At 39.5% G+C, this 70,321-nt stretch overlaps 4 protein-coding genes across 5 annotated transcripts in view; 2 read left to right on the top strand and 2 right to left on the bottom strand.

Moving 5' to 3' along the window:
• Window positions 1–10,022: 10,022 nt before the first annotated feature.
• Window positions 10,023–16,018, top strand: slc39a7 (solute carrier family 39 member 7). 2 transcript variants are annotated; one of them, XM_083900263.1, is made up of 8 exons: window positions 10,023–10,155; window positions 10,969–11,495; window positions 11,912–12,080; window positions 12,320–12,400; window positions 12,490–12,606; window positions 12,688–12,792; window positions 14,650–14,846; window positions 15,708–16,018. In XM_083900263.1, the coding sequence occupies exons 2-8, from the start codon at window positions 10,977–10,979 to the stop codon at window positions 15,960–15,962; spliced, it is 1,443 nt and encodes a 480-aa protein (XP_083756389.1). In that variant the 5' UTR covers window positions 10,023–10,155; window positions 10,969–10,976; the 3' UTR covers window positions 15,963–16,018. The 2 variants fall into 2 exon arrangements, with proteins under 2 accessions (XP_083756389.1, XP_083756388.1); XM_083900262.1 differs by having other exon boundaries at window positions 12,490–12,792.
• Window positions 16,019–31,528: 15,510 nt separating this feature from the next.
• Window positions 31,529–39,376, top strand: LOC310935613 (chitin synthase chs-2-like; the record flags this gene model as incomplete). Its single annotated transcript, XM_083899546.1, has 22 exons — window positions 31,529–31,554; window positions 32,429–32,564; window positions 32,690–32,878; window positions 32,965–33,844; window positions 34,098–34,281; window positions 34,398–34,493; window positions 34,694–34,855; window positions 34,971–35,142; window positions 35,226–35,327; window positions 35,415–35,556; window positions 35,813–36,013; window positions 36,111–36,226; window positions 36,316–36,488; window positions 36,584–36,759; window positions 36,863–37,141; window positions 37,234–37,429; window positions 37,700–37,734; window positions 37,842–37,906; window positions 38,014–38,124; window positions 38,221–38,438; window positions 38,534–38,630; window positions 39,197–39,376. 22 exons carry the CDS (start codon window positions 31,529–31,531, stop codon window positions 39,374–39,376), a joined length of 3,936 nt encoding a protein of 1,311 aa, XP_083755672.1.
• A 6,764-nt stretch (window positions 39,377–46,140) lies between these two features.
• On the bottom strand, window positions 46,141–57,076 carry LOC310935612 (chitin synthase chs-2-like; the record flags this gene model as incomplete). The annotated part of the gene is made up of 22 exons (XM_083899545.1): window positions 46,141–46,314; window positions 47,006–47,081; window positions 47,939–48,153; window positions 48,237–48,347; window positions 48,712–48,776; window positions 48,889–48,926; window positions 49,091–49,283; window positions 49,849–50,127; window positions 50,203–50,382; window positions 50,583–50,751; window positions 51,067–51,182; window positions 51,754–51,954; window positions 52,093–52,234; window positions 52,327–52,428; window positions 52,672–52,846; window positions 52,942–53,103; window positions 53,216–53,311; window positions 53,890–54,073; window positions 54,268–55,147; window positions 55,270–55,458; window positions 55,615–55,750; window positions 57,051–57,076. The coding sequence occupies 22 exons, from the start codon at window positions 57,074–57,076 to the stop codon at window positions 46,141–46,143; spliced, it is 3,909 nt and encodes a 1,302-aa protein (XP_083755671.1).
• A 10,370-nt stretch (window positions 57,077–67,446) lies between these two features.
• The window catches only part of LOC310935611 (chitin synthase chs-1-like), a gene marked incomplete at both ends in the record, with an annotated part of 9,432 nt that continues 6,557 nt past the window's right edge, over window positions 67,447–70,321 (bottom strand). Inside the window, 7 exons of the mRNA XM_083899544.1 lie at window positions 67,447–67,611; window positions 67,760–67,835; window positions 68,406–68,620; window positions 68,704–68,814; window positions 69,352–69,416; window positions 69,509–69,546; window positions 69,907–70,099. Coding sequence (XP_083755670.1) covers window positions 67,447–67,611; window positions 67,760–67,835; window positions 68,406–68,620; window positions 68,704–68,814; window positions 69,352–69,416; window positions 69,509–69,546; window positions 69,907–70,099 — 863 coding nt within the window. The remainder of the gene's footprint in view (window positions 67,612–67,759; window positions 67,836–68,405; window positions 68,621–68,703; window positions 68,815–69,351; window positions 69,417–69,508; window positions 69,547–69,906; window positions 70,100–70,321) is intronic.

The raw sequence follows: 70,321 nt of genomic DNA, 5'->3' as shown, positions 1-70,321 counted from the left end.
CCCTCCTTTACATTTCCTTCTCTCTATCTCAATTTCCCCGCCCTCTCCCTCTCTCTCTCTCTCTTTTCTATTCCTTGTCTCTCACTCTCTCCCTCTCCTCATTTCATGCAGTGCTGGGGTTACCTAAGAGACTGGGCCTCAATGGAGAAAATCTCCTTTGGTACAATGAACTGGGCGAGAGGCAAAGAGGAGGAGGAGGAGGAGGGGGGGGAGACAGGATAGGATGGGGGGGGGGGGTCGTGTTGGACCCATGAGGGGAGGCAGAAGTGAGGGAGTGAGGAAAAATAGAGGGGGAGATAGTGGGACTATGAATGCAAGGATAGACGGGGGGATACGAAATCTCAAAAAATTGAATGAGAGGCTTCGCCTCAGTGGTCAGTCTGACCCCACCTTCTTCTAACTGCTGAGCTGAAACTACACACACACACACACACACACACTGATTTTAGGCTCAATCAAAAAATGAAGCAGAATCTGAAAATTATACAGATATTCACAAAGTTGTAGAACGTCTTGACTGACGGTTGAATGGAAACATCTGGGCTGGTTTATTTATTGAAACCCAGGAAGAGAGCGAGCATACAGTCAACAGTGCAAACCGATAGCAGCGATTGTGCGAGGAACGAACGTACATTTGTGTCTTTAAGGCACTTCTGACTGTGGAAGCTTGTATCTGGAAGAGGAATGAAGTGAGAAGTAAAAGCTAATTTTCCCATAGACGTCAATTCAGAGCTCTTTCTGTAACTTTGATCCTACTTCCTAAAGTTCACTTATCAAACCAGAAGATGACCATGTCCATATTTACGTCTTTTTATTGATGTTTGTGGGTGTGATCGCAGCTATATTCCGTCCATGTGAGGCCTCTGCCTTGGTGGCCGCCATTTTGTTTGTTTACTTGTTTGTTTGCACTCATCGGGGCAGTGTGAGACGATGATGAGGATCAGAGCGCTCCTTCTCTTCCTCTTCACGGTGTGAGGAGCCCATTCAACACCAGTAATTACACTGTTCCCTCTGTGATCCATTCACTGTCTCCCCTTAAAAGACGGGGGACAAAAACACACACAACCTTGTTTAGAGGTTAGTTACTGATTAGCAGCAAAACTGTTGCAGTTCATTTTCCTGCTGCACCTTATTGAGCTCGTCAGTGACGCTATTCAGTTGGTCATTTGTCTCTGAGTTAGCAAACAGATCCCCTGCTGCTCAGCTCTGTGTCTTTACAACACAGAGCCCCCCACCACCGCACACACTCACACACACACTCTTTTCTCATCAGAGGATGTGAGAAAACAATAGGGCTAATAAAAGACACGGAGAGATAATTACAGCACAGTGATGAAGTTAGCGCTCCTACGCCCTGAACCTTTAATACGGACACTGTGAAATGGGATACGTGGGTCACTTTGGGGGTATCGCTCTGTGCTTTTCTCTGCCGACAACAGAAATTCTCATTCTCATTCCTCATTGCCATGTATACACCATGTACACGCCAGGGCCAATCTGGGATGTGCCTGTTTATTACTCTATCAGGCCCTGATACCCAGAAGCCCCTGCTGTGGGAATGAATCCGAGAGGATTGTTATAATAGAACGTGGCACAAGTGGTGTCAGAGTTAGGTTTGGGGATGCTCTCTCTTTCTCTGTGTGTGTGTGTGTGTGTGTTTGTGTGTGTGTGAGGCAGGGGATGGGGGGGATAAGGGTGAGGAGCAGGGGGAGAAGGGGGGACCGGGGCAGATTGTCCATGGTGCTCAACCCTGCAGGCGGGGCTGAATGAAGTTATTTCCAGGCCCCTGTCCATCTGTTACCGTGGCAGCAGCAGCCACCAAGGTGTTGCCATGGCGAGGTGGACACAAAAAGGCGTGGCGTGGGAACGGGTCCAGGGGTCAGGAGTGAGGGTCAGGGGGTCAAGGGTCACAGCCAGCTGGACAGCACACAAGAGGAGGCCAGGGTGAGAAAAGAAGGAGGGAAGGTTTGCTTTTCTTTCTCCTTTTCGCCTTTTCTTCTCCGGGTTTGCGCTCGGGAGGGAGGGAGGGAGGGATGGAGAAAGGGGGACATGGGCAGAGTGGACACTGGACATTAACATTGAACTGAGATGAGAAAAAAAAAACTGAGGGGAGTTTGTCCAGGGTGAAGGGGAGTGAGGAGAACTGTGAGGCTTTGGGAGGGTCCTCAGCTTTACGCCTGATACCCACTGGTGTCTAATCGCACATCGCATTTGACAGGCAATTGACTTTGGTCAAAGTACACGTAAATGCGACCATTGAGAGGATGTGAACGTGTGAGTCTGTCTGTGTGGCCAGCACTCCAGCCTCATCAGAGACACCCAGAGAAAACAAAGTGCGATGACATTTCATTCTGCTCGTTTTAAGCGTGAAGCACTGTCATTTATCAATCAATATAAACAAAATGTTCTCTATTAAATGTCTTGTTTCAGCTGCTGTTTGTACACGTCATCTTTTATTTTAGAGGTTAGCAGTTAGACATTTGAAAAAAATAAAAAATAAAAATAGTGTTAGGCTGAGTAAAGCCAGACTTTTATAATACACGCATAATATTAGCCAGAGTGGAGTGGTATTAAAGTTTTTTTCCATTAACATCGGAACTTCCAGTTGAGAAGTTGTATACATAAAGCTCAACGTGGTATTTTGCAAACAGTGTAGCAACATTTATGGTTAAAAATAAAACAAAACAATTGTCATCGACTGATTTACTGTGAAACAAATGAGACACAAAAGCAACAGAAGAATCCTGAAGCAAAGAGAGAAAAGATAATTTATCCTCAAACATGATCCCACCATCAGGACTTTTGGTTTGGGTGGAAGATTTTTCTTTTTTGTCTGACAGACTTAAACGACCTATCAGTAATTTATTGTGTTGGAGCCTTTAGTGAAATATTTTTTTAATGTTTTTTTGACATTACACTTAGAAATAAAAGTGCTAAGTAGAACCATATAACCATAGAACCATATAAGGTTATTCGGCTCGTCCTCATAAGAGACCCCTTTTTGGCTCCAGGTAGAACCTTTTTTATAAAGGTTCCACCTGGAACCCTTTTGGAGGGCTCCACCAAGAACCGTTTTAAAATCCTTTATTCAGGAAAGGGGTTTTAAAGGGTTCTCTGGATCAAAATGGTTCTTACTGGAACCGTTAGTGTTACCAAGAACCCTCAAAAAACCCTTTCTTTAGGAAAGGTTTTTTCAGAAGCAAATGGTTCCAGGTAGAACCTTAGCCCTTGTCAAAGGACACCTTTGGAACCCTTATTTCTAAGAGTGTAGTTGCTGAAGCTTTATTTGTACTTTTATTTTGAAACCCATGATTTTAAGTTTTGTATTTGAGAAAAGCTTTTAAACAAAGAATCTGGACTGTGTCATCTACACTCTTTAACTCTACTGTTTGATGAAATAGACAGAGCCACGTTAACATATTATTGTATATTGCGTCATTGAATCAAATTTGATATCGAACTTGGGTCTTTGTCATCTAAGTATTTTGTGTGTCGTTTATTTTTTAAGCAGCTCCACAGTTGGACCTTCAGTATCCTTTATCCTTCAAACCTCTACATTCAAACATCATCAGGTGATGTAACTCCCAGTCCCAACTTCCTTGTTCCAATGTAAATAGAACACAGCGACAGGAATACAAGAAATATAGATAGAAATACTAAAACAGCTGCATCCGTCCTCTCCACACACAGACAGGTACTGCACAAGTGCTTCAAATGGAAATTACGCACTAACTTCTTCTTCTTCAGATGTTGCAACAACTGATTTTGAATGTTGGCCAGTTTAAACCATGTCTGATTTCATAAAATGATTAAAATCCAAACAATTTGACCTGAACTTCACAGATATGTAAAAAAAAATGTTAACAAAATAAAACAAACACAGCTATAACTTCTGCTATAAGAGATGTTTCATTGGTGCACCAGATCATTCATTTTGGATCATTAAACCTTTAAATATTGTCTGCATTTAAAGTTGTGTTGGATGAAGCTGCATCACAGCCACGACAACAGCGGGAAATTGAAATGTCCACCTGCTCCATGGCAAACCGAGAAAGACGAGCCGCATCACTGGATAACACAATATGACAACATGGATAAGAAGTCGCTGACAATGCAATTACACACACAAGAACACACACACACATACACACACACACAGAGTAAACATGCAGGACCCCCATGCATGGGCTTTAATAGCTGCTGCTGGGATGAAGGCAGTGCGGGATTCGTGCTCCTCCTCAGGACGCAGTAATAGGATTAGGAGCAGCCTCAGGAGAACATGGCAGACCAAGTCCAACGCTCCGTTTGACACCTTTTGTCCACGAGCCCCGAGACACAGATCACTGCTATAGGATGAGGGACAAAGGCTTTTGAACATTATGTTGTAGCTACAAATATACCTCACCGGGAGAACGCTGAGCCCCGAGCTCCACAGCAGAGAAAATGGACAGACAGCAGTTTTGACAACTTAATCAGATTTCTTTAAGAATGAAATCAACTCTCTCTTTTTCCTCTTTATAAATCAATAAAAATGTCTTCTTATGTCAGTAAAGTGTAAACCTCCAACCCAGTGAAAATAGTTTATTTCTTTCTAATTTACCCAAGAAGTTTATATTAACCTGTTAGTATATCTGTAGATTTATGCATTTGTTATGCACTTCCATCGCACCATGTTTTTATACTTTACCTTTCACCATTTTGGCTCACGTCGCTTCCCATTCACACAAAGGACAACAACCTGGAAATAGTATGGTAATGATTTCATAATAGCAAGGTATTAATATGCTAACTCCACTCCTACTTTAATCTTCATGCAATAGCTTGATAATAATTGCAAATAATAAAATAATTGCAATAATTGAAAATATACGGAGGTTACATCACAATAAGACTATCTATTTTCTAAAGTAATATCAGGTACAGAGGGGCATCATCTTTGTCGGTGTCAGCGCTTTATTTTGAAATCCCGAAGTTGTGTTTTCCATTTAAATTGGTCTCGACTTGAAATTCAGGTGGTCCCAGCGATTATTGACATTCCCGGCGATGTCCTCACATCCCGTGCCATGGTGAGGTGACACAGAGATTCTCTGTCCTCCCCTGCTCCTCCCAGTGCACTCTGGGAAAGTGACCAAAAGCAGTTTTATGACTGAGCGCTCACTTCCTGCCAAAATCAGAGAAACGAGGTTCAAAGTGGTCAGTGTCACACACACACACACATACACACACACACGTACCACCACACATGAAACACACAGAAACCTGGGAACATGTTTTTAGTTTAATCTAAGAATGATCAGGATGTGGTAACGTCTTTGGTATAGGTGAGGTTTCTGGTGTTGTCGACTCCACTCCTGGTGGTGATGCCCTTTTGCCAAAGCCTTTAAATTTCAGCTTTGTGACCTTGATTTCCTGATTATCATTTATGGTCAGAACTGTGTTCTTTCAACTTCCTACTTTCTTTCTTGATTAATGAAATCTCTTGAGAGATTGACAGAGGTCCATCTCAATCATGGCCCTATTTCAGAGAGAAAACCCACAAAACAGAACAGCAGTCCTATTCTATGTTTTCTCTCTGTGGTATTCAAGCGAGACAGAGCATCGAGGGGTGAACGTGTCTGCCTGTCTTTTTAATCGCATAACTGTCCAAGAGTTCAAACTTGGTGAACTTAGAGCACCAATGTGTGCATTGTCGACTTTGGAGGCGTAAAACGTACCCGTATATCGCTAAACGAGCCGCTTGCACACCACGTCTCACTTATCAATCAAGACTTATCAATAATCAGGATGCTACCTATTCAAAAGCGGTACTTTTTTTTACTGTGAAACAACATTCATATGCAGCACTCTCCTCTCACAGTGAGAGAGTTGCTGGTTTGAATCCTGGTTTGATGTTTGGTCCTCACAACTTTAAAAGGCCTTTTGAGGGTTTAGACTGCTTTTAGGGTTAGAATTAGAATTAGGGTTAGGTTAAAGTTTGATTGTGAAGGTTAAGGTGACGATGAGTATCCTGTACTGTGTGTTTCATTAAGTGTCATATTCTGTTTTTTAAGTGTCGTACTCTTTTATTCTTGTGTATTGTTTCTCTGAAGTTTTGATTTGACTGTTAGAGTTTAGAAAGAAAGGCTAGAAAAGTTCCCTACTCCACTGCTCCATGACCCTTTTAAACCTTTTGCTGTTTTATCCATTTTGTTTTTTCATCACATTGATATAAATAAAACTGTATATTTTCATATTTTGGAATCATTCTGTTAAGGGAATATTTAAAAAAAAAAAAAAATATATATATATATATATTGTATATGTATATATAATATATATATATATATATTTTTCCACCCCATCATCAGTTACTTTAGTAATCACTGTGTTCACTTCCTGCTGTTTTTATTGATTGAAATGTTCTTTAAATGTTCACACACACCTCCACTGATCAGCCACATGCTTTGAAGAATGTTTAATGTCATGTTTATTTCATGCTCATGGTGCGAGTGGACGCTTGAGAGTCTGTGGTCAGAAATGACCTCAAAGGAAAAGCTCATGTCATGTCTTTTTCTCTCTCTGTGAGTGTGTGTGGGAATATTTTTTTCTCTTTTTAAAAAAGAGCGGTGCATGTGATTATTGGACAAGGGCCGGACAGGGGCCAGGAAGGGCCACCCGCAGACGGACGCACAGAAAAGGGACATTTACCTTGAACTCCAATCTTTCCGTCTTTGGGGCGGGGTCAGGTATTGTCGCTGGGCCTGACAGGGTCAGGAGGGGGCGAGAGAGGGAGACGGGGGGGGGGGGGGGGGGATGAGGAGCAGGGACAGAGGCCGCCCCCAGGGTCGTGGGGCGCTACCCCTGTGGGGGGCCAGAGAATGTGGGGGAAGCAGGGGGAGGGAGGGAAAGTATTGGCAGATTTTCTTGGGGTGCAGATGCTCAATATGCAGATGTCTAATCGAATTGTGCAACGATGAATTGGTTCCCCCTCCTGATTTGCATCAGGACAATCCCTGGCAGTGGCTCAGGGGTCAGCGCAGTTCCCCTGGACAAAATGAGCAGCCGGCTGCAGACGCCTCAGAGAACGTGTGAACTTGAAGTAGACTTTACTCAATGACAAGGATATTGATTGATTCGAATGTGTGTCTGTCTGTCTGGGAGTGTGTCTGACATCTGTCTTTCCCATGAAGACATTTTGTGAACTATGAAATGGAGGGAAAAACATTTTGTTTGGACTGAAGTCTTTTTGTTTAAAAGCAAAAAAACCCACATGCAATATAAAAATGATCTCCAGTCAGTTTGAAGACTTTGACACAAACTCAAAGTTTAAAAACACAGGACAGAGCTCAGAAAATGAAATTAGCTTCAAAACTCTTCATGACATTCTGTCCTCAATCTCAGAGGCTTGATTTTTGTATTCAGTTTGATAGAAAGTCTTTAATTGTCATAGCAAAGTACAACAAAATTGAGGGAGAAACCCTCACATCAGTGCAAAAGGGTACAAGAGACAACAGACAACAGGCACAGTATAAGTTAAATAAGATAAATACTGTATAAACAAAACAATAACTCTTTTAAAGATAATTTTAAAATAGACAGTATTGCACATTCATGCAGGTTTTTGCAGTGTGATTGTGTGACGTACTGATGTGATGTACAGCTCACAGAAAACATGGCTGCCAGCAGGAACATGAGGAAAAGCACAATCCAATTTACACCTGCTTAAGTCTATGATATTTTAACAACGTTCAATCCATAGAGAAAATCAATGATTTTAACATCACAGCACACAGGAGTTGTTGATCCACCGCTGGCTGCCTCCATCAGTAAGTTCAAATGTGTTATTTTGTGACTTCGTTGTTTGAAATCCTTCATTCAGATTTACCTCAGTGACACAAACTTGACCACATGAGGCAGCTGTAGTCCAGCAGCTCCTGTGTCCCCACGAGCTAAAAATCACTGATTTTCTCTATGGACTTTGGTGTGGGAGAATGAGTGGTTTATAAACTTCAGTTTCCTGTTGGAAAAGTCAGTCTAACAGCGAGATAAATACATAAACATTTTCTTGAGATGCCATAGTCTTGAGCTGGCATTGATTTTATTAGGTAAGACTTTTGTTAAGGTTTTTGTTAAACTCTGTTTTCAGTGAGACTCTGCTTGTCTGTATCATGCTGGTTCAAGGTGAAGGTAGTGCACACAGCACAGTCACAAACATAAAATATTAACTATCCCTTCAAAGCATAAACATTGTAAACAACAACAATATATTTCATGGAATCTACAGATCAAAATCCGCTCAACCAGGTCATAGAAGGTTTTGTGGTATGGTTTAATTTAATATGCAGAGTGTTTTTTTTGGTTTTTGCAATCTCCACTACTTTTCTTTCAACCCAAATCATCAATCGTCTTCTAAGAGCAGTCTACTCCAGTAAAGACGGTGAGATTTAATTATCTTAAAGCTGACTTAAAAAACTACTCCAGAGAAGCATGAAGCGAAGAAAAAACATTTAATTCAAACCTTTATTGTAAATGTAATACATTTTGTAATACAATGGCATTACATATTTCAATGTGGGCAACAAGGATAAAGTAATGATGTGTTTTAGCTCAAAGTGTAGTAACAAACTGATATCATATTGTCATATTGTTGTTTAAAAAAGTATTTTTATTTCTTCTGTATGAACTGGTCAGTCACTGCAAAACAGAAATAAAACATATTTGATATTCATCTTTGTTAAATCATCAGAAAACACGATCTCCTCAGTTTTGAACAGTGCATCAAGTCGACAGTGGCACAAGCACCAGGGCCACTACCAGAGGAGACCATGAGGTTCCCCACAAATGCACCACATTTAGACAATCAGTGCTTTCAATGAAATGTAGTAAAAATCCAAAATCAAAGCTCACCACCTGCAACACAGGAAATACCCACACATATCACCTTATACAACGCTTTTAAGGGTGTTTAAAGGCCTTGAAAATAACAAAAGGTCCCTAAACAAACGCATTATTCCACAAACAGATAAAATACCCAGAATTTATGATAAATTGAAAGCAGAAATGAAAATGTAAGTTCGGATGAAAATGATTTCCCATCTGTATTTATTATTGTGTATCTATGTGATGAACGTGATGTCACGTTTTTAATTATGATGTCCTTTTATCTTAAACTGAAAAAAAAAAACACCATTTGCTTTTAGTTCAAAGTGTAATTTACTTCAGATCTATCTGCACACAATAGAGTGAGAGTCTGTGAAACTGCTCTGGCACTTATTTCTCAGCAATGAACATATGTTGCCCTCTGGCGGTAAGTAATGAAAATGCATGTACTCATTCATGTTCATTACACAGTGTAAATAATATGTTCCCTCCTCTTTTGTATTTTATTCTGCATCACATTCACCTGCTTCTGCAAGAAGGGCAATAATAATAATAATAATAATAATAATAATAATAATAATAAAAACCTTTTTCTTCTCCTGTATTTTTTATTATCCCACTCTTTTTCAAACCAACACTTTGAAGACTGAAGATAAGAGTCTCCTCACATGGCACATCCTGCTCCAAACACTAGAGATTGGAGAGACAGATCACAAGTTCAATAAATGTTTATTTAAATGAAGCAAATTCAACATTATAGTTGTTTTGTTTTTACCGGTCTAACAAAATACCACTTGTATTAAAGGTGGTGTTTTGAATGAAAGCTGAAGCTGTGTTTATTTAATTATTTTTATATGTATTTTTGGTTTCAGTATTATTTGCACACCAGACAAATACACATTGATCCGCATCCTGTTTCCCAGCAGGATATCTCGCGATATTTGCCTTATGACAAAATCAAGTTTTGCATTCTGAGTGAATGTGTTGAGTTTTTTTTTTGAATATGTAAAATATGTTAGTCTGACTTTGTAACAATATTCGTTTATACTCAAAAGTGTATTTTTGTCTGTTTTAAGGAGGCGAGGGAGCACAGGAGAAGGTGCGATTTTGAATGACACGAGCTCTCGCGAGATCGCCATTTAAGTAAGTTACCTTGAGTAAATGCCACGTCTTATTCACAGCAACGCGTAGCATCAGCGGAGTTTAGGGAGACTTTATCACTTTAGTGGACATATCTCAGGCGGGGCAGTCCGATTAAACAGCGGCTCCACAGATACCGACAGCCGCCACATTCCGGTGAGATTGTCTGTTTGTTTTCATTGTTTTTTGTGTGACGTCGTTACAGCAGCGCGCTAGCAGGCTTGTGTTGCAGCCAGTTAGCTAGCTAGCCTAAGAGCCAGGGTGCATCAACACAGCCTGTAGACACTGTGGTCAGGGTTTAACAGCATTAACTGTGTTGGCTTTAGGATTAAAAGTTAACACTTGACCGGAGATTATAGACTTTTTCCCCACACATCCAAGAAAACTCAAATGATGAAGATCAAACTTAAATCAAAGTCAGGTGGCCAATCGCTACTTAGCTCTTTATCCAGGCTGTGTTTCTATTGCTGTGACTGAGCGTAAACATTGATGCACATAATACAATACACAAACACGGACTGAAAGTAGTTCAATGTAAGGTTCTTCACTATTGTACTGGTCGGGTAATGTTTCATAATCACACTCAAACATATGTTAGAGTTTAGGATCAGGGCAACAATGAATCGATTATTAATCTCTATGAAATTAATAACTATTACGATTATCGAGTTATCAGCTCATTCATTCTTCAGCTTGTTATTACATAACGGTAACACAATAACATTGGTATTACACGTGATTCATTTCAGTTCGTGGTCAACATGTGTACAGCTTCTATAATTTTTTCTAGTTTGTTGACTGTGTGGTTTGTTCCATCGCATATACATTTATATTCTGTACAAACGCAGATGATCAGTGACTTTTGCTTTTGTGAGGCTGACAGTCTCAAATTATATATTTCTTTTCTTGAATAACCTGCAAGCCTATGCATTTTATTTATTGTTCCTTTATCACGTTTATCTGTTGAAGGGTATACTATGGGCTGTGTACGGCTGCTGGTACTGACACTGGCCACATCTGCAGTACTGCTGTTAGCCTCACATTCAACCTTCGCTCACAGCCATTCCCATGGTCACCATGGCCACGATCACCATGGCCACGATCACCACGGCCACGATCACCACGGCCACGATCACCACGGAGAGCATGATCACCACGAACATTCACATGGCCCTGAGGTGAAGATGTTCCATGGAGCAAGCAAGTGGAGCGCCGAGGCCAACGTCCCTGCACACGAAGAGGAGCACCATGACCACGGACATGGACATGACCATGGACACGGACACGGCCATGACCACGGACACGGCCATGACCACGGACACGGCCATGACCATGGACATGGACACGGACATCACCATGGGCATGCTCACTCTCACGACCACGGACACGCTCATAGTGAGGATGTTCTCCGTGTGCACAAGGAGGAGGGTGTGCACTCGCATGAAGGGGAGAGAGTAAAGGGAGAGAAGAGGGACTTGGTGGAGCTCTGGACGCAGGTATGCTAACAGTCTGATCGATGGATTACCGCTTTGATTTAAACATACAGTGTTATGTCTCTCATACAGCAGTTATCATGGTGCCAGTCAGCAGTGACAATAAATCTATTTTTTACTAAATTTTAAATCAAATTCAGTTTACTGGAGGTGAATCTGTTTAAAAATACAACACTGCTTCAGTGATGAAAAGTATTCTGGCATGTTCTCGGAAGAATAATAATAACTTGGTTTGAACCAAAAGTGTTGTCTTTAGCTTTTAGCTTTAATCACTGCCGTGGACAACATGTTGTCATCTTGGTGCCAATTTGTTCTTTGTCTATTTCATTATCCTTCATTCCATTTCTTTTGTATTTTTTAAGTAACCATGACAAAGAAAATGTGAGAAAGTTCCCATAGAAATTGTTGTTTTTCTGCAGGCTATCGGAGCAACTCTGCTGATCAGTGCGGCTCCTTTCCTGATCCTCTTTCTGATCCCAGTGCAGTCCAACAGTGACCAGCACCAGAACCTGCTCAAGGTGCTGCTCAGCTTTGCCTCTGGTGGACTGCTGGGTGATGCCTTCCTCCACCTCATTCCTCACGCTCTGGGTTCGTACAAGTCTTGACTGTGTAACTACATACATTCTTGGTACTCTTGGAACATGTGTTTTCTGCTAAGCACTCGTTAGTGTTACATGGACAATGAACTGAATGGGTTGAAAGCTGAAATCACAGAACCTGTTTGGAATGTATTTAAATCACAGCATCAATCTCTCATTTTTTATTTTTTTAATTATTACTGGATCTTTTTGACTTTAATCTCTTTTTCTTCTCATCACATGTCACAGAGCCTCACCTTCATCATGGAGAAGATGATCACGGACACTCACACGTGGCTGAAGAGTCACATGACCATGGCCACTCCCACGGTGTGCAGTAACTTTCTGTACTAGTAGAGTCACATTAGTGTCTGGTTACCAACCAGTCTTTTTTTTATTTTTTATCTCTTCCTGCACAGGAGCTGCCCACGGTCACATGATGTCAGTGGGTTTATGGGTTCTCGGTGGAATCATCGTGTTCCTTGTCGTAGAGAAATTTGTGCGTCTGCTGAAGGGAGGACATTCTCACTCACATGGTACAACAAAACATGTTGACAGAAAATGTATATATATACACATCGGTCGGTTTGATCTTCAATTGTGTGGAATATTTTCAGCTGCTCCCAAAGAGAAGGACAGTGATGGAGAAGAAGACAAGAAGAAAGAGGAGAAAGGAGGCAAAGACAAGAAAGTCCCAAAGAAAGAGGAGATAAAGAGCACAGGTGAGCAACATGCATTTTTATAGACCTGTCTGACAGCAAACGGGAGAGCAATACTACCCTCCGCTGGTCATTTCCCGAAGTGCAGTGTGGTGAGGCATTATTGCTATTACACTTCCCTTTTGAAATTATCGGAAGAGTGAGGACTATTCCTTTCATTTTTGCTGTAAAATATTAGGGTTTGGCATCAAAAGAGATCAGTATTTCATCTTTTATTTCCATGTATCCACACTTGTAAGCCTCATTTGGAATGGAACGCCACCTTTTTATGTGAGCAAAAGTATAGTAACAGATTGTTACTTTGCCTGTGTTCGTTCTTTGACTGACTTGTGTTGAAGGAGCTACTTTTAGTCGAGCAGATTACAGGTTACAGTCCGATCTTATCTTTAAGCATTTCCAGACTGCTGACATTGCACACAATAACATCCACTTATTGCCGACGACACCTGCTCAGCTCACTTAAAGATACGTAAAGCGGTATCGGGTGCAGTATCAGAGTAGTTTTACAAATACTATTATTATACATCAGTGGAACGTCAATGTTCACTGACACAGTAGCAGTCGATGCATCAAACACTGTAGTGCTGTGAAGTGAATGATGAGACAAGAATGGTCAGGAATCTGAATGCACTGGTTTGTTCTGGTTGAACTGGGATGATTAATTATCAGTTAATGAACACACACGTGAATGTGGACTTGACATGGTTACAGTGACTTGATGTGTCATGGTTCAAGTCCTTCATGTGTCCTTGATGAGAGAAACGTTGTTGTTGTTGTGATTGTCGTTTTGGCTTCACCAGTGGCCTCATTATTATATAATAGTTAATGACTGCTGTCGCTAAACTGTTTGACCCACTGTGAGACGGTGTCCTACATAAAGACTGAACACTGTGGTGTTTCACATTCACAAACATTTTCTTTCGAGTGATTTTGCTTAAAAGATAAATAAATCCAATTTTTTTTTTCTTTTTTTAAACCTTTATTGTCCATTTCTATTTTTCAGCTTCTATATTTGCTGGTGTCTTTGCTCCATATAACAAATAAATCATTAAAATTGAATCACTTTGGTTAGTGGACAAAAACAAGACATTTGCAGGTTTGAGAGACACTGATGGACACGGATTTTTTATTTTAATTTGAAAAGAGCTGTACAATTAAGCAATCTCTCACTGAAGGTGGCTCTGTTGTACTGTGTGAGTATCAGTGCAGCTTTGATGTGGTTGCAGAAATTTCCACTGACACTCAGAACAGATGGTAATTTGGGTCATTATTTCATTACTTATTTGGCTCCGATTACACAAAGAGTTCCGCAAGTGTGGACTAACTTGAAAGTCACCTCGCGACACAAAGACTGAGCATATTTCTGCACATGAATCAGGTCACGTCGCTGACTTCGATTCATGCATGTTTATATATATATGTTATGTAACCAGAGAAAGAGGCACGTGTAGAGAATCTCTTTGATCTGTGTGATCCATCATTACATGGTTTCCTGTTACCTTTTACATCGGCACGGTTGAACACGCTTTTGTTCAGGCTATTTATTTATGTATTTATTTATTGTGCTGTTTGAAAAATGTAATTTCAGTGTAGATTCTTGCAATGGCAGTGTAGCATTAAACTGGTCAGTTTAACACTTGGTGTTGTTAATGATTTATTATGAAAAGGGGAGAAAACCATCAAGAACGACACAGCAAAAAGGACAAAATTAGATAACTTTTGCATAAGCCACTCACAACAGAGGGGGAAAAATAATTTCAAAATGAAAAAATGGGGGGGAGAGGTGAGGGACACAAAAGGGGGCAGGTTTGATTATTATTATGTTATCATCTTCATGTCCTTTTCTCTGTTCTCATGCAGACATTAAGGTCTCAGGTTATTTGAACCTGGCCGCGGACTTCACACATAATTTTACCGACGGCCTGGCGATCGGAGCCTCGTTCCTAGTCGGACCTGCAGTGGGCACCGTCACCACAATCACCATCCTGCTGCACGAGGTCCCGCATGAGATCGGAGACTTTGCCATCCTGGTCCAGTCGGGCTGCACCAAAAGACGGGTAAGTGACATCCACAGCTGTGGTTTGACATCAAGTTCAGTCTCTAATGTTTAATGTAAATCACGGGGCTGCAGAAATCCTGCCACTGCCTACTAGTGGATTGGTGGTGCAACTGCAGTTAACTAGAATTATGAATTTGACATTTTGTACTTTGTTCACTTCCGAGTGTGAGAACATACAGAATGAGGTGGGAAAAGAGATTTAGTGACGCCGACTGGCCTCGTTTTCCCAAAGCCTGTCGGGGAACTACGGCGGTCCTCAAATACCTGAAAGGAAGCAATTATTTTTAATTTGTGTAGCTTCAAAATGCGTTTATCAGTTCATCCAGAACACAAGGTGCCTGTCACTGTGAAGCATGTAATTTAACAATTCAAGTTATTTAATTTAGTTAATCAATCACTAAATTAATTGTCAACTATTTTGATAAGTGATTAATTGTTAATAGTTTTAATGTTCTGTGTTGCATTTTAAAAATGAGGTCTCTTCTTTCAGCTTCTTAAATGTAAATATTTTCCGGTTTCTTTGCTCCATATAACAAATAAGTCATTACGACTGAATCATTTTGGTTTGTGGACAAAACAATGCATTTGAGAACATCATTATTTCCAGGTTTGTCAAACACTGATATATATTATATATAATATTTTTCAACTTTTTATGACGTTTTACTGACCAAACAAAATGATTGACAGATTTATCAGTGATGTAAATAATTGTTCTTTGTCACTCTAGTCACGGTAACTGATGCATATTTTTTATAATCAAGCAAATAAGTGAATACTCGTGACCATCCCTAAAAAAAATGACAATGAAGAATAAAGAATGTGTTTAAGTCATTGTCTCTTCCCTCTTTCCCATCAGGCCATGTGTTTTCAGCTGCTGACCGCTCTGGGAGCTCTGGCCGGCACAGCTTGCTCCCTGTTGGCTGAAGGCGTGGGAGCCGCGGCGACCGCCTGGATCCTGCCATTCACCGCCGGCGGATTCGTTTACATCGCCACGGTGACCGTTCTCCCGGAGCTGCTGGCTGGCCGCTCCAGTTTCGGCCAGTCCTTGTTAGAGATTCTGGCCCTGCTGTTCGGAGTCGGCATGATGGTGCTGATTGCAGAGTACGAGTGAGACGCGGCAGAGGCGGCGGAAAAAAACGCACACAGCGAGACAGGAAGCGATGGCGCAGGGGGACGTAGAGGGAGAGAAGGTCAAAAAGGTTTCAGGAGGTGGTTTTTAAGTAAAATTCAAGTGGATTATTTTTGTCAGGGTAACGGTTATTTTTTTTATTTTTTATTTTTTTGCATTGTATTTTGGGAATGAACATCACCCATTGGATGTTTTTTGTTGTCTTGTGTTTTTTTTTTTTTTTTTTTTTTTTTTTAGCAGTTCACAGTCGCATCCCTGATGTGTGATAATATTTACTTCTTTGGAGAGGAAAAGAGTCGGTGTCTTGAAAACTGATCGTCAGTGGAGCCAGGGATCTGGGAAAAAAAACAAAAGAGGGAAAATCCGTTTTTTCCGGTACCATTAGTGATGTGATGTCTGATTGAGACGCCTCCATTAAAGACAGAAGCTGAAATCTCTGTACAACAGCCCCCGAAATTCACATCACTACCACACAAATGAGCTGCAGTTTGATTGTAGTTTAAACTGAGAATTATTTCCCTCCAATAAATAAACACAAGATAAATATTCTGCTCTTTAAAGTGATACTTGAACTGACATAATGAGGTGTTTGTATATAGTCAGCGTGTCTCATACTGGTGACTTTGGGCTTTGCTATTATCTATGCTATTGACAAAAGCATAGATTTTAGCTCACAGCACACAGCAGTTGTTGATCCACTGCTTCTCACACACTCGAGTACCTCGTACAACGGTACAAAACTCCCAGTTTATCCCAACAAGTCCAACATTTCATAGTAGTTTTGGTGAAACGATGCCTCGGCTGTTTCCGCTTCACAGCGTCCTGCTCACTGCTGTTTATGTTTAATGTCTCTTAATATTTCTACATTCCCCCCCAACAACAACAACAACAACCAACAAAAAAAGTAAATGTGTTCACACTCAAAATCAGTGTCGAAAGATAAGATGGTCCTTTATTCGTCCCACAGTGGGGAAATTTACAACGTTACAGCAGCAAGACAGTAAAGATAAGGATTATCAATAAACATGCATTAACAAGAAAAGTACAATATAAAAAGGTCACTAGGGCACCAAGACAATTCATATACATACTTGATGTGACATTTGATTGTAGTGGGATTGTGATAATGACTTTCCAATCATCTTGAGTAACTGTTTTGCTTCTCACTAACAGACCTGCCCTCAACACTGAATCGGTGACTTACAGCTCCTGTCAAATATGCAAATATTACAGACGGGCATCACACCCAAGTGTTGACACATGACATGATATGATTGAGCCTGTGGTTTCATCTGCACTCTGCGTTAAATTGTGCCAAAGCTAAAACTTTTGTCTCTTAATTTCTGCTTGTTATATGAAAATGAAACAATGGTCAACAAAAAGCTTTGGAGTCTTCTGTCTTTTGGTGTTTTTTTTACTCCACAAACTGAACGTCTTTAAAAGTGGGAAAAAAAAGAAGAATTGATGAATGTGTGAATTAAAAATGTAAAGCTTTTAAGAGTGTGCATGTTCACAATCACAAATGAATGAAAAAGACTGAAGAACTACGTTTGTCAAATAGATTTTCAGAGAGTGCTTTTCATTTACCGAAGATTAAAGTGAAGACAGAAAGGCCGGCGTACATGCAGCAGCTGAATGCTACAGGCGGGTTGTAAAGTTAATTGTGGTGGTTTCAGAAAGAGGAAATGAAGTGAGGTATATATTTACCTAACCATCTCATCTGTGCACTGACACGACCTGTGAGGTGATTTTCATTTTTCAATTTACAGCAACTCAAGAGACACTTGTTTACTCTTTTATTCCTCTATTCTAATCTGTCTTTTTTTAAAGAAAACAGGAACACGCTAGTTAGTGATAGATATTTGAAGACATTGGTTTATGTTAGTGATACACAAACAAATGTTTTTATTTTTAAAATAAGGATAAAGATAATCCCAAATATTTACAATTTGATTGGACAAAAACATCTTCATAATTAAGTGATGTTATTCGTATGAATCTACTTTACAGGTGACCAGACCAAACCATAGGATGTTTTCATGAATAAAATACAAGACTTCATTCAGAGTTTGAGACTAAAGCGATCAATAATATTGAAGAAAACATCTATAAAATGGTATTAAAAGATATGTAGAAATATGACAATTACAGTCAAACATGCACGGAAACAGTAATTGTGAAATAAATAACTCTAAAACGAAAAAAAAAATTAGAGCCATGTGCATTTATGAATATCAGTGTCTGGTGAGAACGAAGATTTTAAAGTTGGTGTCTCGTGGGATTGAGACATTGACCTACTTGTTATGATTGACTTTAACTGAACCTTTGAATGTTAATGTTTCCTATAAGTGAAAGAAGAGGGAGAAAGAAACGGATAATTAAGTGACTATTATCTGTAAAAAGTGCTTTATGTTCTTTCTTCTTCGGAACATTGACACAGAACAGTGTGTGCCGTCCCACGTCAAGACAAAAGAGAAGCTGAAAGAATTTATGAAGTCACAGTTGTGAGGAGCAGGTGTGTCACAGGAACACAAATTAACATCAGTCCTCCTCCCTCACCTGGAATTATATAATAATGTAATGGCTTGGAAAGGGCATATAATAAAAGAAAAGAAAACTTGGCTTTACTGTGGCTTGTTTCCGTAACCGTAATCTCCTAATAATATTAAATATAACGTGCTGCTGACCTCATGGCCAGGTCACCACTGGAAAAGAGATGTTGATCTCAATGGATTACCTGCTTAAATAAAAAAATAAGTAATGGGTAAAATTGTATTCTATTGATTTAAATCAGGATAAATATATATAAAAGAGACATTTGACATTCAATTGTTTTGATGTGAATCTACATATAGAGATTCACAGAGGTGGAAAAAGTACTAACATATTGTACTCAAGTAAAAGTACCAATACTTTGATGAAATATTACTCATCTGAGAATGTACTCAAGTAGAAGTAAAAAGTAGTTCATTTGAAATGTACTTTAAGTAAAAGTTACTTAATTTCTTAATTTAAATATGTAGAAATATGACAAGGGGTCAGAAATCCAATCTCAGATGAAATATTACTCATCTGAGAATGTACTCAAGTAGAAGTAAAAAGTAGTTCATTTGAAATGTACTTTAAGTAAAAGTTACTTAATTACTTAATTAAAATATGTAGAAATATGACAAGGGGTCAGAAATCCAAAACTATTTTACGTCACTTTTGGCGCGTACCCTCTATGTTCACGCGCCAGTGCTGGTGATAATCACTTCGCCATTCGTCTGGTTCTGGTGTATATTTTCCCCCTGTAGGTCTTCATTGTGCTGAATTTTTATTTTTTACTCAGTAACGGATAGGATTTATAAAGTAACTAAGTACAATACTTGAGTCAATACGTACTCAAGTAAAACACAAAATCCTGATTTTAAATTGTACTTAAAAAATTCAAAATACACAAAAACAAGTATTCAATACATTAACTTCAGTAAATGTATTTCGTTACTTTCCACCTCTGGAGATTCACAGATGACATGTATCAGTTGTCAAAATTACATTTGTTTGAATTTATTTTCTACAAATCTCTACCAACAACATAAACGATCACTGGTGATCACACTTCAGTAATTAAGTTTGAAAATTAGAGTTGTTTATATACAAATACAATATCATATAGCAGTGGACAAACTCTTCATATTTCTAACAACATTAGACCCTCATCATTTAAAATGGTAGTTGATTAATTGTGTCAGCAGCGTCGCACGCACGCGCACGCACGCACACACGTGCACACACACACACACACACACACACACCATGTGTCTGGCGTGAACCAGGCTTAAAGGTCAGTGATCGCAGTTTAGTTCAGGAAACTGACCAAAAAAAGGACCTCAAACTAAGAGTGAAACATCAAAAACACACGCAAAGCAGGAAGTGAGGTAAAGGTGTCGTTGGAGAAACTGGTCAGAGAATCTCTGAGTGGTTTATAAAACCTCCCTGTCATTAGCACAGATGATGGTGATCAGCTGTGAGAGAAACACAGGTGCAGCTGACGATCCCTGTGATCGCTTTACTCGACTACAAATGATTCATGCTGAATTTGACCACATTTAATGCCAGACAGTGACAAAATACACACATAATAATAAATACATTAATATTATTTTAATCACTTAACTAAGTTTATAGCAATATTTCCTAACTAAACAATAAATAAAAACATCTAAATCTAAATGATATTAGATTTAGATGTCAAATGTTTATATCTTAATGTTAAATCTTTGGAAAATATGCACATTGAATTTAAACATTTAGATGTAACTATATGTAGCATTTCATGTTTTAATTTAATGATTAGATTAGAACATTTACATTTAAACATTTGACATAGATTTAAGTTTATTTTAATTCTGCTTTAGGATATATTTCATTTTGTTTAAGTTTAAAAATATGGCTGTAAATCTGGTTAAGAGTGACTAATCATAAAAACATATTTGAAGATAGAAGCCACAGATAAAAGTGACTTTAAAAACGCAGAAATTCCCTTGGGTTTGTGATCTCACGTGAAAAAACGTGACTTTAGAATGAAAACAAACATGGAGGCGGCTAGGAGCTAGCAGTTAGTATTTAGTAACTGTTGTGTGTGCTGTTTTACACAGAGAAATGACATCAAAACAAAACAAAACAATTAAATTTTTCAATTTAGGGCAAGATGTAACTGCCATACAGAACTAACTCAATGGAACCAAATATAATAAAGGTAACTACTACGTAAGAAATATTGCTAAATCATTTTGTGTATTTATTACTTATTCAATTTCACTCATCGCATGATGCATATACAATGATACACTGCGATCTAGTGGTAGGATGCCGTCACTTTGCGGGTAACGCAATCGCCATGCATTGTGGGAAATGTAGATTATGGTCAATGCGCACCTTAAAGCAGCAGAGACCTATTTTAACGCTGATTTTTAAGACCAATTAATCACTCGGGAGGCCACATAAAATGACATGGTGGGCCACATCTGGCCCCCGGGCCTTGAGTTTGACACGTGTTTTAAAGGAAGCTGACTTTTGAAACTCACTAATGTTTATTCTGTTTGACAAAGTTATGGAGATGATTGTTTAGTTTCCCCTTAACTGGATGCTAACGTCAGCGTCGTTACAGACTCTGGGGTTAATTCCCTTAATCAGATATACTCAGTCCATCAGGTTGTGGGGATTCAAAGCTTGAAGTGAACTCTTCAAAGATTGAAACCAGCACGTTTTTCAAGCACTTTTCTAAAAATGCTTTTGTAAAATGCATTTAAAGCTAATTTATGTTAAACTACAGGGCCATGTCATTTTCTGAAACAGGAAGTTTAAAAAGAGCTGGGGAAAAAAAACAATAAAACACGCCAATATGGGGCGGAGCCTGTCCAGGGCTGCCTTTGATCATCTGCTGCGTCTGTGGCTCACCTGGCGGGAGGAGCTCAGGACATTTTAATCATCTGGAGATGAGACTCACCAGTCAACTATTTGTCTTCTTGCGTTCTTTGTCATCTTGCCTACCGCAGCTTCAAATTAGAAGAGCTGTGTCGTAATTGGGTAACAATAATAGACATGTTTTGTTGTACCAGGCTCCTCCTGGTGATGGACATTTGCTCCTTTACGTCACTCGGCGTCCTTTACTACTGTTTAATTAATGTGCTTATTGAACAGTAAAAGGTGATTGTGGCTAACAATAGACTTTTTGTTAATTATTTGTGTGTGTGTGTGTGTGTGTGTGTCTATAAAACTATCTATTCTATTGCTTTCTTTTTTCTTTTTTAAGGTCAAACAATGGCTCACATATTTTCTGCACCCAATCAAAAATAATTGCTTGTGTCCTTGAGAGGCGTGTTCCTGTTTGTGAACAACAACTCCGTCCGCATCAGATTTAATGGATGATGCATCTATATTCTTCATATTTCTGTACTCATTTTTATGTATTATATGTCCTCCGATAAAGGTCATGTGTCATGTGTTGTGTTTCATGTCTCTGTTTGATCAAATGTTAATGTTTTATTATTAATTCTGTGACTGTGACACAGCACTTTTTTTTTTTAATTTTTTTTTTAGGTTTTGTTTTGAAGTCATTGTAGTTTTCTGTCACTTTTGTCGAACCGAAAAGACACATTTCTCTAAATGAGACACGTTCCTCATGAGACACATAATAACAGTGATTAAATTGAGCATTTTCAGATTCGATAATGTCCAGATTAAAGGTATATATAGTTCAGTTGTTGTTGTGAAAGTGTAACTGTGCGAGGTAGTTGCTCATTGTCTCAGAACACATTCTCCACCATCTTAAGTTTATATTCAAACACAAATATCTGTCCCTTTTCTCCCTTTGTCCACTCACTCTCCCACACCAAAGCTACTGGTGTACTGCTGCCTCATGTGGTCAGTTTGTGTCGCTGAGGTAAAGTCCTGTGTGCTGTGATGTAAAATCACAGATTTCCTCTTATGGACTTTGGAGTGGGAGAGTGAGTGGTTTACAAAACTTGAGTTTCCCGTTGGAAATAACATAATAATAATAACAATAAAAAAACGTGGGCCCACGGGTTGGTGTAGTGGTTAGCACTCTTGCCTTTGCAGGAGGAAGATCTGGGTTCCTGGGTTCGAGCCCCGTTTGGAACAACTTCGGAACAAGGGCCTTTCTGCAAGGAGTTTGCATGTGCGTGGGTTTTCTCTGGGTTCTCCGGCTTCCTCCCACAGTCCAAAAACATGCAATATGGGGATTAGGTCAATTATATATAGTTTGTCTATACTGCTTTATCCTCCACCAGTGGGTCGCGGGGGGTGCTGTGCCGAACTGTCTGGCAAACTGTCCAGGGTGTACCCCGCCTATCGCCCAATGTCAGCTGAGATGGGCACAGCACCCCCGCGACCCACTGGTGGAGGATAAAGCGGTAGATAATGGATGGATGGAGTAAAATACATAGTTTTAGCATTAAAGTTTGCTTTGGGGTGGACGGGAAACTTTGAGTTGTGATGAAGAGGAATGAAAAGAGGTTGTGAAGAATGAAGGAATGAGGAAAGAATGAACGATGACTTCTGATTACAGACCTTGGAATGTGATTAGGAACTTCACATCTCGAGCGTTGCACCCTTTAAGTGTACAGCCTGCTCAGAAATTAGTGCAAGAAAAAGAAGATAAAAGTCGGATTTTAAGAAAGCTTCTGTTTCCAGAGTCTCAGAGTCTATTTTGTCATCTTTAGTTTCAGTTGAGAATCTTGAAAAGAAAAACAACAACAACAACAAACTCTGTGATATCAAACAATCAGAAGGTTTGTCTCACCAGGAAACCAGATGTTTTTTTTTTTAAATGTAATTCCTTATCTCAGGGAAGAAACTAATCTATCTAGATCATCATCGACGTGTTATTAATAACTGGGTTTTATAGCTTCAATGCATGTGACTATGACATGTAAGGCATTTCACTGATGTGCCATAACACTCCAGACGAGGACATAGCGCATACATTCGTCTCGTAATAAAAGACCTGTGTGTCTGCATTCCCATATTGTTTGATAATTATTACCTTCCGTGCATTTGTAGGTTTACGTTCTGTTGTTTCTCTGGCATTGAGCAGTAAAACAACAGGATCATATGAGAGACGCAGCAGATATTCACCTTCTACTTGTCAGTTTACAGACCGGCATGACAGGGAGAGAAGGAATGCTGTTTTAATTACCTGCAAGATGAGGGCGATAGAGAGAGAGCGAGAAGTGACACAGTTATGAGGAGGGGATTTTTTTTCTCTTTACTTCCTTGTTTATATGTATTTTTCTTTCCTTTTCGATTATGTAAAAGGTGACTATTAAATGTAACGGGAGCTTCCTGAAGAAATCAAATCCAACTAATTAAGTTTTTTTTTCTTTTTTCAATCACTTCATGTTTCCTTGTCTTTCATCAGATTCACATTTTAAAGCAACGCTCTGTAATCCACAAAATCAGTGGTTCTCAAACCTTTTATACCAAGTACAAGCTGAGAAATTATTGATGTCTCTCAGTAAAGCAGTTAAAAGTGCAGTAGTGTAAATACACCGAGCAGATTTATTCTCTCATCTTCCTCCTCTTCCTCACATATACTTCTCATAGGAAACTTGCCTTATAACCAGAGGGTTGCTGTTTTCCACTGAGTTTAAATAAACATATAATAATAATAATAATGATAATAATAAATCAGTGCTGCCTCTCAGCCATAACTGCAACTATGTTTTTTACTTCTCTTATCGTGTTTTATTATACGTTTTATATACTTTATGCTGCTGCATTTCTTCTTATTGTAAATGCCTTGTTTCGTGCGACACAAATAAACCTGCTTTGCCTAAAAACAAATAAAATGTGGTAGACTGAAAAGAGAAATAAATGGAAAGTTAAACACGAATGACTTAAACTGACCTGAGGATATAAACTGCAGTGAGCAGAAGAGTTTCAGCTCAGTTTCACAGTCATTTGTCGTTGTGTACAAACATTGAACATTTGATACGACAGTAACAGCAGCCGCTGGCTCACAGGCGTCATTCCTGAGTTGACAGCAAACGATTACAGTATTACTTTTCACTGTCAAACATGTGTAGAAACAAGGATAAAGGAAAAACAACAATCCATAAATAAACAGACATGCAGGTTAAATAAATAAATTCAATCCCCAGAGCTGGATGTAGAACAAGAACAAGTGTGTCTACAAACAGCTGATTAATCTGAACAATCATGTCACAGCTGTCAGTTAAACCAGTGTCTGAGGATGATGGCATGTACAAGTACACACGCACGCACACGCACACACACGCACAAACACACGCACACACAGTTTTAAAGAGTGAAAGACAAAGAAGACTGAAGAAAAATCAAATTTAGAAAAAAAAGGAAAGTATATCCTTCACTTCACCTCACCACTTCACCTCACCACCTCACCTCACCTCACCACTTCACTTCACTTCACTTCCCTTCACTTCACTTCACTTCATTTCACCTCACTCCACCTTTTCACCTCCCTTCACCACTTCACTTGGCTTGACTTCAGCTGTTATCCACACAGAAACAGAACTTTTTTTTTGTCTTCATTCACATTCAAACCTCACAAACCACTCTGAACACAGTATTTACAGTAAATACAGTATTTGATAAATGGTAAATGATAAATGATTAATGGCAAATTGATATATGATAAATTGTAAATGATAAAGGATAAATGATAAATGGTTAATGGTTAATGGTAAATGATAAATGGCAAATGATAAATGACAAATGGCAAATTGATATTTGATAAATGATAAATGATAAATGATAAATGGTAAATGGTAAATAATAAATGGTATTTGATAAATGATAAATTGTAAAATGTAAATGGTAACCTCTGCACTGTAAGAAACGATTCTGTGGTGATGTAGATTTGAATTAATGTATCAGGTAAAATATATTCAATATAATTGTGTTTTTGGTTTTGAAGCAAATATTTAATTACATTTCAAATAAAAATATTTGGAATAAAATCCACCCATTGTAGTTAAATAAAATATAAGCATTGTGTTTGCTTAATCCCAAAAAAACTGAATATTGAGTGAATTCAAATTAATGTAATCAGGCAAATTTTAATTGAGAAGCACTTCCTGTCAAATTGTGCATTTTTTGAATGCAGCAGGCTATCATTTAGCCACAAGACATTTGAGGAGCATAGACAGTGAATGTTCATCTACTTCGACATTGCTCAAAGGTAAGAAAACTTATTTTATTATCACCTGGCTTGTAAGAAAAATGCATGAAGGCTATATTACAATATAAAATGAGCTATCACAGAAAAAGAGACTCAGCAGCAACATAAAGTTGGCTTCTGTTGCTAAGGCTTTATGTTAATGTACATCAGTAGGCCTAGTGTGATTTTGTTGCGCTATAATATGAACACTGCATTATACATTTAGGAAGAATTCATGTATTGAAGTCAAACTTATTTTGAAGGATGCGGTTTAGCATTCCGCTATCATGGTTGCTATCTTGCTTCCTACGTCACTTGCGTGTTGATATATCCTCAGTATGTTTTTATAAAATGACGTAAATAAGTACATTGGGTTTAATGTTAAGGTTAGACACATTAACATAAAGAGATATATTGGGAGTTATCGCTGAAAGAGCATCTTATATTTCGGACGGCACTTGACACACTTCCGTTAGCTTTACTTCCTGTGTGGGGCTCGTTTTCCCGGGCAGCTAACGTAAGTACTCTCTGTTGTTTCGCTGTTGTGTTGCAACTTGCAAATGTGAAGGCAACTTACCTAAACACACGTGAAGTAAGTTTATCAACAGTGTTACGTTTTAGAGCCGCAATTATATTTATTTTCATGCTTAAATCTGTTAATTTTAGTGTGGTAATGTCCGGTCCACAGCACTAAACGTTAGCAGGGGGGAGGAGGGGAGGCCTAACACGGCACAGATTTTTTCAATTTTCAATTTTTCAATTTCAGTCCATGAACGTTTTAGACTGGAAAATATATGATATTAATTATAGATTAAAATCACGTTATGTTGACATTGGTGTTTAAATTTGTGTTGGGGAAATTTCATTTCAATAAAATGCTTTCAGTTTTCACATGGGTATGATTATCATCTGCAGAAATTTGAAGCTGAAAAGCACTTCTCATATCTAAAACTTTGTGTTTTCCTTAGGTGCAGCCAAATGAGATGGCAGTGTTAAGTCTTTGGATTCAGAGCGACAACAAGGGGTGATCTTCTGCAGCATTACAGACTACAGCACAGCAACTTCTGGCTTGAAAATGAGACTGTAGTTGCAGTTTACATGTTGTGCTATGTTCAGCTTCTACAGAGCTAGCGATTTGCACATTTGAAAGTGCTGCTATGTTTGTAAATTAGCACTGATTTGGACACTTATCCCACTAATGTCAATGCCATTTCTATTGTGGTTAGTTCTAAATGTGTTTTACTCCATACAAATTGTTTTGGTACATGCACTTCTGGAGAATTTTTCTTTAAGATCATTATTAATCCAATTTAGTAGCTTTGTGAGGTGCGCAAGCATGGAAATACATCATCACTGTGTAAAATGTAATTTATTTTTGTTTTTACAAAAAAGTTTGGAGTCAGTATTCTGTCCTATTCAAATTTCTGGTTTGAAATAGGACAGAATAGGACAGCTGTTAATTGTTAATAAACATGTTATTTGAGTATTTGTTTAGTTCTGTATTTTCTGGGCCATAGACTAGTTATTCCTAAGAAATATTTTTTTTATATTTAATTAATTGGATTGAATACATTCAAATTAATGCACAGATAAATGTAGTTGATTATTAATCAATTATATATCATTGATATGTAGAATTAAATAAATTTTTATTAGTACAATTTACACATTATCTTTTTCAAATCAACTCAATATGTTTGTTTAGATTTTAATTAATTATGTACTGTTTTCTATTCAGATCTACTCATATTAAATGGGTAACTATTAAGGGTCTAATTTAATTAAAATTTACTCAATACCAAACATTGTGAAATTTAATTAATAATATTGCTTGTAATCTGTTGCCTCATTTTTATTGAGTAGATATGGTGTATCTTTTCTTACAGTGTGGGACCCTTTTGTTTGTGTGTGTCTGTGATGTATTTAGCACTTGTTGTTTTTATTTCAAATTTTATATTTTACCAATATATTTATTTTAAAACTTCTGACCTTACAAAGTGACAGTGAACGTGAACATTCATTCTTGAAAAACTGCAATCTGGTTTTTTTTTGTAACATGTTATTCTGTTTACTTTAGTTGAGCGTCGTTGTTTCATTTGTTCTGTTAACGAGAGTTGAATTGAACTGAAAAAACAAGTTTAGGAGAAATCGAGCAGAACCCTAATCACTTCACCTGACATGATGTGTTTATTCCTGGATTCACATGGATTCTTGTGAGCTCTGGTGGGGCTGTAGTGTTGTATAACTACAAGGAAGAACTTTATTTTTTTTCCCAACCCTTTTTCTACCCTCTCTGCATGCTTTGTGCACTTGAACTGAACCACAACTATCAACAGGAAATGGTTTTCATTACCATCATTTCCTCGTGTGAACAGTCCTAACAGTTCGTCGAGTCATGTTTGGTCTATTTATTTCTTCTTTTTGGGAGAACAATATTATCGAATCGGACTGATATCGATATCAGGCACAAAAAAGTGGGACGGTCTCATCCCTAGTTAAGTTCTCAGATCTCAATTTTTGAAAAGATTTTTCCACTATGTGATCCTAGCTTGCCTTACTACCGAATACCGTTTGCCATCGCAGGCTTTCAGCAGTGCTGTCGCTAAATACACCAGACTTCTCTGTTAAATGATAAGATTTTAGACATGTCCTTGCTAAATGTTGAAGATTTGCCCACGTTTCCAGGATTGTTAAAGGGGAAGTAAGTAGTTTATATCCATCTGAGGAGAGGCTGAAATTTACAACAAAGAACTGCTCCTCTGCTCACCCCCTCCCTTCCCTGAGCGCTACGGTATCCGCAGCTGGTCAAATGTCGTCCTCGTCGTCTTTCTCCGTGTCAGCAGATGAGGTTCGTGAGGCGAGGGAGAGGGCGAGCTACCGCGGCCGTAGCAGACAAAGCGGAGAGAGTGGAGGCGGGACTTCCGCTACAAGTAAAGAGACGCTTGATTTGTTCTCTCGCGTTTGTCCTTACAGGCTCCGGTAGAAACATGGCGTCTCGCTGCTAACAGTGGCTATGCAACCACGGCCCGCGACCATGTTATTTTACATGACTTTTTGAAACACTACGAAAATGAAACAAAAACTATTATACAGCGACTAGACAATGCAGGAGCACATAATATGTATAAAAAAGTGGATATTGGGTTATATAAACCCGTAAATACTACACAGTGTCCCTTTAAGTCTTCTTAATTGAGTTTGGCATTGTTCGATTCTTGTGTCGGACGTCTCTCTGGCACTCTGACCAATCGGTGGACGGCACTCTGATGACGTCACCCATAGTATCAGCTCAGCGTACCAAAAAAGGACCAGGCACCAGGTACTATCGCTAATGGAGAAGCAAGATAATCATGCGCTATAGTGGAAAAGGGTCAAAAGACAAAGGGAGACATAGAGCAGGACTGTAGCGAAAACAGAATGTTTATGTCAATATTCTATAAACACTGGCGGGCGGCGACGTTTGTGGACTCGACTAAAACCTCTGCACTGACCTGATCAGGACCAGGTTTTGGTCTCCTCCAGTGGACACAGCCCCAGCATCTCAGAGCAGGGACTGTATGTATGTAGTGAAATGTTATATTTAAATAGTCTTGTCTAGTCTATGTCTTTTATTAATTTGTTAAAGGGTCATTTTGATAGGTTTATTTAGGATGGAGGACGTTTTACATAATCACTCGCGTGAGTTCACAAACATTTCTGATTATTTAACCACAATTACCACACTGCCCCTGTGACTTAAGCTGTTGTCTGTGAAGTTGACATTCATTCAAGATTATAAACACAACATTTCCTGCTTTGTGGCAAAGAAAAAAAAACCACCCACCACCGCTCCTTAATTCTGATGAACACCTGCTTCAAGGTTACATAAGGGTTTCAAAGGAAACTATGCATCTTATCTTGAATAATGATCTAATGTGATGTACAGGGAGTGCAGGTAACACTGCAGGTTTTTTTTTAAACATTTCTTTTCAAAGGTCATTTTCAAAGGTCATTTCATCTTTATGGATGGAGCTGCTTCTGAAACAACAACATCAGAAGCAGTTTAAGCTGAAACTGTGAAGTGAAAACGCAGGAAAATCAGGATCAGGACACAAGATTACACACGTGATACTACACATTTATTATCATTACAACTGGTGTGAAGGTGTGATTGTGTCTGCACTGATTATTCTTTTTATTCATCATCATCATCATCATCATCATCATCATCATTATTATCACATGCACAAAGACTCACCAAACCTGGTTTTCACATCAGGAAGTGAAAAAAACTTGCCACCTCACCGAGTTTCAGGCCATCTGATGAATTTTTGCAGTTCTGAGTGCTGAGGGTCATTTGCATAATCCCCAAATTGGCATGTTTTTTGGAGCGTGGAAGGAAACCAGAGAACCCTGAGAAAACCCATGCACACATGGGGGGAACTTGCAGAACATTTTGACCGGGTAGTTTATTATCATATTTCATAGTAAAGACACATGATAAAACCATGCAATGAAATTCTTGCTTGGGTTGGTGGAGGAAATGTGATGGTGTGGCCAGTGACAATCCCATAACTCATAACACTGTGTGTGCTGTGTATGGCTCTTCCACATGCTACTGAGGTCCCTGTTTGTTAAATTAATAAATTGTTCAATTGTCTCTTCACACTTGAATCATCTAATCCAATAAACGGACACCAAACAAGAGTCAATAGCAAAATAACCTGTTTGTCATCGGCAGAGAAGATTTGGCAAGTTTTTCATGGGCGCAACCCACAACTCTGCTGCTCATCCCACAGATTCTTTTTCCGCACAAATTAAAGCATTTAAAAGGGAAATAAACAGGATTTTCAATGGTATGAGATGTATTTCCATGAAGTATTGTTACAGCAAAGACATAATCAAATGTTATTTTTATTTAAACCCAGTGAAAATGATCGTCAACGCTAACTGCAACTTTAATTACTGCTATTATCATAATAAATAACAATTAAAATCAACTACTTCTGTGGCAGTTATTGTTTGTTATGGAAACTAATGGAGGAGTTTTCGCAGTTTCGACATTATAATAATTTAATTATAGCACCTTGGAATGAGTAAAAAAAAAGAAGATTTGTTGGCAAAGCCTGGATTTTGGATCTGGATCGCTCAGTAAGACGTTGTTGGAGGATCTCAGATCTCAGGCGGTGAGCTGACCATGACATACTCATCAGTGCATCCTAAAAATAATAATAAAAAACAACTTGTTTCCTGCATGTGAACAATAATAAGTCAAACAATAATCATTTATAATTTATCCAGTTTAAACGTGTTTTGATTGTTGGCTGGATTTCCATGTCCTTCTCCATGACCTTGATATAAACGGATCAGATGGGAGTGTCTGCATCTGGGTCAGGCCTGTTTTCCTTTCACTGTAATTTCACCCATACACCCCAAACAAACAAACAAACAAACAAACAAACAAAAAAAACAGTTTGCATCTCCTCTCTAGTACCAGTTCCAGTTTCAGGACGTGTCCTCTGTTGAGATGAGAAGTTACATTTAATTACATGCCATACATGTCATTTAGCAGACGCTTTTATCCAAAGCGACTTATAATTGAGTACAACAGGGCATGGGTCGAGTTGAACTTGTGACAATGATGTCTCCTGCACATGGGAGTACTACTGAGCTACTCCACCCCCAACTCCAGAGGTGTGAGTACAGTTGAAGCGTATATGAGGCAGAACACAGTTTACCTGGCGCTGCATTCCTCGGCTGTTTGTGACTGACGTGTCTTCTCTGGTTCAACCTCCTCATGACTCATGCAAGTGATTTATAAACTTCAGAGTCAATCAGTCGCAATTCATTAAACAAAGACGCCATGGAGGACGAAAGGGAAGCACAAAAGTAAGTCCACACTTTAATATTGAACAATGCATTTATGTTTATACGGAATGAAAAGGATAACATGAACAGTACAACTTTTAGCATTAATGTTTTCACTTAAAGTGTGAAATGTGTAAAAAATGTACTGAGACATTCAAATATTAAATATAAACATTAAAATAAAATGTATTCAAAGTGTAAAATATTTTTTGCTTTTGTTGTTTTAAGTGTTTTGATTTTTAAGAACTAGATTGAAAATAATTAAATCTAAAATAATTACAAATCAAATTTCACATTTTTATATATTTGTAAACCATTGCTTACTTATTTAGCCGAGAAAATGTAAAACATTACTTTTGTTTTAGCTTTTGCCTTATAACATAAAAGTTTAAAAGAACTCAAAATACAATTATTTTGTAACCCTAACCCTTTCTAAAATATGTTTTACATCAGTTATTCACTTTAATTAATCTACACATTAATTGATCTACTTTTGTTGTTTTGAGTTTAAGAACTTGCGTTACGCAAATCTACTTTTGTTTTTGCCTCATAAAGTGTGATGTTAAAAACAAGTGAAGAACAAAATAATAAGTAATATTAATAAGTAATAAGTATTCAAAATAAAATGTATTTTCAAATGTTTAGTTTCTTTATATTTGTATTTCTTTATTTTATATCTTATCTTTATAGTTTATTTATTTGCACTCACATCATATCTACTTTTGTTGTTACCTTTTGATTTTAAAATCATATTTTTCTATTTGTTTAAATGTGTTACATTAGTAATAAAATGGATAACAATGTAGTAACTTTTGATGTTGCCATCTAATCTCATCTTTTCTACATTATTACTTCTCTAATCTTTTTTTTTTCTTTTCTTTTTTTTTTAATCCAGTCGGTCGTGGGACACTTCGCGAGAAGTCCCCCTGATTGAAGATGAACGCACGCCTTGGAAACTCATCAAACTACTAAAGATCATTTCTCTCTTTCTAGTCTTTTTCATTGTCTTTGGAACTGCACTGTGTAGCAAGGTGTGTTATTTTCACATGACAAATAACATAATGAGGATGATTGTGGTCAGAAACTGTGGGCAAAGTTGATGTTCATTGAAGCTGATTCTACACAGCATTAACTGACCACTTCATGTATGTTCCAGGTTGCCTTCCTCCTCCTCATCACCTTTGCCAGTGAGGGCACACAGGTCCTTCATGCAGACTACAAACCCGTCGCTCTGTTGTGTATTGGCTGCTCTCTCATCACCCCCTGTGTCATTTTACTTCTCAAAAGTTTGTGGAAAGCATGTTACAAAACGTCAAAGCTCCCGAAAAAAGAAACGGTCGCGCTGGTAAGACACGAGTCAACGTCATCTTTGATGTCGACTAAATTCCACAATCGTTTATTTTTGTCTAACCGTGTGTGTTTCTCCTCCAGGTTCTGTTCTTTGAGTTTATGGTGTCTGGAGGTGCAGCCATTCTTACCATTGTAGCAATGCCACACTTGGACATTGTGACCAATGTTACGATTCTGAACGGTGCGGCCGTCTTCACAACACTCCTACAGATCATTTCTCAGTGCACGGCCAAGCAAAATAATCGCTTCCTACTGCCCTCCATCACCGCCTTCTTCCTCCTTCTGCTCGGTTATGTCTTGTTTGGCTTCCTGTACATCACGAAGGATCCCACTGATATCAAGATGATCATATGGGTGGGTTTGGCCATAGGTGCATCTGTGTTGATGTCTTTCAACTGGTGGGAGGCGTACTTCAAATTGATAAGTGAGAGCAGCACCTCCACCCGCCTCAAGAGACTGTGTAAAGATATGAGAAGATGCCAGAACATCCTGCAAATCTTCAACTGCCTAATCAGGATTCTGGTGACCGCCGGTGTGCTCGGAGCCTATGTCCCTCTGTCTAAAATGGACTGGGACATCGTGAGATCCATCCCAAGCCGGGAGACAAAAATCATCGCCATTACCATCGGGGTCCAACTGGTCGCCTCAGTACTTTGCCACTGGTTCAGCGTTGCAGCGTGTAAGATGCACGCCATGCGACGGTGCTTCATCCTGCCCGTGTACCTGGCTTCTCTTGCGGTCATGGCGCTGTTCGTCATCCCTGTCATTGTCTACTATCAAGACTACCGAATAAGTCTGAATGGGACTGCACTCAGCAACTTCACAAACTACTGCAATGTGATAGTGGATGGACGGAACCAAAGCCTGAACGGGTCTGTGTTCCCAGAGCTGGTGTTGGATGTTACACACACTCTGTGCTTCCTGGACATGTCAAGAATCTGGGACATCGGAATTCTGACAGGTAAAGAACTGGAGCCTACATAGAGACAACATTACCAACAACCTAAAAAAACTTGTTCCTAAAGTGGTATTTGTACACCTGGGATGTTTTAAAATTTGCGTGTGGACTTGATGGCCCACATACCTGAGTCTCATAGCTGTGTTTAGTGCAGTAGTCATGTTATGGAGGTTAAAAAATCCTAAAAATCTTTTTCTGTTCTGCATTTACCCTCAAAGCCCAACCCCAATGTCTAATGGTTTTTATGTTCCCTCAGGTTCAGCAGTTTCCTGGTGGCTTGGACTGGTGTTGGCGACTCTCCATCTGTGGTACCTCAATGTATTTCGTATCCAGAGGACCCAAGACCTGTTTGTCAGGAGGCTGTATGACGGAGCATTTATTGAGCAGTCCCTGCTGCTCAACACCCGCTTCGACATCCAAACCAAAACCAGGATTAAGAGGTAAGACGGCGTCTTTCATTCTTACAGTAGTTCCTCAAATTGTGCTTGGACTTTGCTCGGGGTGTGGTCATGTTGGTATGTTTTTCTCAAACTAAACACAATCCTCTAATGTTCAGTTATAGGGAATATGAAACAGTGATGTTGTATATGTGCGCGACCATGTGGCACGAGACCTACGATGAGATGATAAACATCATCATTTCCATATTCAGGTGAGTGTTTACTGTGTAGTTTATCAATGTATCTCTTGATTGTTGTGTTGGCGAAGCATTTGGATTTGGAACACTGGGTCATGACTTCAGTTTCATGCTTCATGACTCTTTTTGGACTACTTAATAGCCAAATGATTGATGCCCTAAGAAAAAATTATATATTATATATGTATTGTATATATTTTATATATTTGCTACAGAATGGACAAGTACAGACCAAAGAATGAGCCGAAGGCCAAAGATTTCACTTTCGAAGCCCACATATACTTCGATGATTCCTTCCAAGATGTTGAGGGAACTCAGGAGCGTCATCTCAATGAATACGCACAGAACCTTGTGACAGTCTTGAAAGAGGTTTTTGGGTAAGAGCCACGCTTACACATGCTTTACAGTTATGGTGAATTTTAGTATCAGTGTTTGGCATATCACCTGAACTACAAACTGCCATTGACGTGATCTCTCATCCTCTGGCATCAGAATCTTCTCCAATGACGATAGATTCTTCAAGAAGCAGTATTACATTCCTGATCAGAAGATTATAAGAACCCCGTATGGAGGCCGTGTTATAGTCACCATGCCTCATGGCAACAACATCATCGTTCACTTCAAGGACAAAGACCTTATCCGCCACAAGAAGCGATGGTCTCAGGTAGGAGAATAAACCCTAATTTTCGAACAACAATATGTGTGAGAAATACTAGTTCTAAAAATTGTAATTTCCCTTTTTTCTAGATCATGTACCTTTACTATCTTCTGGGCTGGAAACTCATGTCTAAGTATTATTCACGTTGGCAAAAGGGGGGTGAAGACATGGAGTTGAAAGCAGAGGTGCAGGTGAGACAAATTATCTTAAATGCGAGAAAGATCATTCCAAAATGAGAAATAAAAGGTTCTACAGCATTAATGTAATTTTCACTCCAGAGAGAGAAGCGAAACACCTATATCTTGGCTTTGGATGGAGACACGGACTTCCAGCCGTCCGCTGTAATGCTGCTCATCGATCGTCTGAGAATGTACCCAGGGGTCGGGGCAGCATGTGGAAGGATTCACCCAACTGGATCAGGTGGGCTCATAGTTGAGAGAACAGTGTTTCCTCAGAAAAGGCAGTTGAAAATCCTGAGTGCTTTCAACTATTGTTTAACTCTAATGCTAAAGGTTAAATATTTTTCTAAAATAATGTACAATTTAATGGTAGCGGGAATGTAATGTTTTGAACAAAACATCAAAAAAAAGTAGGTGGCATGAGAATAGCATTTACACCTAACATAATTACTGAAGGTGTTGTGTTCCAATTTAAAATACCTCTGATTCCCCTGCAGGTCCTGCAGTATGGTTCCAGAAGTTTGAGTATGCGGTGAGTCACTGGCTTCAGAAGACATGTGAGCATGTGATCGGCTGTGTGCTCTGCAGCCCTGGCTGCTTCAGTCTGTTCAGAGCTGAAGCTCTGATGGACGACAATGTCATGAAGAGGTACTCCACCAAGTCCACAGAGGCGAGCCACTACGTTCAATACGACCAAGGTACAAAGACGTCGACATTGTCTAGCGGACAATAGCCACGGCGATGGCTCTCTCCTTCTTCCTTTCACGTTCCTTTCTCTTGTTGTGTTGTGTGCAGGTGAGGACCGCTGGCTCTGCACTCTGATGCTGAAGCAGGGATGGAGGGTGGAGTACAACGCAGCCTCCGACGCCTACACCAACGCACCTGAAGAATTCAAAGAACTCTACAATCAGGTGAGCACTGTGAACTGTCATTCGGTATAAGTTTCAAAGTAAAGCTAAACCAGACCTCAGTCATCCTAATACTTACCTGTCACTTTTAGCGAAGACGCTGGGGACCGTCCACACTTGCCAACGTAGTTGATCTGCTCGGTGCCTCCAAACAAATCACCCTGAAGAACCCGTCCATCTCTAAACTCTTCATGTTATACCAGCTGTTTGCCATCACCTCGGCCGTTCTGGCACCAGCCACCATCTGCCTTTTGATTGCAGGTTGGTTGATCGTTTCTAAGCTTTGGGATATGATATTTGGTCTCTGCTGAACCTGTGGTCATTCTGTGAAATGTCTCTTCCTTTGTGACATGCAGGTAGTCTGGCCCTCATCTTTGAAATACACTCTGGTGGTGCTCTGGTCATAGCTGTGATACCTCCAGCCATCTACCTGGTCCTTTGCTTCAAGCTCAAGTCAGATCATCAGATCAAGATAGCGGCTATTTTAAGCATCATTTATGCATTCCTCATGTTGGTGGTGACATTATCCATTGTTGGTGAGTTATTAGACCCTGCACATTCATGCATGTTACTTTATTTTGAATGCGATATATGGAGCTTTAATACTGAAAACACACAAAACTTTTTTTCTTCCACCAGGCACAATGTGGAAGGACAAAACCATCCTGACGCCCAGCAGCCTTTTTGTCGTCGCCATGGCCTGCATTTACATCATCACGGCGATAATGCATCCTCAGGAGTTCCATCTCGTGTTCTACGGCTTTCTCTACATCCTCTGCATCCCCAGCGCCTACCTCCTGCTCACCATTTACTCCATGGTCAACTTGAACAACGTCTCCTGGGGCACCAGGGAGACCAAAGCTCCGGGGGCCGCTGGGGCGCCTGGACCCACCGCGTCGCAAACAAAAACACAGAAAGGTAGATGGAGACTTATTTGCCATGCCTGCTGGCAGTGCAACGTTAGACATGTATTGTTGTTGTTGGTGCTGATTTTTATTTTACTCTTGCAGCCAAAAATTTCGTTCAGCGTTTTTTCTCGTGGGCTAAATGCTGTAAAACATCTAGCCAGAGGCCCCAAGTCCAGCAGCTTGGTGTACAAGAGAACATCCCGGAGGACACGATCCAAGAGCCCATGTCTGATTCTGATGGACCGATTAACACCATCGTCGATGATGTGATGATGCCAGAGCTTGAGGAAGACTCGCGGTAAGTTCTAAGGGTGTAACTTTTTATCAGACAGTAACGAGACACTTCGAATCGTGGTAATCTGCGGTGACAACAATAAGAACTTTTATTTGTTATATGGCTCACAAACACTGATAACGTTACACACAGCCAATAAAATGGCGGCCGTTACGGCATAGTATATTTCCCAGAATGCCTTGCCACAGCAGCTCTGTTAAAAAGGACAGGCGTCACTCGTGGTCAAACTGGACTGTGGTGATGCTGATGTTTTTCTCTCTCTCTCTTTTCCAGGCCAGCATCACCTGCTTTTGCTATACCGCTCCAATGTAAGTTATGATCTGATTATTCGGCAAAAGTCAGCCCTGTTATCTTTTCTTTTCTTGTAAATGTCACATGTTTGTTTAACACCCTCTTATCCCGCTCTTGTCTCCAGGCTGGGTCAGTCAACTACAGGAGGTTTCCACTGAAATGCGTCTGCAGGAGGACGAACTCGACCAGGTACGTGTGTCAAAATCCTTTCTATTGATTACTAAGTATATTAGGCTACTGATAGATAGACAGATATAGATAAAGACAATCATTCACAATGTATTTTTTTTTTTCAGGAGGAGATAGATTTCTGGAAAGAGCTTCAGGAGAAGTATTTGAAACCTTTGCCCGATGACAAAGAGAAGCAGAAAAGAATTGCCAACAACCTGAAGGATTTGAGAAACAAGGTGAGTGTGAGAAGCTGAAGGCAGTGGGTCTGAAAACAGTCTCCTGGTGGTGTTTAATCCCTAACTCTAAATCTCTCTCCTCCTCCTCACCCACAGATCAACTTTGCCTTCTTCATTATTAACGCCCTGTGGCTGATGGCGACCTTCACCCTCCAGGTCTTCTTCGATGGTCCCTACGCCATCAAGGTCCCAAAGGTCACACACGACTTGAAACCAACGGGAGAAACTGTAACGATCGACCCGGTCGCCTTCATGTTCATCGCGGGATTCGCATTGTCGGTCACCATCCAGTTCATAACCATGTTCTACCACAGGTGATCACTTAAAACCAATGGTTCATTTCCTGTCGATTTCCCCTTTGAAAATAATCCTAACAATATATATATTTTTTTTTGCTCTGATTTTTCAGACTCTTCACCTTGATCCATTTTGTGGCCTTTTTGGACACCGAGCCCAAAGACGACAAATTGGAAAAGCATAAAGAGAAATATCTGAAAGGAAAAAAGGTAATTACAGTTTTACAGTTCAGCCATTTGAATTACTAACACTAATCTGAACAAGTCAACTAAACTTAACATATCCACTTGGTCCATAGTGTACATACTTTATGGCATGTGAACAAAGCTGTGAGGGATATTACATATAATAACAATTCAGTAAACATAAGGCACATTTTATCCCACATCCAAACCATAGGTGTGTGTAGCACAGGAGAGCATTCATCTAATACTAGTTATTTAATAGAGTTTAAAAAGCAACTGTGCGTGAGTCGCTGTGCGTGGCAAAGTGTGATCACGATGTGTCATCCACCAAACTAAAGCTGCTGTTATTCATAACTTAACTACTTTTATTGTGCTCAGAGAACAAGTTAATGCAGTGTAATTAGACATCAAATAGGCATGAACAATACTTTAATTACTGAAAAAAAGCAGAATGTACCACAGCCGCACCCTGTTTCCTGCTCCTGCTGCTGATGCTGTGGCTGCCAGTGGCTTCTGAGGCGTGGTGCTGTTGGAGTCTTGGTGGTTTTCCCCCGTTCGTACTGATGTTCTGTTTTTCCATTTCCTCAAAGCTCGATTCAGTCTCCAAGGGAGACACTGCGTCCAACGTCGACGCCACCTCCATGGCTGACTCCACCTCCATCGCTGACTCCAGCACCACTGGCACGTCACAGGAGGACTCGGACACGGATGATAGCGAGGATGAGTACATCTCCAATTTCGGCCGTCTAGGTGACGGGACGCTCATTTAAGCACACACGCGCACACTTGGACTCGCAAAAAAACATATTAGCACTTTTTAAATTTCTACTGTACAAAATGTTTTTATTTTGTTACTTATTTATGTCAAGTTTACATGTTATCAAGTGTTTACTTCAGAGGAATGTTTGTCACGTATTATAGGTACTAGTCAGGGAAAAAAGGAAGGAAGAAATGCACTCAGGGAATGATTGTTGGTAAATGAAATGAAAAGCACCAACAATGATGTAAATGTAACACTGTTGATGATAATTATGAAGGACCCTCTGCTGCATAATGCACTTATGAAACAAATGTAATGTGAAGTGGAATGAACAAAGTTGATGACACTGTTTCTGCAGCCTGGCTTAAGAAAAAAAAAAAAAAAAAAACTTGCTCATGACTGCTGAAAACAGATAACAGCAGATAACAGCCTGTGAACGCTTTCTTAAGGAATGTGAAAGGGCAACTGGTGAATGAAGACGAAATGAAGCATTTTAAATGATTTATGTTCAGAGTGTTTGAAGTGGCTAATGAAAACCTCAAAGAGATTGATGAATTTAATTCAAGCATATTGTTCCCCTCGCTGTTTATCACATTTAATTGTGATAATGACCTAGTTATGAATTGATAACTATAAAATCAAACACAAAAACAAACATGTAAAGTGTTACCCCGCCTCAAAGGTTAAGAAAGAAAGAAAGAAAGATGGTGGATTGAATGGATGCTGCTGCTGTAATGAGGCGTAATGGAGCAAATATAAAATGTAGGAAGTGTATTTATGTTCATGCTCGAATGAATGAATGAATGACAAAATATCTCAGGCACAAAAGTGTTTCAGTGTAAATAGAACTTTTGTTGATGTGAAATTGTATGTCAGTGTTTTATGTTTACATGCATGTTTAAAACAGAAAAACCCTACTTTTTCAAATAAATGTTAAAAAAATAACAAAAAAAAACTTTTGTCTTTCTTTATCTAAAACGCTGCAAACACAACCAAACAATCTATTTTCTGGTTAAGGTTGAAAGAAATACACATTAATTCCATGTTTACTTACCAAGAAGAGACATGATAGTGACTAATCTTTTTTTTTCCACTAATTTGTCAGTAATGGAGTCTATCTTTTGCATTATTTTTATTTTATTTTTCAATTGTTTTTAAATAAATAACAAAACAAAAACAAGACGTAATGGAGTTTTTGTGGATTTTTGTGATTAATTAAATCAGATTGTTTAGTGGCCTAGGTATTTGCTTTAATGACAATGTTAACATGCATTCTTTTTTTCTTTCAAATATATGAAAATGTTATCTCCTTCATTTTAATTCCTTCATTTTCATGTCATTGCACCTGATCCTATGGGTCATTCATTCTTCACTTTTTGCACTATTTTCTTTACATACTTTTGTACACTTATTTATGTTATGTATTCTTTTCTTGTATTGTATTTCGCTGCTGTGCCACAACAACTATTCTATTCTATTCTATTCTATTTAAATGCTGCACAAAAACATTATGCAAATCATGTTCCACTTAAGATACAACAACATCTGTTGTTCATGGACAAAAATGCACATTCATTCCATATTTACAATGATACAGTGATGACTGTTCCGTCTGACGTTCCATAGTCAGACTGTTGACGTCCTAACCATCCAGGTCAGGAACAAACTGTATGAACATGAAGGTGTTTCATCAGCACATGTGTTTTGTGTTTAATGACTGAGGACAACAACGCCTAGAAACAGGCGTGTTCTGCTAATTAAGCACAAGACATGTAATTAAAAAAATACTTCTCAATCTTCCCTCACACATAGCATTTCCATGAGCAAGTTTGCTAATATTAAGTATGACTGACATGCAGATTACTACATAGATTAGTATTACAGATGGTGAAGTGGTAAAGATCTCACCTCTGCTTCTCATAACACATAATGTGTCCTGGAAGAGATCGGGTGAAAAACGTAAATCTGCTGCTAAATCCATGGCAACTGGAACAACTGGGACCTGGAAGAATGAGAATCTACTGTGTGTATATTCTTTTATTTTCAAATATACAAATAACTATGACCCCCCCCCCCCCCCCTGAAATCGGCAGTGAAGATTATGCTGCAAACAAGTGGAAAAAACTACCAGTGAAACTAAAATCATCAACAAACGTCAATCATTTTGAAAGGATATCTAAACAACACGCAGAAGCTGAAACAACAGAGTTAAACTACATTCAAAGCTGATTTTTTGCTGTGGATAAATAATCTTAGTTGAGGGGACGGGAGCATAATCTGCCCCGGATACTCCTCACTTTCCGTAAAAAGTTGAGACAACGATTTTTGTGGTTAACCAATTATTTTGGTTACTGTTGACACCATTTTAGAAAGCTACTTCCTATAAATGATTAAATACTTCTAAATACAGCTTAATACTCTTTCTCTCCTTCTATTCTACTTTGCTTTTTATGTATATATATTTGACTATTTTCCCCCCCTAAAATTGAGCTGCCCCTGTGTATGGAATGACTGTTTCATCGGCGTATGATATAAGGCCACATAATGGATCAGCGTGGACACTCTGAAACACACACACATACACAGAAATGACAACAATATAGTTTGAATAAAAAGAAAAAAACACAAACACATGCATGTCCTTAGAAAATGCAGCTGGGAAAACTGAAAACTTCCTATTATGTATTCGTTTTCGGTATTCGGTTTTACATGCACAGTTAAATCGAGCTAAGGTCATAGCACGACTAAGTCAGGCGAGCGTGAATTGAGTCCGTTTCCTGTTGACCAGTGAGCAGTGAGATGGACGGTACTGTGGTTTTGTATGTTTCGTGCATGCTGTACATGCTGTGATTCAGATCAGATGGGGCATGGCTTCTGTGGTCGTCGTGTTGTCCGAAGGAAGACGCCCCCCGTCGCAGTTTATATGTAGTCGGAGTAATGAAACTATGAATCACATTTTCCAGGTGCACAAACAAAGCTGCCTTGCCTTGGTTTACATTATACGCCGATGACACAGTCATTAAATGACTGTGTCATCGGCGTAAATTTTACAACACAGATGTCAAAAGCGTCGGCAGATCTGTAAATAAAAACATCTCAACAATGTCACTCTGCGCTTGCTCTTCTTTGTGCACAGTTGGTTCACATCCAGTACATTATTGTTGACCTACATTCAGTCATGGAGCCCGTGGATGAGCGATGTCGCCGTACATGATCTCATATACATAATTTATCTATAATTATATGTTAAGAGGCCTCTGGGTTAGACAAATAACATTATGAAACTACACATGAATCATAATCTTTGTTCATTGAGTAATTTAGCCTTTGTAGCTGATGTCCACTCTGTGTCACCTTTTGTAATTTTCCCAAATTAGATGTAATGGTTCTGGGCGTCGTTGACTATTTTTTGACCAGTGAATCATGTTCACGCACCAACACTGAGAGGAACAATAAACACACCTGTGCATAAATGAATGGGTGGTAAAGGTGAGGAGTAAATTATAAATCTGAGACAAGAACGAAGAGTTCCATGATATAATACTCGATACCAGTGACTGTGATCAGAGTGGAGTAGAGTCACTTTATCTCTCGCTCCATCTTGATCTAATGTCACTATACCAGTGTGTGAAGTACACGTGAGGAAGAGGAGGATGATGAGGGAATAAATCTGCCTCCTGTGAAAAGTCTGTATTTACATCACTGTGGTTTAATGTCTGAGAGAGATCAATATTTTCTCAGCTGGTACTTGACGTAAAAAATTGGAGAAACACCTAGATAATGATACATCTCTCTCTACATTTCCTCTCTTGGTAAAATGTGGATGTTTTGCTGAACTGCACTCTGTCTGTCTGTCCTGGAGAAGGGATCTCTGTGGTTTTTAATCCCTGTACAAGGGGTTTTTGTGGAGTCCTGAGGTTTCTAAGGACAGAGGGCTGCACAGGCCGACTGCGTTTGTGACGATGGGCTTTATCAATAAAGCTGACTTGACTTTGAGGAATCGTGTGGCTGCCGTGGAGGAGCAGAGCTAAAGACAAACACACACAGATACGAGAATTAAAGCGAGGACAGAAAACTGAGTGGAGGTTTAAGTGTGTGATGTGAAAACACAGCAAGCAGGACAAACAGTCTGACCACAGACTTAAGACAAGGTGGGTGAGGAGGTGATTGCCCACAGGTGAGCTCATCAGAAGATCAGGTCCCAGGTGTCGCCACACACACACACACGCACGCACGCACGCACGCACGCACGCACGCACACACACACACACACACACACACACATCCTGTCAGTCTGTTCACTGAGAGGTTACACGCTGCCCTCTACAGTTCAAAGTCCTGAATCACAGTTTTTCTGTTTTAACCCCTATCATAGATTGAAATTATATCAGACATGGAATAAAAAATATTGAAAATATTTTTTATTTTTTCCAACAAAGTTAGTTTTTAATTGTTATTTATGATGGACATTATTTTTCTGTAATCCTGGCGTAAATGCAGGGTTAACGCTAACGTGTTTCTTTAAATCCCTTCATTCCATTAGCAAATGTTACTTTCAGAAATCACTGAAGTAATGATCAATAACTACAATCATATTTCTTCATTATGTTCAGTCATTGAGTTCAGTCTGTACTAAGTTAGTTTCCTTTCACTCAAACTCTCCCGATTAAACATTCTAACTCTGCAGATGAAACTCAACAATCATCGCTTTGCCTTTCCTTTCTCATCCTGACTACTGCAGCTTTAATGGGAAACAATATAATTATATTTAAATAAAACAGAAAGTGAAACAGCGCAGAGAAAAAAGACACACACAAAAAAATACGGTTAAATTTCTCAGGAAATGTCTGCCTTCATCTCTAAGTCCAGCATTTTCACATGTATATAAAAAGATAACTGATTTAAATTAAGATCTGATCAAACAGACATGATTTTATTATTATTATTATTTTCAGATTTAAATATTAAAATGTGGTGTAAGTACATGTGTGTTCACATTTGTTGGTTCAGTGTGAATCGTTGAACACAAGTGCAAACATTTGTCGCCATCTTGTGGCGTCTTTGTAAATCAGCACAGTGAGTTTATGTTTCCTGCCTTCACGCCTTCATATCATTCACGTTTCACGTCTTTTCACGTAAGGAAACATTAAACATATGACATTGGTTTTATTGTCAGGACTTATTCATCAATGTTGTTATTCCGATCGATATGATGTTAAAATCTGACCATATTGTAAAATGTGTTTTACTAGTGTTACTACTATTTGAATTTGTTTTAAAGGGACACTGTGTAGTATTTATGGGTTTATATGACCCAAAATCCACTTTTTTATACATATTATGTGCTCCTGCATTGTCTAGTCGCTGTATAATAGTTTTTGTTTCATTTTCGTAGTGTTTCAAAAAGTCATGTAAAATAACATGGTCGCGGGCCGCGGTTGCATAGCCACTGGCAGCAGCGTGACGCCATGTTTCTACCGGAGCCTGTAAGGACAAACGCGAGAGAACAAATCAAGCGTCTCTTTACTTGTAGCGGAAGTCCCGCCTCCTCTCTCTCCGCTTCGTCTGCTACGGCCGCGGTAGCTCGCCCTCTCCCTCGCCTCACGAACCTCATCTGCTGACACGGAGAAAGACGACGAGGACGACATTTGACCAGCTGAGGATACCGTAGCGCTCAGGGAAGGGAGGGGGTGAGCAGAGGAGCAGTTCTTTGTTGTAAATTTCAGCCTCTCCTCTAGATGTCACTATAAACTACTTACTTCCCCTTTAAAAACTTGTCAACAAGGAGAAGACAAAAAGTTATTATTAACTCGAATGTTGTATGTTAATTCAAAATGTTTAAATTATTCATGAAGATAAACTTATTTTAACCAAAAACGTCGTCATATGGAGATAGAAACAAAACTTTTGACATTTTAGAGTTCACAGTTCCGCTCCATTCAGGCAAAACATAAAATGAAAATGTCATGACCGTCACAGCGTTGTTACATCAGAATAAATGACTGTTATTTTGTCATTTTAATTGATAGTTTCTTAAAATAGAGCGGAAGTATTCCAACAAACAACAACCACTCCTGTGAAAGAATGACCGAGCAACCAACGTGTGAAGGTAACAGCGCTGTAACGACTGTGATGACTCTGTGACAACGCTTTGAAGTTTAAATATAATATGTGAGGAAGGAATATGGGAGGATTTAAACATGTCTCTTTACTGTGGTGCTTGATACACAAACTCATAATTACAGTGCAACAACGATGACAATGAAACGCTACATTCAGAAATTACACAAAATCAGTGATTATTATTAAAAAAAAAAAAAATTGCACAAAGCCAGGTTTTTATATATAACACACACACAAACACACACACTGGTTTCCATGACTTCAGAGGACATTACATTAACCTTAACCACAATTGCTACTGACCTAATCCTGACCTTAACCATAACCTGAACCTAACTTTAAAACATGTCTTCACCTTAAAATGTAGAAATGTATGGAGACTTGTCTTCATTATGTCCCATAATGTCACTGGGTAACAGATTTGACATCTGTGATGTAAATGACAGTGTCATCGGCGTATACGGCAAACCAAGGAATACCAGGTACACACACACACACATACAGTTTCATGCTTTGTTTCAGCTTCAGTGGAAACATAGTCATAAGGGTTGTACGATGATTTCAGTGACAAATTATGAATGTCGACTTTAATAACTTAAATAAGATAAAGTGGATTCTATTAAAAGTGCTGGATTAAGAAGTTCTGCAGATTTACACCAGAGACCCATGGTCGGGATTTCTGTTGCTTAGACTCGGAAACAAGAAGGGGTCTTCGTCTTCGTCGCTGTCTTCGTAGCTGTCTTCGTCGCTGTCTTCGTCGTCGTCTTCGCCGTTGTTGTCGTGGCCGTTGTTGTCGTGGCCGTTGTTGTCGTCGTCGTCTTTGACCTGCAGAGAAGAACTCTCATCAGTTCACGTCACTGTCACTTCCCCACACCTGGACCATCACATGCACCTCCACTTAAAACCATCCCACACTCTCCAACAGCTGAGGCAGAAGGGCGGGGACAGAGAGTCGAGAGTGTTCCGTCTAATTAAGTCTTTCAATTGACAATTGCTTGCTCGTACAAAAACAAATATCATACCATATCATTATTGATGTCAATCATCTGACAATGACAGGCACATAATTCAAACATAAACATGATTCTACATCAATTATCTGATAATGACAGAGTTATGCTTGACATTCTAAGTCAAACATGGAAATAGCTTTAGGCTACTTACAGCGCCGGAACATTAACATTCACAATCAATTCATGTAATTAGGTGAACAGCATTATTACCTGAGCAACATCGGAAAATACAGTATGTGTATGACGTTCGTGAAGGCTATTGTTCATCTGCTGTATCTGTTGATCTTACAAGGTATGTGGACAGTGGAGTAATAACGTCAACGTGTCTCATAAACTCTTAAATTATACTTTTTCATGCTTCAAATTGTCTTTATTCTGTAGGACTTTAAATACCCTGTCGCACTCTCTCTGCCTGACCATGTAAAGAGCCTTGAGATAATGTATGTTGTGATTTAGCAGTAAATTTAGTAGTAGTAAAATGGTGATGTGACAGTTGTTCCTACCTCTTTGGTTGGCTGTTCTTTTTTAATCTTTGACTCTGTGTCCAGATAGGCCACATAATGGATCAGCGTGGAGACTCTGAAACAAAAACACACACATACACATTTAATTTAATCGAGCTATAGCACGACTAAGACAGAAAGTATACATGTGGAGGGGAAAATCAAACTGAGTGTGTATTGTATCCGTTTCCTGATGACCTTTATGTGACAGAAAGACTGAGTAAAGTGTGGAAGTATGTCATTTTTCTCTATATCCATTACAACCTTTCGTAAGGTGGAATATGCAGTATTTGTAGACCCAAACAGAACAATCATGACAGTACTGAGCCAGTCAATACTTCAACCAGTCGCATAACATAACGTATGCATCAAGTTGATTTCAACGTCAGGAGAAGAGCTATAGGTCTGAGTCATTTTGTCGTCCTTTTGATGCTAAGGGAGCTCTCTGTGGTAGAAATAGAAATTGCAGCGCCTATCCGTCACCACGACGCAGAAGTATAAAGGCTCGAGTGGTCTACGTGGTGACGCAGACGGATAACGCATTACGCAGTCGGAGAAGTATAATGTGGCCTTAACAGTGAGCGGTGAGTACTTGTTAATTGTGATTCAAATTAGATGGGGCATGGCCTTTGTGGTTGTCCTGCTGTCCGGAGGAAGACGCCCCCTGTCGCAGTTTATATGTAGTAATAAAACATCTGACTTTAAACATGCATGTAAACGCTACGACTAACTCCAATAATTTGATGTGCTGAGTCAACAATTTCTTTATTTTGTTGATTATATATATTACATAAGAAACTCTTATTTGCTATGCCCTAAAGAACACATGAGGACTGAAATTGTAAAATAACAGTGTTATTAAACAATCCAATGGTTCCATTCAAGTATCAATTGTGGGAAAGTTAAAGTTCCTCCTTTGCTCTGATTGGTTACCTGTGCCACAGCATGGACAGGAACTGGATGAGCACCACGAAGGCGAAGGAGAAAATGAACATGAAGCCCAGCGGGTCGATGTACATGTACTCTCCTATGAACTCCATGTTGGCGTCGAGCTTGGGCACCTGGATGGCGATGTTTGCTTCTGCCAGCTGGAGGGTAAAGGTCATCACCAGCCAGACGGTGTTGCACATGAAGTAGGCGAACGTCATCTGCAAGACAAACTGATTTGTTTACATCCATCTCGACTGTCATGGCATTCCGCAGACGTGCTGACAAAGTGATGCGTTAGTACCTTGTTCCTCAGTGCCTTGAGTTTCTCAGCCATTATCTGCTGTTTCTTTTTGTCGTCGGGCAGAGGCTCCAGGTATTTTGACGTCAGATCTTTAAAAAAAAGCTCCTCTTCCTGCAGAGTGATGCAAATCCATCCAGTTAATCTCTACCTTGCAGTAGAACAATCATAGCTCATCTTTTGATTTAATTAAAAGAAAATTGCATGAGTAATTCATGATGTTTTTGTTCGGGCGTCTTGCTAAACAATTGTTTTCTTAGCACCAGGTGCTCTGTTCAAGAATATACAACTGTTTAAAACTTCTCAAGTGGAAGGCATGAAGTCAGACTCGATCCTGACAGACAATAGAATCAAAGAGTTGGCCCTAAACCTCAACTATGTAAGGACTTTTCTATCGTCCCATGAAAATAAACATTTTGCTTGATGATGGTCTCCATGCAACCATATGCTAACATGCATGAATAAAAAAAAAACAGACCTGGTGGAGTTGACCCTCTCGCAGCTGCATGTCCTCAGACAAACTCTGTAGCTGTGAGACCCAGCCTGAAGAAAAGAGCAAGACACAAATGAAATATTAGCCAATATCAGCACATGAGAAATCAACTTTGTTTTTTTTTTTTAAACTCTGTTTTGCTAAATCAGATGAAACACTCACACTGGTTGGGGCAGACGACTGCAGGAGGCTCCTCCACACTGCAACAAGATAATAAACCTGACATTAGCACCGTATCAGTGATGGAACCATCACAGAAATATACAGTACATCCTCATTGACTCAGCTATGAATTTTAAATTTGTCAACAAGAGTTTCTGAAGGTTTCTTGAAACCCTAAATCAGCCCAACGGTCACTTCTCACCTCTGCTCTACCTGAGGAATCTCAGGAACCCTCTCATCCACCACGATTGTGTTCTGGGGCTGAGGTCCGAACTCCTCTTCCTGAGAAATCGTGCTGTTCTGCCCGCTGACGACGACCTCCTCGTCTCTGAATCCTCGCGACACTTTTCTACAGCATCTCGACTGCGTGAAGATCTCTGTGAGTTTGTTCTTGACTGTCAAGAAGAAGAAGGAAAACACAGTTTCAGTTCAAGCTGAATGTTAAATGAAGCAGCGATGTGTCACAAACAGTTCAAAGTTTAATTCTCAAATGTGTAAAATTAAACATAACAGATCGGGGAGTAGAGGTTGCTTCATCAATACTTCAACAGTGAAAAATTGCAGGGTTTATTAATAACAGGTTCTGTGAGAATGATAAGTAGTTTTAATGAGAGCATTTTTAAATCGTAGCTGATTTAACTGAACTGATCAGAACACAATGTGACTGCAGAATGTAACCAAACATGAAAGAGCCTAGTAGTCAGCAGCTCGTAGCTGTGGCGTCTGCTGTCGTGCACAAGAAAAAAACTGCACAATGTCATGGCTGTGAGGACAGAATTAACATGGCAGATATGTTGCTGTGAGCTGGATGTGGTTTGGAAATAAATAAGAAATAACAAGAAACAAGTGTGGTGTTTAACAGGGCTAGATGTTGCTAGCTATCTGGTTAGTGAAGGTTTTTAGTTTGCTCAAGCTCATTGGTTATTATGGGTTTATATACATGCATACTATGCTATTTACTTTTCTGTGCTGTGGATAGTGGGGGTGCAGCCGCAGGTGCACCGGCTCCAGGAGGGGGCGCCGTCTCCCTGGTCCCCCAGGACACGTTGTTCATGTTGACCATACTGTAAATGGCCAGCAGCAGGTAGGCGCTGGGGATGCAGATGATGTAAAGCAAGCCATAGACCACCAGACCAACCTCCTGAGGGTGCATGACCGCCGTGACCAGGTAAAAGCAGGCGAGGGTGATGATGAAGAGGCTGCTCGGAGTCATGATGGTTTTTTCAAGCATCATATGGGCTGAAGGACACGAGAAATGAGATTAGCAAAAATGGTCACAGGCTTTGAGGATTGCTGAGTTTGCATCTGGCGCACCTATTAGGACAAGAGCTGCTATCATCATGAGGAAGGCGTACAAGGTGCTCAGGACTGCAGCAATTTTAATCTGGGTGTCAGACTTGATCTTGAAGCTGATGCCGAGGAAAATGGCGGGTGGTATCACAGCCAGGACCAGAGCGGCATTGGGTGTAATATTCAAAAGTACAGTGAAGCTACCTGAAAGTCAGAAAGGAACAAAGAACTGCTTTTACAAGCTCTGTGGAGGTTGAGTGATGTAATTTACTTAACCATATAATTATTAGTCTTTCTTGTTGTTTCCATTTAAACAAATAATTACTGGTTTACAACTTGTTATTGTGTAATCTCAAACCAAATGTTTGTTCATGTTTCGTTTGGAATATTCCACTAGGCCTGACCTGCAATCATGAGGATGACAGTGGATGGCGACAGGATGGATGAGGCCAAGTTGAAAAGCTGGTAGAGCATGTAGGGTCTGGACATGGACGGGTTCCTGTTGACAATCAAGGAGGAGGAGCCGAGCAAGTCTATGACGTTTGCCATGGTGGACGGCCCCCATCGACGACGCTGTAGCCAACAAAGCATATACACGTCAAGTCGGTGATGCACAGATTCCCTCTCATACTCCTTGAAGGAACTCAATATGACTCCATAATTATTATCAATGTAACAAGACAGTGACACTGGTGGATGACATGACTGACGGGAAACTGACAGGACTAATTATGTAGTCATCACCTCACATAATAGAGTGAATTTTCAAAGGAAGCAACAGAAGGTTTATCACACAAATGCAGCAGGATCATGTCAGTAATTACCAACCACTGTCCTCTATACCTGCAAAATATTTGACACACTTTTGAGGACGTAGCCTCTTGTTACCTGGTTGTAAAACTCCTTAAACTCCTCTGGGGCATTGGTGTAGGCATCGGAGGCGGCGTTGTACTCCACCCTCCATCCCTGCTTCAGCAGCAGAGTGCACAGCCAGCGATCCTCACCTACAGAGCACAGGGACAGAGATCATTTTAGTTCAACACACTTTGTGGTAGAAGAGATATTCATGTACACATGGCAAGAGTTCAACTTATGTTTACACCATTTCAAGATTATAAGATTAAGATTAAGAACCCTTTAAGGGTTCTTAAAGGGTCCCCTTGCGGGACTGAACCGGCTACCTTCCGGTCTCAAGCTCGAAGCCCTAACCACTAGGCCACAGCTGCCTCAAGGAAGTAAAAATGACATCTGTTTATGTCCGACTCAAAAAATCCAGATATGTTTGATTGACTGTGACAGAGGGTTCGTGCTTCAGCTGCCAACTGTCCCCAACAAGTGCTGCCCAACTGTGAATCATGGGCAAATTGGGCAAAAAATCTTGTACTGATGTAATGATGAGCCTGATGAAGCTGCCCCATTGTTCACCTGTTGCATTATTGTCCTTAAGAATATCTGATATAAGAAATCTGTAAATTATTTGGATGTAGATCTGATGCTGATGTATGGTCCAGTTCCACCCCCCTATGTTGAGAAAGCATGTTAGCAACAGCACGCTCCGTCTGTTTGAAGTGTTACCTTGGTCGTACTGAATGTAGTGTTGTGCTTGTGAGGCCTTGGTGGTGTATTTTTTCATCACGTTATCGTCCATGAGAGCCTCGGCTCTGAAGAGACTGAAGCAGCCGGGGCTGCACAGCACGCAGCCAAACACGTGCTCTGATGCTTTGTGAAGCCAGTGACCCACAGCATATTCAAACTTCTGGTACCAAACCATCGGACCTGCCGGATCCAACGAGAAGTAACATTTTACTAATGTATATTCATTCATTCACATCGCTGGTCTATCACAGGTCTAACACAGCCCTCAACTTCTAATCACTTCACTGTTTTGTCATGTTTTTTCTCCATTTTACCCACCTGATCCAGTCGGGTGGATCCGGCCACACGCTGCCCCGACACGTGGGTACAGTTTCAATCGATCTATGAGCAGCATCACAGCAGCCGGTTGGAAGTCTGTATCTCCATCTAAAGCCAGGAGGTAGGTGTGTTGCTTCTCTTTCTGCAGAAACACACACGGGAATATACTGTATGTTTTTATCCATTTGGGGGGGTGTGAGTGTGTGTGTCGGTGAATGATTTCTCTCATCTCACCTGTAGCTCTTTCTTTAGCTCCGCCTCGTCCTCTCCTTTATCCAACCTTTTGTAATACTTGGCTGCAACTTTCCAGCCCAAGAGGTAGTACAAGTACATGACCTAGAAAATGTTAAACACACATTAGCAACTGAGGACTGTCAGTATTGTGAATTATTATTATCATTGTTCTTTTCTCTGCAGCTTATTCACTATCTTCTGCAGACAACGACATAAAAAGTATGAGCCACATCATGGATGTCAGCACAGAAAACAGAATTAGCTGTTGGTTGGTTAGTCATTAGCTCAGAAAGTGACATGTTTACTTCTGTTACTTTGCTCAATCCAAATTGCATATTTTCCTACCTGTGACCATCTCTTCTTGTGGCGGATGAGAGTCTTGTCCTTGAAGTGAATCACCAGAGTGTTCCCATGAGGCATGGTGACAACCACACGTCCTCCGTACGGTGTCCTCACTATTGTCTGCTCAGGGACCTGCTGCTGCTTCTCGAATAGGCCTTTATCCATGTTCACAAAATAACTGCGGACAGAGGGTACAAGAAACTTCAGCTTCATGCTGTACCTGCTCGAGATCACTGTTCAGTAAATGCTCTGTCACAATTTGACATCTTATACCTGTAAACTTCTTTAATAATTTCCACAAGCATCTCTACGTATTCATTGACGTGGCGGCCTTCGCTCCCAGGAACATCTCTGAAGGCATCGTCAAAGTAGACGTGGCCTTCAAAGGTCACATCACTGATTTCTCCTTCCTTCTTTGGCCGATACTTGTCCAAGCTGGGGAGTTAAAACAATGACATGAAGCTATTTTGGTGGCATTGATAGCTTTGTCTCTTGGAGACAAAACGTAAGCATTTTAGAAAAAGTGGAGGACAAATTACAATCTTACCGAAATATTGAAATGATTATCTTCATCATCTCATCGTATGTCTCGTGCCACATTGTTGCACAGAGGAAGACTTTTACTGGTTCCAGTGTTGTGAATCTGGAAGTGAAAAAAAGGAAAAAAAGATATTTGCAGTTTTGTGGGTCAGAAAGTAAATATAGTGGCTGTTTTTTTTTGATGATTTATGGATTATTAATGCTTAATACTCATAATGCTTTATACAATAATAATATGGTAAATAATGTAGATACATAGGGAGCTGGATTCGATCCTACAACCTGCCTGACAAATGTCGGGCAACTTAACCACTAGACTACCACTGTTTACATGAGTACTTGTGTCGTTACCCAACTTGTACCGGAAACTCGATCCATTCTGCGCATGTGCCTGACTGAATTCCTAGAACATTGATGCTCCGACACCTCTTTTGCCGCTCATTATCGTAACCGAACTGTCTAGGTATCTCGAGTGCAAGCGATTTCAAACCTTATTCGCACCATATGCTTATGCTATTCAGAACCGTTTTTAGTTGTGATGTGTACTTCGGCGTGAGAAATCCGAGGTGTGGCGTGATATCGTGAAAAGTCAGTCAAATGCGTGTGTCTCACGGCCAATGCGTGAGAGTTGGCAGCTATGTAACTCTGAATCTGTCTTCCGTACACACCACACATACTTACTTCTTGTGTCTGGAGGTTGTCTGGATGTCAAATCGAGTGTTTAGTAACAGCGACTGCTCTAAAAATGCTCCCTCATACAGCCTCTTGATGAACAGGTCCTGGGTCCTCTGGATGCGATACAGACCGAGGTACCAGAGGTGAATCGTGGCCAGAACAAGGCCGAGCCACCAGGACACTGCTGAACCTGGGGGAAGGTGAATGGATGGGGTAATTATCCACACAATCTTTACTTTAATGATTTATCCTTGAAATCACTTCAGGTCACACCACCTTCTCCTTTATTTATCTCCCATACTGCCTTGAAACAAGACAAAATGGGTCAGAAATCTAATTAATTCTATGTGCATCATATAAGGGTTGTGAGAGTGTGTTCAGTACCTGTAAGCATGCCGATGTCCCACATTTTGGACATGTCCAGGAAGCACAGAGTGTGTGTCACATCCAGAACCAGCTCTGGGAACACGATCCCATTCAGGCTTGGGACTCTTCCATCCACTTCCACGCTGCAGTAGTTTCTGAAGTCAGTGCTTGAAGTCCCATTCAGACCACGTTTGAAGTCTTCATAGTAGACGACGACAGGGATGACGAGCAGAGCCATGACAGACAGAGATGCTAGGTACACGGGGAGGATGAAGCATCGTCGCAGGGCGTGCATTTTACAAGCCACAACAGCAAACCACTGGCAGAGGGCTGAGGAGACGAGCTGGACCCCGATGGTGATGCCGATAATCCTTGTCTCGCGAGGTGGGATGGACCTCACGATGTCCCAGTCCATTTTAGCCAGAGGTACATAGGCTCCGAGCACACATGCAGTCACCACGATCCTGAGCAGGCTGGACAGGATGTGTAGCATGTTCTGGCATCTTCTAACATCTTTACATAGTCTCTTGAGGCGGACAGAGCTGCTTTTCTCACTGATTAATTTGAAGTAGGTTTCCCACCAGTTGAGAGACACCAAGACGGACGCACCCACGGCCAGACCCACCCAGATGGTCATCTTTGTATCAGTGTGATCTTTTGTGATGTACAACATGACGAACAGGACATAACCAAGCAAAAGGAGGAGGAAGGCAGCGATGGAGGGCAGCAGGGAGCGGTTCCTTTCCTTGGCAATGCACTGAGAAATGATCTGCAGGATCGTAGTGACGATAGCTACGCCGTTCAGTATCGTCACATTGGTCACAATGTCCAAGTGTGGCATCGCAACGATGGTGAGAATAGCTGCACCTCCAGACACCAGAAACTCAAAGAACATAAACTGCAGGAGAAACAGAAGAAGTAGAACATTAAAAATACATCATGCAACAAAAAGGACGACCCAGGTGCTGCGGAAGAAGTGCTTCTCATTAGAAAAACAAGTACTGATTGAAGGGTTCTCACCAAAGCTACTGTTTCTTTGGCTGGAATCCTTGCAGATTTGTAACATGCCTTCCAGATGCTCTTCTGTAAAAGAAGGACACTGGAGGTGATGAGAGCGCAGCCGATACACAGTAGAGCGACAGGTTTCTGTTCTGCTCTGAGGGTCTTTGTGCCTTCATTGGCAAAGGTGATGAGGAGGAGGAAGGAAGTCTGCAGGTGAAGGAAGGTGAGAGAGTTTAGTGTTTGATCAGTCATCATTACTGTGAGTGCCTCTGATCACACTCCATGTTCCAATTTTCCAATGCCCACTCATCTGCACATGGAAATGTAAAGAAGGAAAATATAAATATGCAGCACTGGACAAACCTTGCTGCATAGCGCCAACCCAAACACAAGCACGGCAACAACAAACAGGGAGACAAACTTGAGTAGTTTGATCATTTTCCAGGGAGTTTGTTCGTCCTGGATGACGGGGAGGTCTCGGCAGGTGTCCCATGGTCTCCTGAATTAGGACAAAAGATTCAGGTTGATGTGAATCAATGTAATTCAGCATTTCTTTTTAGCTCCTCCTGACCTTCTCTGTACTTCTCCACCAACACTTTCAAAGCCAACATCACATCTTTGCATGAACCTGCTGGCTGATCTTCACTTCTTTCCATATCTGAACTTCAACAACTCCTTCCTACATCTTCATGGTGTGACTGGTCAACTTAATGCCTCTGTATAGTTGCTACATCTCTGCACTTTTGCGCTTGTTCTTCAAACCAGACTTCTTCTACATTCATCAAGCATGTTGTTGCTTTACAAGACTGTGAAACAATCTGGTAAAAAAAAGTCCTCCATACCTCCTCAGGTATGTCAACTGGTCCAACTGCCCTCCCACTCTATCCTCTTCATAGCTGTCCTCACTTCCTCCTTACAAACCCTCTGCTTTACCTGAGGCACTGTCTGTCTTCCTCTCTACAATGACCCTGGTGACCCCCTTCCACACCTTGACTCAACCTGAAACTGAGTCACAGGACTGAACAAAGTACATTGTTTAAGTTCATGATGGTCTAGACAGGGTTCCAGCCTTCAGACCTGAATTTTTCCACGAATTACTTTTACTTTTATTAACTCACATGATGCTTTACACACATAAATATGGACTTTCACACGACTGCTGTCAGAGGATTATGCCACATTTTTATTTATTTTATGAGATCTCACTCTTCTTCTCCTTGCTAAACCACAATGACATTCACAAAAACTAATACATTACATTAATATTGATACATTTTCAACATTAATCAAAAAAATAAAATCTAAAATAATTTAATCAGAAAACATTTAATGCATAAACCTTCAATGCAACCTCACACACTGGACAAGGTCAATAACACACTGGTGTGGCTGTTCATATTTAAATAATAATAACCTGTGTGTGACTGTGTTAATCAATCAAAGTTTGTTTAGTTATAAATAATGTAAATACAATTATTATTAGTTATTTGTATTTAACTATTGGTCTCCAGCTTAAAGCCATTACCTTTTATAATTAAAAAATAAGACAAATATAGTTAAATAATCAGATTAAATGAATATCAGCAGTATTTGTGACACTTATTTTCACAATGTATGAATCTTGATTATTTTTAATCCATTACTCCATGAGTTGTTGGTCTATTAAATGTAAAAAAAAAAAAAAAATTCTTCAGTTTGAATGATTTCTTTGTTATATGAAGCAAAATAAGAACTTTGTAATTATCGTAATCTTAACATAAGTACAAATGAGAAATTGAATGAGTTAAAAGTGGACTCACTTGGGAAGCGTCCTGTCTTCATCCATGTTTGCGGCTTCTGTGTGGTATTGGATTTGACTTCACAGCAGATAGCAATTAAATACATGACGTGCGTCTCATCTGCATCGAGATGCCATTGTCGTGATACCTGATTTACAACTGTTTCCAACCTCTCATTAAAGGGCAACACCTTCAATTGTGCAACAAGATACAAGAGCAATTTTGACTTTACTGATAACCTGATAAACCCTAGACAGACTTTAAAAATATCTTTATTTTATTACTTATGGGTTATATATTAAGGATTTGAAAATATTTTTATAAAGTGTTCAATCGCTTTTCCTTTTTTCTTTACTGCGGAATGACTGCAGCCTTTTATAATCCACCTGTCAATCTCCTATTCCATCTTTCCCACACATGAGCAAGACCCCGAGGCAGTCCTTGAGGCAGGAGTCTCTCACACACATCTGTTTGTGCATTTTGGGGTTTCTTCCACACAGTTCCTTCAAGTGTAGTAGCCAGTTTTTAAAGCACGGTGGAGAACATGACTTCCACTCCTTGAGAATTCGTTTTTTTTCCACCAACACCATGTCCATAGTTAATACCAGAGACGTGACCGAGACACAGTGAAATCCTGTGGTAAACACCACAATCCATGAATGGCTGAAAAGTTCCAAATGTTCCGGCGATCTTGAGTGTCTTGAAAGGTGCCTTCAAATATAATGCATTATTATTATTATTATTATTATTATTATTATTATTATTATTATTATTATTATTATTATTATTATTATTAATAATAATAAATGTGTCACATAATGGAGACATACTCCAACACTTCAGCTGTGACATGAAACCTCAACATGAAAGTTTATTAAACACAATGACCACACATGCTTTACCTACAGTACACTGTAAACCCTAATAAGTTAAGTTAACTCAAAAAAATTGATGAAACTGATTACATCAAAAAATTTAATTAATGTTAACTAAATATTTTGAGTTAAACAAGCAATCTTGATTAAGTATGCTTTACTTGTAATCTTAAGTGGCACTAACTTATTTTGGTAAGTTTAACGAACCTTATCTGATGTGTACATTCTACTAGTTATTTTGTTTTCACAGTACAAATAAATACAAGTGTAGATAACTTGAATGTTCTTAGTTGTAAAACTGAGTTTTTTCACTTTACATTAACTTAAATTTTTCAATTCAAAAGAATCTCTATATTAACTCCACTACAAGCAAAATCTTGTTTAGTTTTAACTCAAAATAATATGTTAGGGAACTTCAATTCTTTTTTGAAACTGATTACATCAATTGTTTTAAGTAGCTTTAACTCAAAAAAATAAAATCTCTATGCAGTACACATACAGTCAAAAACACATTAACAAGGTCAAATGCAACTCAGTTTTATTGAGTAAACATGCAACAACAAACACATTGTTTTCTAAAACTTTACACTTCCATGTGCTGAATACTTGAAATAGTGCAATACTTGTCATAAAAGCCAGTGAAACAGTGAGACAACTTATTTTTGCAGGCCCTCCCTTTGGCAGAATTCTGTGCAAAAATTACATTTTCTTTAAATGATTATTTTAATCATAAATCAGCCCCAGAAGAGTCACATAGGCGTCAGCCAATGTATGCACGTCAACCACAAGATTACCCTCAATGAGAACTGCAACCCTATCTGGGCAGAGGAACGTGGCATCAGGCGAATTGGCACAGATCAAAGCAAGGCCAAGTAGTACGTCATCAATGTCCAGTTCAGGGGACTCCACAGGCTGAAGATGAGAGAGCGAGAAACACCTCTTAGCATACCACAATACAAACTGTTTGCACCACAAGCTACAGCATCAAATGACCACAGACGATGCAAATTTTTTATAAAATAAAACAGATTTTTAAGCAGATTTATTTCCTGACTCTATTAGACTGTTAGTATCAAATTGCCAACTGCATGTAAATTTATATTATCTCCTCTTGCTACACTAAAATAATATCTTTCCATTGAATTTCATAACATCAGGGAAGTTCTTTTTTTGAACTATGAACCTACAGAGCTTACTTCCATAACATGCCTTGATCATGTTCATCAACAATTTAAAGTGCTGAAGTAAAGGGAGATCATATTCAACAGTTGATGAATATGATTATGTGATGAAGGACAGCCTGCCAAGAAATGTCAATCAGCTAAAAATGTGCAGAACTACGTCCCCTACTATCACAAAAAAGGCATGCCGTGTTGAATGAATTTTCAATGCATTTATTGACTGAAAATGTGCAGATACAGTCATCATACACACATGGCAATGGACTAATTGAGGACAAATTGCTATGACTCAAACGGTAGTGTTGAAGCAACTGTGTCCGTTGATCAAAGGCAGCAGCACAAAGCTTGCACTTCCAAACCATTGGAAAACTGAGTAGTTTTACTAAGCTGGCAATAAGTGTCTAGAGCATCTACTGTACATACCAGCTTGCAGACGTCATGTAACACCCAGCTTCTTCTGCTTCAGACTAAAAGAGACAAGATTTACATGAGTTTTACAGACATACAAATCAGACTGAAATGATAGACAGAATCATACAGATCTAACACTAATTAATTGAGAGAGCCTTTGAGTTCTTTAAATACTGAACAAAATTACAAACATATCAGTACTATTCATTAGGCTGTGAAGGAAAAAAGACTCGAAAAAAGCTGTTGACTAAGGTGTTTCCAGTCAGCCAAGCAATGAATGTGACTTTAAACGCTGCAAGACTTGGTGGAGGTCAGGTCAGTTATGTGAAGCTCTGCAACCAGACTCAGACAGTATTCAGTTATGATCTGCGCAGCTGGACGACACAGCGGTTGTAGGCGGGAGCGGGAGCGGGAGGGGGAGGGGGGTGGGGCAACACGATAAGCTAGGCTACAACTTTATTGTTTTTGGCATACAATTAACATGAAACTTACCAGAGACGTTACTTAATGTTGAGCCTCGAAGTTAGCTACAAGCCCAGACATGCACAAAGAGTAAAAGCTCTGTAAGCAGGCCACTGTTTTTCATGTGAAATTACCCAAAAAAAAAAAAAATTAGGCTAACACCCTAACGTTTTGCACTAAGGTTATCTCAGTGAAGGCAATAATTACACTAACTTAACTCAACACGTTATATTCAAATGGATAAAATAATTGCTTTTATGCGAAAACCACAACAAATAATTCTCTAAACATGAAGGTAAAATGAAGAAGAACGACAACTCACCAGAGAGGAGGAGTGCACAAAAAGGAAAATCAGCCTGTTGAAGAAAAAACAGCAAGCCACAGCGGAATTAACTCCAGAAGTCGTCCCTGGCAGTCCGGAAGCAAAGTTCCCACAAGAAAGATGACTTTTCGTTAAAAAATATCTTAATTATTCTCTTGCTGCAAAGTTGCAGCTGCACAGAGAGTCGGAGCAAGCGGGAACTAGAATGTTCCACTCGTTGGAAGTGACGTCACGGACAACAACTCAAACAATTTGAGTTCAGTGACAAAACTGAATTAAAGTTTTTGAGTACTGTACACTTAAAATTGAAAATCCGTTAAGGTAACTCAAAAAATTAGCAGTGAATTAACTTTTTTAAATTTCTGAGTTAACACAACTTAATCTTTTTAACTAACTTTTACTGTTCGGTCTTACAGTGTACACGTAAAAGGTTCATTACAACACCAACATATTTATTTTATTTTGAATTATAAATTCAATACTTTTGGGTTATTGATTCAATTTCTGCCAACACACCCCAATAGTGACTCGGTGGAGTCCTTGTTAGTTTAGCGGTTGGTTTTAACCACCCTCTTTATTCACATTCTTCAGGTGACTCAAGCCTCATTATCATCAGTATTTGGAAACGCATCTCTTTCGTTTCATTTAATTAAATTTGACAAACAAAATGAAACTGAAGGAAACAAAACTCAGCAAGAGCTAACGCCTCACATGTGTTGCGGTTTAGAAACACACATTCTATTTCTAAAAAATGAATAATAATAATAATTTTAAAAAAAATGGGGCAGTCAATGGCCAAGTGGAATGAAATTGGGCTTGTAACTGTAGGGTTACGTGTACAAATCCTGGAGCCCCTGACAAAGGTTCCCATGAAGTGAAGCATTGTGCTTCTTCCTGCTCCTTCTAAAACATGTCTAATATAACTGGAGTGGAGATTGTGTCCTTTTGAGGTGTTGATTTTCTGTTCTATTCTACTTTTTCCAAACAATACTGTTTGAGCCATTAAAAAATGTATGTTTGTTTGTTTCTCCTGCACATTTCTTTGTTTTATCTATAACAATATCTGTATTTATTTTTGCATGTACTATATTTACTTGCCTTGTCCTTCCTCTGCTGTGCTTTGATAAAGTACATTTACAAAAACAATAAAATGGATTTTAACATCATCAGGTTGCAGCAAAAAAAGAAAATGTTCACAGAAATACTTTCCTCTAATCTCACACTTGAACACCCTTGAAACAAAATGTTTTAAATGTCACTTCTTGAAGATGACGTGTCTCTTTTCTGAAGTTGACAACTTTCTTCCATATTTCACCACACTGGTTTGAATCAAGGTCATTATTATGTTTTGTTCCCACAAAGAAAACTATTCCTGAATAAAGAGTTTGGTTTATAAGTTTCCTTTAGACCTTAAGACAGATGATTGATAAGCTTGTTATGTGACTTTACCTCTTCACAGTACAACTTATTACAGCTTGTTCTATGAGGTTGATACACGCACACAGAGAGAGAAACGAATCCTTATTTTTGTTGGCCGAACATTCAGGACATTCCATTGTTTTCCACCGTTCAATCCTTTGTCTCTGTTGGATGTAATGTTTCTGCCGAACTGAGAGCTTGAGGTCACATAATGACAATGAACCTGACACGAAAGACACAAATAGCACCGGAGTCAATAACAATCAAACATCAACACAACAAGTTCTTAATTAAAACGTGAGGGAGTGTATTTGTCAGAATGAGTTAAGATAAAATAAAATAAAATAGGATGCGATAAGATAAGATAATAACAGTTACGTCAAGACTTATTCCAATAATGTGAATTTTGTGTTTGGCTGCGTGGTTTGAATTGTGCGAACGGCGTGACGTGATGCATCAATCCTTTCAACGCGTGTGTTGAAAATGTTCAACTTTGGCGACACAACCGGAGTTCATATTTGTGCTGTAGATTTAAACCTTAATAGTAAGGGGAAAGATTCTTAAACCACAAAGAAGAAATAAACAGCACAAACACGACTCAGCTAAAATGCTGCTGTTGATTTGTATTTAAAAAAAATTTACAGTCGAGAAGCATGTGATACCTGCAGGATTTTTGGATTGTACCAGATTTTAGATTCTTAACTGTTTAATATCAGATCCAGTGATTTCAATATCAATATAATATTAATTTACAATAAAAGATATTTCACGCTTTACTACATTTTATTGTGTTTTCTGTCCTGACAGTTTTAACTTCTATTCTGTTGCCTATTTGTTGTTGTATTGTTTTGTTTTCGTTATTTTTCTTTCATTTCGTTATGTTCTCTCTCTCATTGGCTTTCTAAACATAGTTGTTTGTTTGACAGTTGATATGTTGATAAGTCATCTCTCATCTCTCCTTGTTACATCTTTTGTCTTTTGTCTCCCCCTTCCTGTTCCCACTGTTGAAATATTGTACTCCAAATATGTTCTGTTTTGTGCAATGGTGCAGTCCTCAATTCGTCTTCTTGTTGTTGAGAGCATTCTGACCCAAAACTGTGCTGAAATGCTACGAACTGTGACCAACTGCGTCTGGCCCCCAAAAGAAAATTTAAATGGTGAATATAACATATTTGTTTAATCTCTGTTGACACATGATGGTCATTTCATAATCTAATATAATACATTTGTTACATTTAGCTCCTTTGATCACATGTTTTTGCGTTTGTCAACCACTCTGTCTCCCACATAGTCACATAGTCAACCCCATAGAGAAAATCAGTGATTTTATATCAAAGCCGAGAGGACATGTTGATCCACTGCTGCCTCCATCAGTAAGTTTAAAGGTGCATTATGTAATAAATCTAAAGCAACTGGCCATAAAATCCTCCTAATATGTCACAGAGACTCAGTCTAACCCTAACCCTTGTGAATGTGGCGTTCCTACCCAAGGTGCTTTCACGTACGCATCTCAACCAGCCTATTCAGCTCGGACGCTTTGGCTCCCTGTCTGAGGAGGGTAGGTCGGAGCTGCTATGACCAGTCCGGGCGCTAGAAGCTTATGTTGCTGCTACTGCCGGTATACGGCGGTCGGAGCAGCTGTTTGTGTGTCATAGTGGCCCTAACAGAAGTTGTGCACTTTCCAAACAGCGGCTGTCCCACTGGGTTGTCGATGCCATCATGCAAGCCTATAAGGCCAGTGGCCGCCCCCCCGCCATCTGGGGTGAGGTGCCACTCCACCAGAAGTGTCTCTACATCATGGGCGGCGCTGAGAGGGGTGCCCTTGGGAGTCAATCTGTGCTCCCCTCTTATAGGCTTGCATGATGGCATCGACAACCCAGTGGGACAGCCGCTGTTTGGAAAGTGCACAACCTCTGTCAGGGCCACGTGGACGTCTCCTGGCACATTCGCACGGTTTTATCGTGTCAACGTCGCCGCTCCCCATCCGATGGATGTGATCCTACGTCCGAGCTCTGCTGTCTCTGATGAGTGAGGTGGGTGTTGGATTCTTTGTGACCTTGTTGGTATGAGTCATCCAGTGCTTTAGACATAAACTGGGTCAAAGACCTCGGTGTTAATGGCAGAGAACAGAATCCTCATAGTTCCACAGGAAAAAAAAAAAGTCCTTATTTGGAGTTTTACTCACTTCATGTTGAAGTGTCTAAGGGGACACTTTCATGTAAACAAACAAAAACAAACAAGGAAAGAGCTGGAGAAAGAGTCCATGTCATGGGAACTCAATTTTTCCCCAAGAGCCAAAACATGTTGCAATAAATAGCTTACATTTACAAGTAAATTTAACTTTTTAGAGTAAGTACAGCAATAGATATTCACTCACACTCACACACACACACACACACACACACACACACACACACACACACACACACACACACAAATCCTGTCAGGCTGTTCACTGAGAGGTTACATGCTGCCCTCTACAGTTCAAAGTCCTGAATCACAGTTTTTCTGTTTTAACCCCTATCATAGATTGAAATTATATCGGACAGGGAATAAAAAATATTGTAAATATTAATTGTTATTTTTGATGGACAGTATTTTCTGTAATCCTGGGTTAACACTAACGTGTTTCTTTAAATCTCTTCATTCCTTTAGCTTCTGTTAAATCTGTCCACACTTTGAACTGAAAATACACACAGAGTGAAGTAATGATCAATAACTACAATCATAATTCTTCATTATGTTCAGTCATTGAGTTCAGTCTGTACTAAGTTAGTTTCCTTTCACTCAACCTCAACTCAACAATCATCGCTATTCGTTTCCTTTCTTATCCTGACTACTGCAGCTTTAATGGGAATCAATAGAGAGTTACAACAGAAAGAGAAACAGCACAGAGAAAAAAGACAAAAAAAAAATAAGGTTAAATTTCTCAGGAAATGTCTGCCTTCATCTCTAAGTCCAGCATTTTCATATGTATGTAAAAAGATAATTGATTTAAATTAAGATCTGATCAAACAGACATGATTTTATTATTATTATTATTATTATTTTCAGATTTAAATATTAAAATGTGGTGTAAGTACATGTGTGTTCACATTTGTTGGTTCAGTGTGAATCATTGAACACAAGTGCAAACATTTGTCGCCATCTTGCGGCGTTTTTGTGAATCATCACAGTGAGTTTATGTTTCCTGCTCTGCAGATTCACGCCTCCATATCATTCACAAAAATAGCACGAGGGCTAACTATACTTTAAGGAAGCCGACTAGGGCAAAAACAAAATCACTTCTAGAGAAGTAAAAAACAAAATCACTTCTTCTAAAGAAGGAAAAAAACAAAATCACTTCTTCTAGAGAAGGCAAAACAAAACTTAGCTTAAGGATCAACTATACTAGGAATGATACTAACTTGTAATAGTAATTCAGACAAGAGCCCTGACATAACCTCCGGTAGCAAAAACGACACAATGGCAACTGTCAAGGGAACTGGGAACACTATGAGGGAATCAAGGGCAGGTGTGAGTGATTGACTAAGGATCACCAGGTGAAGCTCATGAGGGAATTAGTGGAGATGTGTCAAGCTGGATGAAGTGTCAGCATAACAGGAAACCCTGAACATTTACCAAAATAAAAGGGGAAGTGAAAATCAAAACCCAACACCAAAAGTGACATGAATTTAACGTGACTTTAAACACAAAGAACTGACTTATACAAATAAACACTAACAGACTTGACGCCTCGTGACAAAAACATGTCAAATCTACAACAAGGAGAAGACAAAAAGTTATTTTTAACCCGAATATTGTATATTAATTTAAAAATGTTTAAATTATTCATGAAGAAAAACTTATTTTAAACAAAATACGTTGTCATAGATAGATGGAAACAAAACTGACATTTTTGTCATTTTGACATTTTAGAGTTCACAGTTCCCGCTCCATTTAGGGAAAACATATAATGAAAATGTCATGACCGTCACAGCGTTGTTACATCAGAATAAATGACTGTTGTTTTGTCATTTTAATTGATAGTTTCTTAAAATAGATCAGAAGTATTACAACAAACAACAACCACACCTGTGAAAGAATGACCGAGCAACCACCGTGTGAAGGTAAGGCTTATAGGAGTAAAATTATTTAGTACGTGTATAGCTGGAGCCGCGATTAAGTCTAGGCTCGCTGTACTAAACTGGTTGTTAATTCTATCTCTGATTGTTTCTATTTTATCATTAAAAAAATGTTATGAAGTCATAACTACTCAGCGATAGAGGGATCGATGGATTCGTTGCATCGTTGCTCTCCGTCAGCCTGGCTACAGTGCTGAAGAGGAACCTGGGGTTGCTCGTATTTTTCTCTATTAACTCTGAGTAATAAGAGGTTCTTGCACGTCTCAGAGCTTTTTTATATCTATCAAAACTGTTCTTCCACAAGACATAGTGACTGTCATTATGTGTGGAACGCCACGTTCTTTCTAACCTCCGCGTATTTGTGTTGTCCACTATTCCATTAAGTTCAGTGGGAGAGATGTTTCTATAGTCATCCTCTGTGATGAAACATGGCTGGAGGGCAAGAGAGTTGTTCAGTGAATTTTTCAACTGAACTGTCAGATAAACAGTGACTGTAATAATGCTGCTGTTTAGGGTCAGTAGCATTAGTAAGTACAACTTCAAATGAGATCGGACAGTGGTCCGATATCAAAGGATTCTCATCAAATACTACCAAGTTATGTATGTCAATACCATATGTTAAGATAAGGTCAAGTGTTTGTTTATGACGATGTGTTGGTTTGTTAACCTGCTGCTTGAAGCCAATTGAGTCAAGCAGAACTTTAAAAGATGAGCCAAGACTATCATTGGCTACATCTACGTGAATATTATTAGAATAGATTTTGTCTGAACAGAGAACTAAATCACATAAAAAATCTGCAAATTCACTTCAAAATTCAGAGTAGGAGTTCGGTGGTCGGTATACAACAATAAACTGGAGTCTGTTATTCTGTTTAATACTTGAGTCTAACAGACTTAGAGTAAGGTGCTCAAATGACTCATAAGTACCCGTGGGTCGAGCGGTGAGCGAAAGTGTACAGTCAAATATGGCTGCGACCCCTCCACCTCTGCCATTCCCTCTAGGGGTATGGACATTACTGTGGTGCATGATACACAAACTCATAATTACAGTGCAACAACGATGACAATGAAACGCTACATTCAGAGATTACACAAAATCAGTGAATATTATAAAAAAAAAAAGAATTGCACAAAGCCAGGTTTTTATATACACACACACACACACACACACACACGCGCTGGTTTCCATGACTTCAGAGGACATTACATTAACCTTAACCACAATTGCTACTGACCTAATCCTGACCTTAACCATAACCTGAACCTAACTTTAAAACATGTCTTCACCTTAAAATGTAGAAATGTATGGAGACTTGTCTTCATTATGTCCCATAATGTCACTAGGTAACAGATTTGACATCTGTGATGTAAATGACAGTGTCATCGGCTTATATACAGCAAACCAAGGAACACCAGGTACACACACACACACACACACACACACACACACACACACACACACACACACACACACACTTTCATGCTTTGTTTCAGCTTCAGTGGAAACATAGTCATAAGGGTTGTGAGATGATTTCAGTGACAAATTATTAAAGTCAACTTTAATAATTTAAATAAGATAAAGTGGATTCTATTAAAAGTGCTGGATTAAAAAGTTCTGCAGATTTACACCAGAGACCCATCGTCTGGATTTCTGTTGTTTAGACTCGGAAACAAGAAGGGGTCTTCGTCTTCGTCGCTGTCTTCGTAGCTGTCTTCGCCGTTGTTGTCGTCGCCGTTGTTGTCGTCGCCGTTGTTGTCATCGCAGTTGTTGTCGTCGTCGTCTTTGACCTGCAGAGAAGAACTCTCATCAGTTCACGTCACTGTCACTTCCCCACACCTGGACCATCACATGCATTTAGCAGTAAATTTAGTAGTAGTAGTAGTAGTACTAGTAGTAGTAGTAGTAGTATAATGGTGATGTGACAGTTGTTCATACCTCTTTGGTTGGCTGTTCTTTTTTAATCTTTGACTCTGTGTCCAGATAGGCCACATAATGGATCATTGTGGAGACTCTGAAACACACACATACATATAGTTTGAATAAAAACAAAAAACACATGCATGGCCTAAGAAAATGCAGCTGGGAAAACTGTGTGTCACTAACAGTTGAGCGGTGAGATGGTTCGGTGGTTTTGTATGTTTCGCGCATTCTGTACTTGTTAATTGTGATTCAAATTAGATGGAGAATGACTCTTGTGGTTGTCGTGTTGTCCGAAGGAAGACACCCCCATTGCAGTTGCAGGTATGTAGTCGGAGTAATTAAACTATGAATCACATTATCCAGGTATGTTGGGATATGTTTTGACTAAAATATTATTTAAACATGACTTATGACTTAAACATGCACCTAAACGCTACGACTAACTCCAATAATTTGACATGCTGAGTCAACAATTTCTTTATTTTGTTGATTATATATATTATATAGGAATCTCTTATTGGCTATGCCCTAAAGAACACATGAGGACTGAAATTGTACAATAACAGTGTTATTGAACAATCCAATGTTGCCAGATCAATGGTTCCATTCAAGTATGAACTGTGGGGAAAGTTAAAGTTCCTCCTTTGCTCTGATTGGTTACCTGTGCCACAGCATGGACAGGAACTGGATGAGCACCACGAAGGCGAAGGAGAAAATGAACATGAAGCCCAGTGGGTCGATGATCATGTATTGTCCTGTCTCCTCCATGTTGGCATCGAGCTTGGGCACCTGGATGGCGATGTTTACTTCTGCCAGCTGGAGGGTAAAGGTCATCACCAGCCAGACGGCGTTGCACATGAAGTAGGCGAACGTCATCTGCAAGACAAACTGATTTGTTTACATCCATCTCGACTGTCGTGGCATTCCGCAGACGTGTTGACAAACTGATGCGTTAGTACCTTGTTCCTCAGTGCCTTGAGTTCCTCAGCCATTATCTCCTGTTTCTTTTTGTCAACGGGCAGAGGCTCCAGGTATTTTGACATCAGATCATTAAAAAAAAGCTCCTCGTCCTGCAGAGTGATGCAAATCCATCCAGTTAATCTCTACCTTGCAGTAGAACAATCTTAGCTCATCTTTTGATTTAATTAAAAGAAAATTGCATGAGTAATTCATGATGTTTTTGTTCAGGCGTCTTGCTAAACATCCATCCATCCATCCATTATCTACCGCTTTATCCTCGACCAGAGTGTCGCAGGGGGTGCTGTGCCTATCTCAGCAGACATTGGGCGATACGTGGGGTACACCCTGGACGGTTCTTGCTAAACAATTGTTTTCTTAGCACCAGGTGCTCTGTTCAAGGAATGAAGTCAGACTTGATCCTGACAGACTACTGAATCAATGAGTTGGCCCTAAACCTCAATTATAAAAGGACTTTTCCATCGTGCCATGAAAATAAACATTTTGCTTGATTATGGTCCCCATGCAACCATATGCTAACATGCAGTGAATTTCATAACGAAGGTGAGGTTTGACAAAAAAAAAAAAAAGGTGTTTTACAAACAGAACAGTGACCAAAAACAAATAAAGAAGAAAAGGAAAACACAGACCTGGTGGAGTTGACCCTCTCGCAGCTGCATGTCCTCAGACAAACTCTGTAGCTGTGAGACCCAGCCTGAAGAAAAGAGCAAGACACAAATGAAATATTAGCCAATATCAGCACATGAGAAATCAACTCTGTTTTGCTAAATCCGAAGAAACACTCACACTGGTTGGGGCAGACGACTGCAGGAGGCTCCTCGACACTGCAACAAGATAATAGACATTAGCAGCGTATCAGTGATGGAACCAATGCAACACTTGCTGCAGCTGTCGGCCATTTACAGAACAACATTTGTTTCTTCGAATAATCTATTTTCAGACATCATTTCGGGCTAATCTTTCACTCAAGGTCAAATATCTCTAACTTGATCGACTGAAGCCACTGACACATTTTGCAAATATAGACAATATACAGTAGATATGAAAACCAATTAGAAATATTGCCTGAAAATGTATTTTATCAGTGTTTTTCCTCATTGACTCAGCCATGAATTTTAAATTTGTCAACAAGAGTTTCTGAAGGTTTCTTGAAACCCTAAATCAGCCCAACGGTCACTTCTCACCTCTGCTCTACCTGAGGAATCTCAGGAACCCTCTCATCCACCACGATTGTGTTCATGGGCTGAGGTCCGAACTCCTCTTCCTGAGAAATCGCGCTGTTCTGCCCGCTGACGACGACCTCCTCGTCTCTGAATCCTCGCCACACTTTTCTACAGCATCTCGACTCCGTGAAGATCTCTGTGAGTTTGTTCTTGACTGTCAAGAAGAAGGAAAACACAGTTTCAGTTCAAGCTGGATGTTAAATGAAGCAGCGATGTGTCACAAACAGTTTAAAGTTTATTTCTCAAATGTGTAAAATTGAACATAACAGATCAGGGAGTAGAAGTTGCTTCATCAATACTTCAACAGTGAAAAATTGGAGGATTTATTAATAACAGGTTCTTTGAGAATGATAAGTAGTTTTAATGAGAGCATTTT

Source organism: Microchirus variegatus (genome assembly GCF_963457635.1).
Source record: "Microchirus variegatus genome assembly, chromosome: 13".
Classification (NCBI taxonomy): Eukaryota; Metazoa; Chordata; class Actinopteri; order Pleuronectiformes; family Soleidae; genus Microchirus; species Microchirus variegatus.
Note: the sequence above shows the minus strand (reverse complement) of the source record. Positions and strands in the feature narration are given on the sequence as shown.

Bases quoted from the DNA above. Each gene is read 5' to 3' on its own strand.
- slc39a7 (XM_083900262.1), top strand. From the start codon at position 10,977: ATGGGCTGTGTACGGCTGCTGGTACTGACACTGGCCACATCTGCAGTA. The intron at 12,401-12,489 runs GTGTGCAGTAAC...CTTCCTGCACAG, and splicing joins TGACCATGGCCACTCCCACG to GAGCTGCCCACGGTCACATG. The intron at 14,847-15,707 runs GTAAGTGACATC...CTTTCCCATCAG, and splicing joins CGGGCTGCACCAAAAGACGG to GCCATGTGTTTTCAGCTGCT.